This window comes from Amphibalanus amphitrite, unplaced genomic scaffold, assembly GCF_019059575.1.
Source record: "Amphibalanus amphitrite isolate SeventyFive unplaced genomic scaffold, NRLGWU_Aamphi_draft 001224F_arrow, whole genome shotgun sequence".
Classification (NCBI taxonomy): Eukaryota; Metazoa; Arthropoda; class Thecostraca; order Balanomorpha; family Balanidae; genus Amphibalanus; species Amphibalanus amphitrite.
The window spans coordinates 1-59557 of NW_024882718.1; the positions used below are offsets into that span (position 1 = coordinate 1).

Genomic DNA, 59557 nt, shown 5'->3' on the forward strand with positions numbered 1-59557 from the left:
CGGAGGACCAAACGGATCGTTTGACGTATCTTGCGCGCTGAGAATTGATCGGTCTTCAAACAACTGAACAAAAACGAGGTGATTAGTAGCAAGTGCTGGTGACTGTACCTGCCACTTAGGACAGATTGCAATGCTGAATGCTATACTGAAACGGTTTACCCTATTTGGACATTCGAGCTGTCAATGTGGTTTTTGGCGATCGATAGGCGTTATCACAAGTGTATTCGCGGCCATTGGGGCGACGTAAGAAAAGAAGAAAACAACTGGCCCCAAGAACTTTAAATTATCAGTTAGCATGCACATTTTCCTTGATATGTAGAATTTACCATTAATTGTTAGAGAAAATTGCATTAAAATCTTCCATTTATGCTTTTTTTTTCATCGTTTGCACAGTATGTTCTTTTACTAAGCTAGAAACACTAATTATAAATAGTTCCCGCATCATCAAGAACAATGGGAAAGGCTTGAAGTGAATACAATAATCTAAACGGTTTTGTAATCCATGTGAAGACACTTCTAAAATTGCTTGTAGAAATATTAAAGGCAAAAGTTCAACTTTTTCACAAGACGGATGGCTATAAACGTAGGTATTCAACGTGTGACAACTCAGCCGGTATTTCGTCGCCTACAGCCCAGCTTTTCCTAGTGACCGATAGAGGCGCTGCTATCGATGTCCGCCCGTGCCGCCTAACGTGTTGTTCATTTTGAATTAGAATGTGTATATGCGTATTCTGTTTTTATCTTGTGCGAACGGTGAAAATACAAATACCTTTTTCATTTTCAGATGCGTTATATTCTGGCGGAAAATATCAGTGTGAAAGCCTCATTCAGGCGGCAGGGAAATAATGACACGAATGTTACGGACACGGATAATTGTCCAGGGTAATGGACATTGGACAACCATGTAGCGCATCCGGGGTTGACGGCCCCTCCCCCTCTTGGTTCCTGAGCGAGGTCACGCGATGCAGGGTATAAACAGCTTTCGTTAACCCGCGCCCCACTGGGGGGGGGGCTAATTATAGCCCCCCTCCCGTTTTTCTGCAATAACTTCCAAACCACTTGACGTATCGACGCCAAACTTTCAGTACCTTCGGCTGCATCAATTTAACACCTTGTGTCAAAATTTAAACTTCGTACCTACCATAGGTCGGCCGGAAATGACGTCAGAGTGACGTCATGTTCGGTCGATTTCGACGCAAAACATTGAACCACGGCAATCGCTCCCAAGAGCTCAGTTTTTAAGCTAGATCCAATTTCTTTGCATGAGAGGACTCAGAATAGACTGCGCTATCAAACGGCTATCTCGGATTTTCGAAATTATGAAAATTGCCAAAAAAAAATAATAAAATTCAAAATTTATATTTTTACATTTTTTCAATTTCTTTTTGAATTTTCGAAAAAAACCGGAATATATGTGATAGAACGCATTATTATGACTAGCCCTAGCAAATTTTAGCTAAATATCTTCATAAATGGCCAAGTTATACGCATTGTTGCAAAAAATTAACAATTGTGAATTTTTCAAATCACTTTTTCAGCACGAATTTGACATCGTACGCCAATATAAATAGCACCATGGTGTTCCTGAGCTCAAACTGCATCCAATAGACACCTTTTGTGTTGAAAAATTCTAACTTCAAAATTTGACCTTTTTTGACCTGAAAGTGACCTGACCTAAGCTAAATTTGACTCAAAATGAACTCGAATGACACAGACGACATCAAATTCAAAATGTTTGGCCTAAATGGACCATAAAACATGTGTCACGTGACCGACGGATGATATAATATTTTCGTGACCTGTGATGACCTGACCTTGACCTGAAAATCAAAGTACAAGTTTGGTACCCTCAGAGTATCTAGAGCATCTGTTCACGAGTGTGTGAACCAAAAATGAGCCTGATCTGACTTGTAAGACGGCGGCCAGAGCCCAAAACGTGAAGAAGCCAAAATGCTAATAATTTTTACTTTGACCTGACCTGTGACGTCATCGGTGACCTCGAGGTCAATGAAATTAGGTTTCGCTCGACAGTTTTTCCGGGGCTATCAGACGCCGTTTGAATTTTGACGATCGGCCCAGTAGTTTTGGAGTTAGGAGCGGGGGCTATGAATAGCCCCCCCCCCCCAGTAGGGCGTGTTATACGCAGACCCCAGTGGGGCGCGGGTTAACCCTCGCCAGTATAGGGGGGGGGGGGGGTCGAATGGACCCCCCCATGGTTTTTTCGCGAATAACTCGCGTAAAAAGCGGCTGATCGCGACGAAACTTTCAGTACCCTCGCGTTTATCAATTTCACACCTACCCTGAAATTTTCATGACCCTGACCCAAATGACCTTTGACCTGTGACCTACTTTTCGAGACCATGTTTGGCTGGAATCGCGATTCGGCGTATGTCGGCTCGCATTAGCCGCGCGTTTGCAGTCTTTTCGTGGTTTCAAGCGTTCAAACATGTGATATGATGTTACCCCCATGCATTAGGGTGGGTGTCAAGGTCACCTGAAGGTCAGGTCAGGTCATTGACCTTTGATGACCTCGGTTCACTTTTTCGAGTTTTACATGTTTATAGGCCAGTTTTTGGAGCTGAATTCGAATTTAGCAACCATATGAACATTTACGAAGTAGTTTTGGCACCTTCGTAGCATGTTACGAAGCTGTCAGAGGCGGTTGCCACCTACTACGAATACCCTTACTGGTTGACCTGACCTGACCTGACCCGACCTTGCCTAAATACATGAAGACATCATCTGGTATCAAAACTAACATGATATTCGTGATCAGCACCCCGAAAAAACCCCATAGCAGCCACACTTTACGACGTTCTAACAGGTCCCGATTTTCCCGCCTTTGGGGTCATTGACCTGACCTGCAAGGTCAACCAATGACCTAGGACCTTAAAATTGGGTATCATCGGCTTCCTCTCGTCACGGGCAACACGCTCGTTTTTTCCGCGAAACTCTAGCTCGATCAGGGGCGAAACGGCAAGGGGGGTCCAACGGACCCCCCCCCCCTTATACGTTCGCGGCTGGAAAAACACCAATACGGGTGAGGGTTAAGTCGCCAACAAGTCATAAAACAAAATATTGCAGTTATATTTCATCGGTCAGAATAAAGGTCAGACCGATCGGTGTAGTAAATGGACAGGTGATCATTCCAGATGATTTATGAATGGTGCTTTAAGATTACTTGTGGTCAAATGTCAAGATATCCCGATGACATTTTCTGACTAACAGGCTCATAACTCGAAGACTGATAAAGCTAGAAACTTGCCAGTCTTCCGCTACTGTGTGTCCTTAGTTTTGAATGGACGTCAACAGCCATTGTCTGGACTGCAAAGGGTCTGGATAACAAGACGTCAGAATTGACGTTTTGTGGAAGACGTTTCACACCATGGTTGCACAAAGCGATAGAAGGCATGCATCGGCATGTAATACTTGTATCGGTATCGTTTTTAGAGGCCTGGTGAGTTGAAATGACCTTGTAACCTGACCTAATGTGACCTGGGTCAAAAGCTTTTACACGCGATGCCAAATTAACATATGATAAGCTGTATCAAGTGCTGCCGCGCTGGGCACCGCGATTTTTTTACGCAAAAAAAAAAACTGGCGTGTGTGGCCGAAAACACCCCCGCCCCTTCGAGGCCCAAGGTTAACCTCCCATTTTTCGCCAATAACATATACCTAACCTAAGTCTTCACGGCAGCATACGTCGACGCTCGAGCCTTTTGTACCTTATCATACATCAATTTGGTGAGTCCCCTGAAATTTTAAACGAAATTCGTCCATTTTTTAAATGCTGTTTTAGTCACGTCATATCACTCAGCTTTTGCTTTAAAAACTGCTAATTTCAGATGCGTCCTAACATCTTTAGCTTTAATAGAATCAAGACGAACGAAAATGTTGCAAGATCCTGTAGTTTGTCTTTCAAATAGCGATTTTGGCTCTTGATAATTTTCCATTTGCATCCTTTTTTCTTTCAAAAAGTATTTTAACCCTCGCCGGCCGAGGGGGGGGGGGGTTGCCGCCCCCCCTCATAGTTTTTTTTTCGCGATAGCTCCGAACACGCTGGGGATAGAGAGCTGAAACTTGGCATACCTGACCTTTGATTCAAGGCGGATCTTTAGACACCAACCGCATTTTTAGGTCAGGTCAGGTCACTGACCTATGATGTCATAAGTGAACCTCTCCACGGTCTTCAGATGTCGCAACTTCGCAACGCCCTCACTGCCAGAGGAGATGTCACAGGGAAATGAAACTTGCAGGATCTAGTATCCATTATGAGTCTCACAACTTGTATATCTCGGATTTTTCCTAAAGGTCATATGAGGTCAGGTCATTTTCGTGACCTCACCATTATAAGTCAATGGGGAAAAATGAAAACTGCTATTCTGGCGCCAGGAACGATCTCCAACTATCTCAAGCACACAGAATCGTGATTTGATGCACTCCTTGCAAGGTTAGATGCGTCACTTTTGCAATGTTGACCTTGCGTGACGTCATTAATGACGTCATCATGGTCATATTAGTTTTTCGTCAATAACTCTTGATCAAATTGAGTTAGCGAATCGGGAAAGCCACCAATAGACTCAGGAAGACCTGCCAAATCGAATGATATGCGACATGACCTCTTTCGACCAACTTCGTGACCTGGGGGTGCTGACCTGACCTTGACCTGAGGTCAACACCCCAAGTTGACCTGACCTGGACAAAAAGTATATCATTCGACGCGCCTGAGCGAGGCGAACACGATGCTGCCAAAATCGCGGCTCTGCGGCCGTTTTTTGCGAAGTTATTCACCAAAAACTGAGCCGTACCTTGGGGCAAGTGACCTGACCTCAGAGGTCACCGGTTGACCTAGGACCTTAAAATCGGGTACCAATCTCTGCGTCGGCCGAGGGAGGGGGGGGTGCCGCTCCCCACAAAGGTTTTTTTCGCGATAGCCACAAGCACGCTGGCGATAGAGAGCTGAAACTTGGCATATCTGACCTTTGATTCAAGCCGGATCTTTTGACACCAGTCACCAACCGCATTTTCGGGTCAGGTCAGGTGACTGACCTATGACGTCATAAGTGAACCTCTGCAGTACCACCAGAGAAGTAATTTCTCTAAGTATAAAATAGGCGGACTGGCGACGGGCTTCTGGTCTGCTGGCTGGGCGGTCGGGGGCGGTGGTCGTGCCCCCTACCTTGTAGAGAACTAGGAGAGGTGCCTGAAGATAAGCGCTTGTCGCTTCTGCACCAATCCGTGTGAATGCACGACTGTGATAATGTTTTTTATAAATAAAATATGAATCCTCACACTTCACAGCCAGAGGAGCTTTCACAGAGAAATGAAACTTGCAGGATCTTGTATCCATTACGAGTCTCACAACTTGTAGATCTCGGATTTTTCCTAAAGGTCATATGCAGGGATGCGGAGCCGGAGCCGGAGTCGGAGCCGGAGCCGCCGGAGCCGACATATTTTGCCCGGAGCCGGAGCCGGAGCCGGAGCCGTGAAACAATATAGCCCGGAGCCGGAGCCGGAGCCGGAGCCGCCAAAAAAGGGGGCGACTCCGGCTCCTTTTTATTTTTTGAAGAGGAAAAAAAATAATTGACCTAGTTCGGTTTGACAGTACAAGGCAGTAAAACATATGGTACTTTACTTACGTCATGGGCCATCAAGTGAATGAAAAAAAGCCGAATATCCCCAGTATCCCACAGTAGGTACGCAATCAACTTCTTGTCTGCTCCTCCCCCCCCCCCCCCACGTCTACTGCATCCCCAGAACATGAGGACCGGTCATCAGGTGACGGCCATTGTTTTCAAGCCAGTGGCAGTGGACTGCGACTCCCAGCACCGTCTCTTCCCCTCCCCCCCCCCCACTCCCACCCCCCAATGCAGCCGAGACTGGTGTCAGCTTACGATGGTTCAGTGAACTCCAATTCGCGGCGACTGCGTTTCCAATGCCATCGCTTCCTAGTCCTTTGTTCTGCCAGTTCTCTCCAAGGCCCTATATACCAGGTAGGGTCGTCCGGCGATTCTACCTGATCGTGACGTCAGCTCGTGACGTCATCTGGGGGCAAGTCTTGAAGTCCCGTTTAAGTCCTATGCAAATGGGCGATTTTTGAAGCGCTGTAGAACAAACTCTGCTAAAGCTAGCACAAAACTAAGTGCATCATCGGAAAGCCGAGACATTTTTCTTCGAATTATCTAAGAAGCGTTTTTCACTAAACCCATTAGTTTTTCCAAAAATGCGTAAAAAACCCCCATGCCTCCGCAGCCCCCCTTCCGCCGGCCGCCACGCCGCCGCGGTAGTGTAGTGGTTAGGATGCTTGCGCCGTAATCCAAAGATCGTGCGTTCGAATCTAGGCGCGGGTCGTACTTAAATCGAAATTGCAAGCAGAATATGTGTTTTTTCTTGATAAATCACTTATAATACAGCTAACCGTTCATAAAACTATCGATAACAATTGACTGAAACCCGAAATATAGAATACATTCTGTTAAAACAAATTCAAATATGGCGGCCGTTGCGCCAGGCTCCGCCCCCGACTCCGCCCCTTCGTGTGACGTCATCTGTGCACTTGGACACACAGGGAGATAGGGGACGACATGGGCCTGGTTCTCTCCGAGGTGCGTTTGCGCGGGGACGCGGTGAGCCGGTCATGGCAAAGAGTAACGCGTATAACCAATCCAATTTTTCTTCCACTCGTATTTAATTGATTGCATAGGGGATGTACTGAGTCGGAGCCGGAGCCGCCGGAGCCGGAGCCGCCGGAGCCGGACCATTTTACTCGGAGCCGGAGCCGGAGCCGGAGCCACCACAACATTTCACCCGGAGCCGGAGCCGGAGCCGGAGTCGATTTTTTCCTCCGGAGCCGGAGCCGGAGCCGGAGCCGTCTGAAATTTCCACGGCTCCGCATCCCTGGTCATATGAGGTAAGGTCATTTTCGTGACCTCACCATTATATGGGGTCAATGAGGAAAAATGAAAACTGTTATTCTGGCGCGGGGAACGATCTCCAACTATCTAAAGCACACATAATCGTGATTTCATGCACTCCTTGCAAGGTAAGATGCGTTACTTTTGCAAAGCTGACCTTGCGTGACGTAATTTATGACGTCATCAAGGTAATATTAGTTTTTCGTCAATAACTCTCGATCAAATTGAGTTAGTGAGTCGGGAAAGCCATCAATGGACTCAGGAAGACCTGCCGTATCGAATGATATGCGACATGACCTCCTTCGACCAACTTCGTGACATGGGGGCGCTGACCTGACCGTGACCTGAAGTCAACACCCAAAGTTGACATCACCCAAACATTAAGTATATCATTCGACGCGTCTGAGCAAGCCGAATACGATGGTGCCAAAATCGCGGCTCTGCGGCCGTTTATTTCGAAGTTATTCACCAAAAACTGAACCGTACCTTGGAGCACTTGACCTGACCTCAGAGGTGACTGGTTGACCTAGAACCTTAAAATCGAGTATCAATCTCTGCGTCTCGTAACGGTGCACACGCTCGTTTTTTTCGCGACGCGCTAGCTCCACCAGGGGCGAAACGACGAGGGGGGGGGCGTATCCGACCCCCTCGGTCAGCGCGTATGTAGAAAACCAATAGGTCCGGCGAGGGCTATCGAATGCGCTTCTCCGCGGCGCTGTAGCTCTATTGGTAGCTCTATTGTCGACATTCGACCTGAAAATCGGCGAAATTTTGCCCTCAATGACCACTGGTGACTTGACTTTTGACCTGACCAAAACAGTGACCGAAGTGATTTCGTCATTATTTTTGGCGCTCTTTTCCGGGTATCGCTACGTGGCCCAGGAGACGAGGTAGAAGGGGGGTGTTCAAACACCCCCACCCCAGCAGAGCGTGGAAATCCAGGACCCCCAGTGGGGCGCGGGTTAATAAATTAATAACATCGACGTCACGATGCATAAATATTTTTGACTTGCATACCTTTGACAAGCTATGAACAGTACCATTCGATTCGTCGTGAAAAACTACATCGAACGCGCGCTTTTTGATCTTACAAACCAATTTCTAAGTTTGACCTCACTCAACTAGAACTTGACCTGGCCTCGGTGCGAAATTCATTCAAATATTGTTCATTTTAAACCTCGCCCGTATAGGAGGGGTCGAACTGACCCCCCTAAGGTTTTTCGCGAATAACTCGCGTGTAAAGCGGCCGATCACGATGAAACTTTCAGTACCCTCGCGTTATTCAATTTTACACCTACCCTGAAATTTTCATGACCCTGACCTCAATGACCTTTGACCTGTGACCTACTTTTCGAGACCATGTCTGGCCGGAGTCGCGATTCGGCGTATGTCGGCTCGCATTAGCGGCGCGTTTGCAGTCTTTTCGTGGTTTTAAGCGTTCAAACATGGGATTTGATGTTGCTCCCATGCATTAGGGTGGGTGTCAAGGTCACCGGAAGGTCAGGTCAGTTCATTGACTTTTGATGACCTCGGTTCACTTTTTCGAATTTTACATGTTTCTAAATTCTAGGCCAGCTTTAGGAGCTGTGATTCGAATTTAGCAACCATATGAACATTTACGAAGTAGTTTTGGTGCCTTCCTAACATGTTACGAAGCTGTCAGAGGCGGTTGCCACCTACTACGAATACCGTGACTGGTTGACCTGACCTGACCCGACCTGGCCTAAATGAATGAAGACATCATCTGTGATAAAAACTAACATGATATTCGTGATCAGCACCCCGAAAAACCTCATAGCAGCCACGCTTTACGACTTTCTGACAGGTCCCGATTTTCCCGACTTTTGGGTCATTGACCTGACCTGGAAGGTCACCCGATGACCTAGAACCTTAAAATTGGGTATCATCGGCTTTCTCTCGTCACGGGCAACACGCTCGTTTTTTCCGCGAAGCCTTAGCTTGATCAGGGGCGAAACGGCAAGGGGGGTCCAACGGCCCCCCCCCCCCTTATACGTTCGCGGCTGGAAAAACACCAGTACGGGCGAGGGCTAATTATGTATGCCCATTGAGATCATTTTAGTACAATGACCGAAAAAAATGTGTGCCGCACATGCACTGTTATGTAGTTCGTTTTTGGTAACCGGACCTGACCATGACCGTACACTTTGTATGGAATTGCATACAATGCACCTTGTTACGGAGCGAGCGAAGCGAGCGTAGTCTTTCCTTAGATTCGGAAATTTCTGAGTATGAGCGGCCGGCCGGCCGGCCGTGGTCACGCTTTTGCGAGGCTTATATCTCAGCAGCCACTTGACCGATTTACACGCGGTAATTTTTGTAGGGTAGCTTCATTCCTTCTACTAAGTATTTGACTATTCCTGATGCATGTGGGTGACCCCTTATGCACGTGCCACGTGCAAAACGAAGAGGTGTCCGTTTTGTAATTGTTGCAATATCTCGGTAACTACTTGGCCGATTGCGCTGAAAGTTGGCATGTAGGTAGGCACCCACTAGGCACTGCATATCCATGTGCCAGAGTTGGGGCGCTGCTGCACGTGCGCACGTGCAGGGGTCGTTTCCAGATCTCGCGAACGGCTCGACCAATTACCCTCAAATTTGGTACACAGTTAGGGACCGGTTAGTAGGGTGCCGTGCACAAGTCAGTTGGGACCCATTTTGCACGTGCGCACGTGCAGGGTGCCGCTTCCAGATCTCGAGAACGGCTGGGCCGATTGTGCCCAAATTTGGCACCTAATTCGCTAGAGACCGGCTAGCAGGGTGCCATGCACAAGTCGGTTGGAGGTACCCCCTCGCAATTTTGCACGTGCAAGGCCCACCCTCTCGCTCGCTCCGTTAGTCGCCCCAAAAGGCGTTATACTGGTATTGTAGTCTAAAAACTTGTTCTGTGTCACCAATCTCAGTCAACTCTTCGTCAACTGAGCTTTAAAGCAAGTAATGTAGAAACGTGCATTTTTACCATTGACATGAGAAGCCATCATGAGGTCGCTGGAGGGAGCGCCGGCCGACGTCTCGGAGCAGGCACACCTATCGGAGCTCTGCGTGGAAGACGGCCAGTCTCCCCGCTCAGTGGACCTGGACGGCGACTTTACCTACCGGCTGGTGGGCGTCGTCAGCCACTACGGCAGCGCCACGCACTCTGGGCACTACGTGTCGGATGTGTACAGCGTCGGAAGGGACAGGTGGTTCCACTACGACGACCGGCGCGTCAGCTGTGTGGACGAGGCCAGGTCATGTCAGGTCAGTACACAAGGTCAAGTTAACTGACCAAGCCTAAAAAAAGTTTGCAATCATGTCCAGTCTGCAGTGTTTGTCAGAAAGGTTTCAAACTTGGTGGATTGCATGCTGTTATGGGCGCCTACAATTTGTATATCTCGGATTTTTTATATCCGTGACCTAAGGTCAGGTCAGTTGCATGACCTTTCCATTACAAGTCAATGGAGAAAAATGAAAATGCCTCTAGATCCGTGTGTACGCATAGAAACAGTCCAAATATTTCAGAATCACAATGACTTAGTCCACTCGTGATGACCAAGGTGTCATTTTTGCTGATAGCCTTTAGAAAGGTCATCCGAGGTCATTTGAGGCTACAAACAGTTTTTTGCCCATAACTCGCGATTGAAAAGAGATAGAACGCTGGGGTTGGTCTCATTGTGTTTGTCTTGTTGAGACGCATCGACTGACATGCAACATGACCTTTTCCGGTCAGGTCATGACCTTGACCTGAGGTCAAATTTTCAAGTTGACCTTTCAAGGTCAAATTATAGTTCATTCGACGCGTCTCGGCGAGAGGAACACGATTCTGGCGATATAAATGTCGTGGCTTTTTGTAGTCGAAAGTTATTGTCGAAAAACACTTTTCGTAAAAGCAGCTATTTTTGGAGTTTTTGCCCTCTGGAGGCTAAACCGTTGACCTGAGGGCAATATTGATAATAACCTTTTCAAAAGAAGAGTTCAAAAACTATCGATTGTTGTTCCATGCGTTTTTCTAGCTACCATAGTTCCTGAGATAGTGGCATGTTTTCTGAAAAATATAATGACGATTGGCAAATTTTGACCTTTGATGACCTCTGGTGACCCGAATATTGCTCTATGGTGAAAAATGACTGAAATACTTTCAAACGTACGCATTGAGAGCTATCGACTGATTTTTACCGCGTCTTTCTAGCCCTCTTAGTTTTTGAGTTAGAGGTGGGTGGTAACATATGCCCCCCCCCCCCCCCCCACTAGGGCGAAGTTGGCTGAAGCCGCCACTGGGGCGCGGGTAAAAAAAAACAGAAAAATTATGTTCTGGAACGAAGCTCTTAGCTGACTTAGGAACGAGACCGACCATCCCAAAATGTTGGCTTAAGTGCAAACTGGTAATGCATTTTTGACCGTGGTCAATTTGCTTTGCTTACACCAGTTATTACCACACCCCTCCGGCTAATGTAGGTATTTGAATAGGACAGGCGTACAGGATAAGATGAAAAATATCGGCGCTCGTGCCATCTTTTCACTCGGGACGATCGGTCTCTCGTTAAACGATTACCACACTCGTGCTGATAATTTTTTATCATCCCGGCAGACCCATGCATAATTATATGTATCTTCCACTCGGAGCCATGAAGAATCGTCTATATCTTCCACTCAGAGCCATGCAGAATCCTATATAGGTATCTTACGTGAGCTTGTTCAACAAAGGAATTGTTTTTTATGAGTCCAAATGAGCACGCGAGCCCTTGCTATTGAATATACAACGAGTACTTACTTCATAGTTTTGTGTCAACGTCTTAACCCTCGCCCGTAAACGGCGATCTGCCACCTTCGCCCATGCAGGGGGGGGGGGTTGGTGCGACCCCCCCTTGGCGTTTGAAAACGGAGCGTCGTAGAGCTTAGCGGAAAAAACCAACGGATTGCTCTCAACGAGATCTCGCGATTGGTGGTATATTTTTTGGTCGTAGGTCAACATTTGACCTACTTTTGACCGGTCAAAGGTCAAATTTTCGGAAAAATAGACTTTTTTTCAACTTTCCGCGGCGATTGCGGCAAAACGGTGGGCGATATCGACTTGAAACCTTCACTATCGTGTTCCTTGATCAATTCTCTATCGTTTGGTATGTATTTCGTTTCCCTAGCTCTAAAAATGGCGCGTTGGGAGCGCCGGAAGTCGGCAAGGTCACAGTCGGCGGCAGAAATTCGAAAAATCAGGATTTAAATTTTTGAAATCTGATTGTATTTTTGGATTTGGGAGGTCCATTTGCTCCCTATAGAAGCTAATATTGCTGCATATTCCCATTGAGGTGACAAGAATTAGCAAAATAGTGGTTCGGGCGCTTTTCAAAAATAGTACCGGACGCTGTTCCTCTTGTGACGTCATAGCTCCGTGACCTGACCTGACCCGGTCAAGTTTCTTATACCATATGATAGCCAATACTTGCCCCAACATGCATGGGAAGTTTCATCACGATCCATCAACCGATGTCCGTACCACCGGCAGGAAACCTCGGGCGTTGGCACTCAGTTTGTGAAAATCCGGCCGGAGGCTGTTCCCTTTGTGACGTCATAACTCCGTGACCTGACATGACCCGGTCAATTTTTTTATCAAAAGATGCGCAAGGTTTGCCCTATAAGGTACCCAGAATTTGGCGGCGCTGCGCGCCGCCGTTTTTACACTATTTCCGAAAAACCTCAGGGGGGGGGGTTGAACCAACCACCCCCCTACATGGGCGAGGGTTAAAACCCTCGCCCCGTTGGGGGGGGGGCCATTTTGGCCCCCCCTGTGGTTTTTCCTGAACAGCAAGAAAACGGCAGCGCGCAGCGCCGCCAAATTTTCAGTACCTTCCCGGGCCTCAATTTGACACCTTCACACCAAATTTCAAGTCTTAGGTCACCTTAGGTCAGGAGTTATTGAGGTCAAACTGAGGTCATGTTCGAGCAAAAATGAGCAAAAAACATGCAATCTTGAAACGCTCACCAAATCTACAGTTATCAAGCAATTTCAAAGTTCTTTATATGGTCTAGTAGACAAAAAGCGGCGCTACAAAACTGTTATTTTGGATTTTCAAAATTTTGGGTTTTTGACCCCAAAAAGTCAAAAAATTGATTTTTTTTAAACTAAAAAAAAAAATCCAAAATGTTTCCGAATTTCGAAAAAAAAAAACGGAATATATGTGATAGTCCCTGCGCTCTTCTATATACATACCAAATTTCAGATCGATATCTCGTTTTTTGGCCAAGTTATAGCGAAAAAACTGTTCAAAAATGATGACGTCAAATTTTTGAACTCAATTTTTAACCCGGCAGTTGCTGGGGTATTTCGCCACCCACCGTTTGCTGGGGGGGGGGGGGGCGTTAAACGCCCCCAGCCGATAACTCGAGAACCAATAGGCGCAGCGAAACGCACGAGGCGGCAAACGAAAGAACGCGACGAGACGCTTCAGATGAGTACTTTAAACTTGAATTTTGAGGTCACAGGTCAGGTCAAGGTCAGGTCAAACACCTGAAATCGGGCTTTCAGTAGCATGGACTTCAGGACTTCGCAATGGGCGCCTCTCGTTATAAACTCTGTCAAAACGGTGCACAATCCATCATATAAGGCCTACAAGAGTGTCAGCTCCATGCAGGGGTCAGTCAAGCATAGGTCAGGCAGTGGCGCGGGAACTTCTTCCAGACTGGGGGGGGGGCTGAACCATCATAGAGATCAACCTAGGGTACCCCCAAATCTAGTTTTCTCATCGGTTTTAGGCCACTTATTTTTCAGACCTTCGCCTTTTCAACGAAAAAAAAGAAGAAAATATTTGCAAAAAAGTGAGGTATTCCGTCTCAGCTGAGTGAAGAAACCACCGTTTTGGCAACCTGGAATAAAGGTTTTAAACTGCCAAATGAGTTGCCGAGTCAGTAAAATAGGTAGATTTTTCACTCACATGCTTTCTTCCTTTGTGACTCACAACCCCTAATTTTGGGGGGACAAGCTGCCCCAACGGTTCCTGGCCTCATGAAAAGTTGTGAGGCACCGCCCCCACGGCCCCAGAGTTGTGAGGGCAAGCTTCCCCCACTGCCCTCTCCCCCGGTTCCCGCGCCTATGTATGAATCTATGAAATTGTGTTGGTAGATTTCCGATTTCGATTCCTCCAGCTGGGGGGGCTCAAATACATTACGAGCCCCCCCAGCCGAAAAGTTGGAGGGGCTCAGCCCCCCCTAGCCCCCCCCGTTCCCGCGCCACTGGGTCAGGGTCAAGGTCAGGTCAACCGGGCAGGCACATATCCCCGAAAATAAAAAACTGATATTCGCAGCCTGTGACACATGTTGTATGGGTAATTTGGGGCGTAGAGCACGATGGTGACATTCATTTTGTCATATGTGTACGTGTTTGGCTAAAAAACTTCAATTTAAGAAATGCATGTATCATGGTCGTGAAGTAGTCACGAGAAATTGCCAAGATTCAGTTCAAGATTTTGGAAAATGCGGAACGATAATCAATAATCGAAGATAGCCATCTGATTGCTCATGGTATTGGCAGTCTAATGGCGTTTACGGCATGTCTGTATGTCTATTCTGTGATTTTATATGATGTTTTGAACATATGCCGTTTTTGGTCGAAAACTCAGAAATCATGACGTCACTAAAACCTCGATATCTCAAAAATTTTCCGACCGATATTTTTGAAACTTTGTCACAATAAACTTCAATCAATTCCCTACAGGTACCCAAAATTTGGCGCGCCTGCGGCGCGCCATTTTATTGCTATGGCCCGGCGAAAAAAGTGGGGGCGTTTAACGCCCCCCCCCCAGCAACTCGCGGGTTAAGCGATTCTAGACCACTTACGGCAAAACAAAGACCACCATTGAACTCCCCGTGACGAGCTGCATCGAATCGACACCCATTTTATGCAAAATAATAACTTTGAAATTTGACCTAATTGACCTAATTTGACGCCAATGACAGTATTGTGACATTTGATCGCGTTTGACCGCGGCGGGTTGTCGCTGGTTTCGGCAGCTCAGTGGATACACGCTAGCGTCGTGGGGTGACCGGTTGGAGAAACCCGGTTCGAACCGTCCCAGGTGCGCGACTTATTTTTTCCTAGATGGAACGGTTTGCTATTGGTGACTGCGACCACACATTAGAGGAACATAAGAGTTGGGACGCCGCGCTATCCAAAAACCCCAGTTCCCACGTCTCTGGACGATTGATGTGCGAAATAATAGACACCAATGAGCTCAATCAAGGCCTTAATACATATCTGTTAAAAACAATGTAGCTCCGCAACTCGATGCACGTGTGATATAAATTCTATCGGCTGTCCCAATGTCACGTTTAAGTGTGTCGTAATGTGCATGGCAAGTATGATGATAGGCGCAGTCTTGGGGACAGGACATTTTAACAACTGCTTTAGCACAATTGTTAGGTAGAATAATTGGCGCCTTGAGACGCGAAAGTTAACTACACTCGCTCAGCCGCGCGATGGTCCGTGCTCCCACCCCACCTCACTCCCCAGCCCTCGCCAGACGCCGCGCCGCGCCGACCCGAGCCATGCCTCCGGGCACGGCCCTCACCGCTGCGCTGACGTCACAGGCGGCCCACATCGCCTTACAGCCAGCGACCCAGACCGGTGGCATACGGTGTGGGTAGGCTGTGCCGCTTGACAAGTAAGTGAAGCGGCACAGTCTACCGGTACCAGGCGGCTGCTGCCAATGCTGAGCCATAGGAACCCGGTGGATAAAGAGTTGTGGAACATCAATCTGCCCCCGAGTGTACATTCATGCACGGCGTCCTTATATAGGCTCACGGCGCTGGAGACCCAGTAGCATTTGTCCCCGTGTGCTTTGAAGCGGAAGGGGCAGCCGCCGGCGACGACGGAGACGGCGGCGGCCACCAGCGTCAGGCACAGAGTCCACGTCATCATGATGGCAGTGACGTCACTTCTGACAGTGTTGTTAATAACGTGCTTCTCAGCTTAGCACCTGTGGGGTAAATAATGCAAAGTGAAGGTCAGCACCGGCGGATCCGATCAATTGGTTCACGTTTGTCATGAAATATGTTGTCGAAAAAAACAGCATATCTGTTTGCACCTTTTCAGACGTCAAACGTCAGAAAACTTTCAAGTTAACCCGCGCCCCACTGGGGTCTGTGTATAACACGCCCTACTGGGGGGGGGGGGGCTATTCATAGCCCCCCCCCCCCTGCTAACTCCGAAACCACTGGGCCGATCGTCAAAATTCAAACGGCGTCTGATAGCCCCGGAAAAACTGTCGAGCGAAACCTAATTTCATTGACCTCGAGTGTTATGTAATGGGCCGTGTGCACACCTGTGCAGACCCCTGCCTGGGCATTGGCGGTGGCCGATATGTGAGTTGCCTGCTACTGTGTGTGTGATACCTGGGTCGGTCCCTGCCCAGGTCAGGGACTGCCTGAGGGGACGATCCTCCTGTCGTCCCCACCACCGTGCTACAATACAGTCAGTCGGAACCGAGCGGTGGTGTGTCGATGGTGGGCCGCGAGACATAACATTGGCGACGAGCGGAGTGAGGACGGAGCCATGCCGTTGAGGAAGATTGAAGAATTTCACCAAGGACAAGATAACTGGGAAGAGTATGCGGAAAGGTTGGACCAATTCTTCGTGGCTAATGACATCCAGGACGATGCTAAGAAGAGGGCCATTCTTCTCAGCAGCATGGGAGCTCGGACATACGGTACGGTAAGATCGCTGTTGTCACCGAAGAAACCAAATGAGGTGACGTATGTCATGATTGTTGAAACATTGAGCAAGCAATTTTGTCCGCCCACATCGGTAACTGTCTCAAGATATCGGTTCTTTTCCTGTTGTCGAGTACAGTCAGCAGTGGCGCGGGAACCGGGGGGGCTAGGGGGGGCTGAGCCCCTCCAACTTTTCGGCTGGGGGGGCTCGTAATGTATTTGAGCCCCCCCAGCTGGAGGAATCGAAATCGGAAATCTACCAACACAATTTCATAGATTCATACATAGGCGCGGGAACTGGGGGAGAGGGCAGTGGGGGAAGCTTGCCCTCACAACTCTGGGGCCGCGGGGGCGGTGCCTCACAACTTTTCATGAGGCCAGGAACCGTTGGGGCAGCTTGTCCTCCCCAAATTAGGGGTTGTGAGTCACAAAGGAAGAAAGCATGTGAGTGAAAAATCTACCTATTTTACTGACTCGGCAACTCATTTGGCAGCTTAAAACCTTTATTCCAGGTTGCCAAAACGGTAGTCTCTTCACTCAGCTGAGACGGAATACCTCACTTTTTTGCAAATATTTTCTTCTTCCTTTTTTCGTTGAAAAGGCCAAGGTCTGAAAAATAAGTGGCCTAAAACCGATGAGAAAACTAGATTTGGGGGTACCCTAGGTTGATCTCTATGATGGTTCAGCCCCCCCCCCCCCAGTCTGGAAGAAGTTCCCGCGCCACTGACAGTCAGAGTCTGTTCAGGAGTTTGTGGCGCGCCTGCGACAGCTGTCACGGGATTGCAAATTCGAATCGTTTCTTGATCAAATGATCAGAGACCGGCTCGTGTGTGGAGTTAACTCTGACCCCATTCAGCGCAGGTTGCTGGCAGAAGCTGAGCTGACTTTGCCGCAGGCAATCAAGATTGCTGTGGCAACGGAAACAGCAGGTCAAAACCTACAGGAGCTGCAGCGGGAGCTGGCCAGCCGGTGGTGTCCGCTACGGGGGAGACGGCAGTGAACCGTGTCCGGACGGGCCCGTCAGCCTCACAGCGGACCAGCCAGGAGCGACACAACGCCAGTACATAAGCAAGCGCGGCATGAAGGTGAGAGATGCTGGCGCTGTTTGAACAGAACGCACTCTGAATCCGAATGCTACTTTAAACGTAAGCGCTGCTTCCAGTGTTCCAAGTACGGGCATACTTCGGCCGCTCACCGGGCAGGGACGGTGAAACATGTTGGGTCGGAGGTGGTCCGTCAGGAGGTGCAGGATCTGGGGAAGAGCAGAGTGTGATGGAGGCAGACACTGAAGAATGTGACTTTATCGGGGAGGTTTTTCAGTGTCGGGAGCGGATTCATGTGGTGAAAAGCCGGCCTCCGATCATGCTGGACATGTCGCTGGATGGGCGTGATGTCAGGATGGAGCTTGACACGGGTGCATCTGTATCCGTCTGTTCGTTCAGCAGGTTTCAAGAGCTCTGGCCGGAGAAGAAACGCCGTCTGCAGCCAGCAGCCGTGCGGCCTCATCCTACACACCTTCTCAGGCGAGCCTTTGAAGGTCCGAGGTGAGGTACAGATGGACGTGGTGTACCGGGGAGAGTCGTTTAGCCTGCCCCTGGTAGAAGTTGATGGGACAGGGCCGCTGCTCTTCGGCAGGAACTGGTTGGAGAGCATCAGACTGGACTGGAGAACCATCTGCATGGTGACGACGCAGACGCTGGGAAGCGGAGTTGAGTCTGTGCTGCATAAGTACTCTGATGTGTTTGCGGATGAGTTGGGATGTGCGAAGGGGATTGTGGTAGATATCCCGATTGACCCAGACACACGCCCCATCTTCTACAAGCCCAGACCGGTACCGCTGGCGTACCGTGCTGCTGTCGACGCCGAGCTGGACCGTCAGATCCGGGCCGGGCTGCTGGAACCGGTGAAACACTGCACGTGGGCTGCACCGATCGTCACTGCACTGAAGGCGTCAGGTGAGGTCCGTCTCTGTGGTGATTATCGGTTAACCCGGCAGTTGCTGGGGTATTTCGCCACCCACCGTTTGCTGGGGGGGGGGGGGCGTTAAACGCCCCCAGCCGATAACTCGAGAACCAATAGGCGCAGCGAAACGCACGAGGCGGCAAACGAAAGAACGCGACGAGACGCTTTAGATGAGTACTTTGAAGTTGAATTTTGAGGTCACAGGTCGGGTCAAGGTCAGGTCAAACACCTGAAATCGGGCTTTCAGTAGCATGGACTTCAGGACTTCGCAATGGGCGCCTCTCGTCTTAAACTCTGTCAAAACGGTGCACAATCCATCATATAAGGCCTACAAGAGTGTCAGCTCCATGTAGGGGTCAGTCAAGCATAGGTCAGGGTCAAGGTCAGGTCAACCGGGCAGGCACATATTCCCGAAAATCAAAACTGATATTCGCAGCCTGTGACACATGTTATATGGGTAATTTGGGGCGTAGAACACGATGGTGACATTCATTTTACCATATATGTACGTGTTTGGCTAAAAAAGTTCAATTTAAGAAATGCATGTATCATGGTCGTGAAGTAGTCACGAGAAATTGCCAAGATTCACTTCAAGATTTTGGAAAATGCAGAACGATAATCAACAATCGAAGATAGCCATTTGATTGTTCATGGTATTGGCAGTCTAATGGCGTTTACGGCATGTCTGTATGTCTATTCTGTGATTTTATATGATTTTTTGAACATATGCCGTTTTTGGTCGAAAACTCAGAAATCATGACGTCACTAAAACCTCGATATCTCAAAAATTTTCCGACCGATTTTTTTTGAAACTTTGTCACAATAAGCTTCAATCAATTCCCTACAGGTACCCAAAATTTGGCGCGCCTGCGGCGCGCCGTTTTTATGCTATGGCCCGGCGAAAAAAGTGGGGGCGTTTAACGCCCCCCCCCAGCAACTCGCGGGTTAACGGTCAACAAAGTAACGCCGCTAGAGAGGTACCCGATGCCCAAGACTGAGGAGCTATTCACGCTGTTTCAGGGTGCCAGAATTTTCACGAAACTAGATCTGAAAAGCGCATATAATCAGATTCAGTTAGATAAAAACAGCAGGAAGTACATGGCTATCAATACGCACAAGGGAATATTGGTACCGACTAGGCTGGGTTTTGGATATGCCTCAGCCCCGGCGATTTTCCAGAGATACATGGAATCGCTGCTCGCTGGAATCCCAGGAGTTGGTGTGCTGATCGATGACGTCATTGTCTCAGCAGGATCCGAACAGGAACATCTGCAGCGGCTGGAGGAGGTTCTGAGACGTCTGTTGGAGGCAGGACTGCGACTGCAGCGGAAGAAGTGTCAGTTCGCGGCATCAGAAGTGGTGTATCTGGGACACCACATCACGGCAGATGGTATCAAACCAACAGCAGACAAGGTCAGTGCCATTGAAAAAGCCCCAGAGCCCAAAAACTTGAAAGAGCTTCAGGCATGGCTCGGCCTGGTCAACTATTACGCGAAGTTCCTGAAAAACCTCGCCACAGAACTGGCACCGCTGTATCAGCTGCTGAAAAAGGAGCAGAAGTGGGAATGGGGCCCAGCTCAGAGGAAGGCGTTTCAGAGTACGAAAGGAATGCTGAAATCAACCCTGACTTTAGCGAACTTTGACGAGACAGCTCCAGTCATTTTGGCTTGTGATGCCAGCCCGGTGGGGGTAGGATGTGTCCTAAGTATCATGGACAGGAACCATGTTGAGAGGCCAGTTGCGTTCTACTCGCGGTCTCTGTCGGAGACTGAGAGACGGTATTCCCAGACCGATCGCGAGGGTCTGGCAGTGATTGCTGGTCTGGCCAGGTTCAATTTTTACTTGGCAGGTCGTGAATTCTTGATCCGGACAGATCATAAGCCGCTGCTGGGTATGCTTGGAGGAAATAAGCCGGTATCACTGATGGCCTCTCCCCGGGTGACACGACGGGCTATGCTGCTCTCGGGGTACAAGTATAAGATGGAATATGTACCGGGTATCAAGCAGGGACACTGTGATGGATTGAGCCGACTTCCTGTGTCTGCAGGATCGCCCCAGCTGCCCGTTCCAGCTGAGACGGTGCACCTGATGCAGTTCTTCGACTCGTCACCGGTCACCGCTGAGTCCATCCGTCTGTTCACCGCCAGGGATCCTGTGCTGAGTGCCGTTCTGCGCTTCACCAGAGAGGGCTGGCCGTCGGGCGACCTCGTGATGCCAGAGCTGGTACAGTACCGAAGCAAGGAAGGTGAGCTGAGCATTCAGGATGGATGTTTGCTGTGGGGGTCACGGGTGGTGGTACCCCCCAAGATTCGGCCTAGAATTCTGTCTATGCTGCATGAGGGACATCTGGGAGAGAGTCACACGAAAAGTTTCGCTCGTATGTATGTCTGGTGGCCTGGGATAGACAGAGAAGTCTCTGAACTGGTGCGTCACTGCCCGACATGTCAGCAGTATCGCCGACAGGCACCCGTGACGCCACTCAGTCCGTGAGCTTGGCCGAAAAATCCCTGGGACCGAGTGCATATTGATCACTGCCAGTTCGATGGCCACCTGCTGTTGATTGTTGTCGATGCGTACTCAAAATGGATTGACGTGCACTTGGCCCGTTCCACGACAGCCGAGAAGTCACCGATGACGTCACAGGTCAGGTCAAAGTAAAAATTATTAGCACTTTGGCTTGTTCACATTTTGGGCTCTGGCCGCCGTCTTACAAGTCAGATCAGGCTCATTTTTGGTTTCCACACTCGTGAACAGATGCTTTAGATACCTTGAGGGTACCAAACTTGTGCTTTGATTTTCAGGTCAGGGTCAGGTCATCACAGGTCACGAAAATATCATATCATGCGTCGGTCACGTGACACATGTTGTATGGTCCATTTAGGCCATAGATTTCGAATTTGATGTCATCTGTGTCATTCGAGGTCATTTTGAGTCGAATTTAGCTTAGGTCAGGTCACTTTCAGGTCAAAAAGGTCAAATTTTGAAGTTTAAATTTTTCAACAAAAAAAGTGTCTATTGGATGCAGTTTGAGCTCAGGAACACGATGGTGCCATTTATATTGGTGTACGATGTCAAATACGTACTGAAAAATTGATTTGAAAAATTAATAATTGTGAATTTTTTGCAATAATGCGTATAACTTGGCCATTTTTGAAGATATTTAGCTAAAACTTGCTAGAGTTAGTCATAATCATGCGTTCTGTCACATATATTCCGGTTTTTTCGAAAAGTCAAAAACTTTTTGAAAAAAATATAAAAATATAAATTTTGAATATTATTATATAAAATTTTCGAAATTTTCTAAATTTTGAAAATCCGAGATAGCAGTTTGATAGCGCGGTCAATTCTGAGTCCTTTCATGCATAGAAATTGGATCTAGCTTAAAAACTGAGCGCTTGGGAGCGATTGCCGTGGTTCAATGTTTTGCGTCGAAATCGGCCGAACATGACGTCACTCTGACGTCATTTCCGGCCGACCTATGGTAGCTACGAAGTTCAAATTTTGACACAAGGTGTCAAATTAATGCAGCCGAAGGTACTGAAAGCTTTGTGTCAATCCGTCAAGCGTTTTGGAAGTTATTGCAGAAAAACGGGAGGGGGGCTATAAATAGCCCCCCAGTGGGGAGCGGGTTAAGTTACACGTCAACTAGCGCCCCCCCCCCCTGTGTCGGGAAGGGTATGAATGAGACAAATGTCGTTCTGTCAAAGATCTTTCAGTTTCCCATTCCGTTGCACTCTAAATCGTGAGAAGCCTTGCCATGCTGTGTTTCAATTCATGATTCTGTTTATGACTTTTTTACGGACAGTTCAGGCCTTCAATTTGATACCGGCCATAGTGGCCACTATGCGCCACTATGGCCGCCATAGTGGCGCATAGGGGCGCATAGTGGCGTTTGTCGAAATGAATAAAATAAGGGAGCTGAATGAAATGGGCTAAAATAAATTAAATACGCTCGAGGCTTTACATCGAGAGATTCATCCAGCAAAAGTAGATTTACCAGATCCGTTGGCGTTGGGCAAAAGACGCTTCATTTTTTTTTTTTACTTTTACGTCTCTACAATATAAGCGATGTGCAGCATTAGCTGTGACATATAAGTGCATGTATGGCCTAAACTTTTGAATTCATTTTAAAAGAGATAAAACGCAAAAATTACCCCTGGGGGGTAATTTTAAAATTACCCCTGGGGGGTAATTTTTGCGTTTTATCTCTTTTAAAATGAATTCAAAAGTTTAGGCCATACATGCACTTATATGTCACATCTGTCATTTGATAATCCTCAACATGCAGCATTAGCATTTCACTGCCGGTTCGGATTTTATCATAACCCTCGCATGTGTAGGGGGGGGGGTCGGATGCCCCCCATGGTTTTTTCGCGAATAACTCGCGCAAAAAGCGGCCGATCACGACGGAACTTTCAGTACCCTCGAGTTGATCAATTTTACACCTACTCTGAAACTTTCATGACCCTGACCCAAATGACCTTTGACCTGTGACCTGATTCTCGAGACCATGTTCGGCCGGAATCGCGATTTGGCGTATATCAGCTCACGTTATCCGCGCGTTTCCAGTATTTTTGTGATTGTAAAGGTCCAAACATGTGAAATGAGGTTCGTCCCATGCATCACGGTGGGTGTCAAGGTCACGTGAAGGTGAGGTCAGGTCATTGACCTTTGATGACCTCGGTTCATTTTTTCGAGTTTTACATGTTGCTAGGGTAGTTTTTCGGGATGATTTTGAATTTAGCATCCATTTGAACATTTACGAAGTAGTTTTAGTGCCTAAGTAACATGTTATGACGCCGTCGGTAGAAGTTGACACCTACATGGAAAGCCGGTAGGACATCTACTGGTTGACCTGACCCGACCTGATCCGACCTAGCCTAAATGCATGAAGACATCATCTGTGATCAAAACTAACATGATATTCGTGATCAGCACCCCGAAAAACCCCATAACAGCTTCACTTTAGAAAGTTCTAGCAGGTCCCGATTTTCCCGACTTTTAGGTCTTTGACCTGACCTGGAAGGTCAACCAATGACCTAGGACCTTAAAATTGGGTATCATCGGCTCTCTCTCGTCACGGGCAACTCGTTTTTTCCGCGAAGCGCTAGCTCAATCAGGGGTCGAACGGCAGGTGGGGGGTCCAACCGACCCCCCCCCCCCCCCCCCCCCTCCTACACAGACGCTGTAAAACGCCGCACACATGCGAGGGCTATAATAGCCGTTTTCACGACGGCCATCTGGTACACATCTGGTACAGATTAGGTGCAGATTTGGCCAAATCAGGTTCAGTGTGTCTCTTAGCAGCTATCAGCTAGGGCTGCACTAATTACTTGCTTTGCCTGCCTGCTTTGTCATATTATCAGAGAGCATCATCGATTAAAACACTGAAATAAGTTCATAAAATGAAGATATTTGCTGTAAAAGAAATTAGGTGCAGATTTGGTCAAATCAGGTGCATTCGCCGGATAGCCCGTCGTGAAAACGGCTAACAATGGCTTCTGCCTTTTTTTGCGTCTCTGACGTAGATCTACTGGCAAACTTCTATGATTGTCGCTTGTTCTAGGGACTTTGCAGTGGTTAAACTTTTCATTAATTTTCATTTTACCTATTCAAACGGACTTTTAATGTGTTATAGGTTGGGACATTCCAAATCAAGTTTGTCCTTGAAATATTGTAAGTACTAAACACAATGGAACTTTAACGCTATTCTGGCTTTTGCGACATATGTATGTAAGCCGTAAGCTACGGAATCACACAGTAACAATAAGGAGCCAGTTCAAACTTCAAACCTATGCTGACGAGTGACGATACATGCTTAGTAAAAAGAGGGTACATTCCATTTCAAAGAAGTCCTAAATGTGTGATTCTCACCTGCTTTTACCAAGCAATCCACGTAGCTGCGTCGTCACGTCGTTTCCGGAGGGAAAAGACTTCACGTACTGAAACTGACGTCCACTGCATGTTTAAAGGTACTCTGCTATCAGGTCGTGGCGTCGAACGCTTTTGATATCGCCACCGGGGGGCTGAGGCTGATGAAGATGGAAAAACACAGCCGCTGCATAAACTCTAAGAGCCTATGTGAACCAACAGGTGGTACCCTGGTCTCCATCAAACTGGCATGTCATGCTCTACCTACAAAGTCGCCCATTTGGCTGGAATGTTATGCCAGCAAGCTTCCATTTCCATTTTCGGCGACGAAAGGGCGGGCGCGGTAGTTCATTCTGCACGCGCACACGTGCAAAGTGAGATCCTAGCTGCGTTTGATTTTCGAGCATACGCTGACTTTATGGCAGCCTATGCCCGATTTTCATTTTTTTTAAATTTACCCTGACTTTTTAGGCAGGGTAAACTGAAACTAACGTATTTTGATAGGAAACGTCCAGATCCAAGCTTATACTGATTTTGGAGCACGTCAGCTTAAATCCTGCATACCCTACCCTGCCTTGGCAAATTGTAACCTTTTGCTAGTTCTTATTCTATCCACCAGGTGACAACACAGAAAGAAACATTTTCCCTGTTCATTGAAAGCATGGCAGCAGCATTACTTCATTTGGCTACAATTCGAGTGCGAAAAAGGACGCTACGTCTGTGGCGCAGCGTGTGAAGGGGTTGTTTCAAGGCCAAGGCCGTATATACGTATGGCTACAATTCGAGCGCGACAATCAGTACCTTTTTCCAATTAATTTGACATCTTTTGAGTAAAAAGGTTTTGACCTAGCCCCCTTGATGACGTCACAGGGCCGACTTTGCTAGGCCCCTGCACAGCAAACTTCAGCGCCAGAGACGTGAACTTCTAAATGCTGCCAAAAAATAGAGTTTTAGAGATAAAGACAAACTACGAGCACGGCTGTGTAACGTTTGACCTATAAAAATTGCAAAAATAGTTTTGGTGACTTGAGGTCAGAGGTCAGGTCAACCACCCCGAGCTGGGGTTTTAGTTTTTCGCGAATAACTTCTACAAAATGATCCTAGAGCTACGACAGTGGTACTTACCATTGCATTTGTCTTGTCCAGCCGCGTCGAATGATAGGGGAGAGCGGGGCCAGTTGAACCACTTTTTATATATTGACATGCACAGCGAGATCTAGTTGGCATATCGAAAAATGCACAATGCCATGAAAAATATGCTCTTTTGGCTTTATTTTAAGATATGTAAAATTATGTTTCAAACATATTTTGCTGCCAAACGCATGCTTATAAAACAGCTCTACGCCCGTTTCAAATGACCCCGATGCGAGGGTCAATTGAACCAGCCTATGGGGTCAATTGCACCTATTCTTAACAATGGAATGTTTTCCTCTTTAAGGCCACTTTCTTAAGGAGATATTTTGTCCGGTTTACTTTTCCAAATGCTACATTCAATAGGTCGTTGGAAAGCTAAAAGTGCAAAGTTCCTCATAATAGGTGACATAAAGTACATAGACTATGGTAAAATGGGCGGATGAGGAAAATGAGAAATATCTCAGGCTATAGTGTGCTTTCAAGCAAAAGGCTGGAGAAAAAGGGGTCAAAAATTGAGCTCTATTAAACTACTATTTCAGTTTAAAAGCTCATTTCAAAGGTGGACTATTTCCTTTAATGTTTACAGCCCCTGAACAATAACCATTGCAAAGGTCACCGGGGTCCATTGAAACGGCCTGTGGCCCTGTTTCAACTGACCCTCAGAAAAGCGTTTCAATTGACCCCATCCGCTTCCGCCATCTCGCACGCGCCGTAAAGCACATGTCAAACGAGTTGGAGGGACGGCATCATGCTGAATGAAGGGCCAAATAAGGTGTTATTCCGGAGCTAGGAGTTCTTCTTTCAGCAAACAAAGGTATATGAGATATCACAAAATATTCATTAAAACGATTTCTCCCAAACGCCCCTCAAAAACACAAAAACAAGTGTCAAATCAAAATTACCGTCCGTTTGCCGCCCAAACGCCGTTGACAAAGGAAGTGGTCGAGCGCGGATGCGCAGTGGTGTCGGCAACGCCATATGTTGCATACTGTTGAAAATAAAGCCATGTTTCATCTGACCCCGTGTTTCAACTGGCCCCGCTCTCCCCTACATATTTTGTCGGAGAAGGTCAAAATTTATATTGACCTCATGCAACCTAGAATGACATTTGCTTGACCTTGATACATGAAAGGTCGTATATGATTGATTCGTAGCCGCTGATAAGAATCTGGCTGATCCGTTTTGCTCTAAGCGTTCATTTGGAGCCTATGGAAGACAGAATTGTGTTAAGGGTTAATCCTCGCCCCAACGGGGCGAGGGTTAACGCCTGTCGCGCCGTTAGGGGGGGCATTTTGCCCCCCCCCCCTGTGGTTTTTCCTGAATAGCAAGAAAACAGCGGCGCGCAGCGCCGCCAAATTTTCAGTACCTTCCCGGGCATCAATTTGACATCTTCACACCAAATTTCAAGTCTTAGGTCACCTTAGGTCAGGAGTTATTGAGGTCAAACTGAGGTCATGTTCGAGCAAAAATGAGCAAAAAACATGCAATCTTGAAACGCTCACCAAATCTACAGTTATCAAGCAATTTCAAAGTTCTTTATATGGTCTAGTAGACAAAAAGCGGCGCTAAACTGCTATCTCGAATTTTCAAAATTTTGGGTTTTTGACCCCCCAAAATTCAAAAAATTGATTTTTTAAACTAAAAAAATCCTAAATTTTTCCAAATTTCGAAACAACCGGAATATATGTGATAGTCCCAGTGCTTTTCTATATACATACCAAATTTCAGATCGATATCTCATTTTTTGGTCAAGTTATAGCGAAAAAAACTGTTCAAAAATGATGACGTCAAATTTTTGAACTCAACTTTCAGCGATTCTAGACCACGTACGGCAAAACAAAGACCACCATTGAACTCCCCGTGACGAGCTGCATCGATTCGATACCCATTTTATGCAAAAATATTAACTTTGAAATTTGACCTAACTTGACCTGACCTTGACCTGACCTTGACCTGACCTTGACCTGACCTTGACCAAAACGTGACCTAAGCTGGCCCCAAAGGCTGCCTGACCCACATAATCGCATTTGTCATGTAAAATGGACCATAAAACATGTATCACACGTGACACGACACTCTCATATTGTGACCCCCCAGTGACCTGACCTCTATGACCTGACCTGGTATCAGTGACCTCAAATAGCAAAATATGTGTTTGAAGAACATTTTCCCATCGATGATTTTCAATGAAATGCATTTTACTCGATTTAACAACGCATTTCTTGAAATGCCTGTAAACGGTGAAAATTGGACCTTTGACCTGACCTGTGACGTCATCGGTTTGACCTAGGTCAATAAAATTGGGTCACAAGGTAGTTCCCTGATAGGGCTATCCAACACCGTTTGCCGCTTGTCGCTAGGTTGCGTGGTTCTCGAGATCTTAGAGGGGGCCAAAATGCCCCCCCCCCCCAACGGGGCGCGTTGCTCGGCAGAGCCCAACGGGGCGCGGGTTAATTGCTATGGCTATCTTGATCAGTGAAATAACCTCTAACAAGGATACTTTTCCGTGACCTTGACCTTGGAAAGCCCTGTATCGTAAGATGAACCACATATAGGGGCCTGAGAAGCTTCAAAACATTTCGAAACGTCTTGGAATTTGGTATATAAGATATGCGAAAAGTGAAGAGATTGAGGTCAATTTTGAGCGCGACCTTGACCTTGACTCTGAATATTTGATACACCATCGGAATCCTCAGGTACTCGTCTTTTGTTTTACACCTACTTTTTGTTGTTTTATGCGTCCTGCCGTCCTCTGAAAGACTTAATCACTACACATATGACGGTTTTTGTTTTTTGACCTTGACCTCTGACCTTGAAAATCGACCTGAGGCCAACAATTTTGGGTGCTTTAGAATCGTCTTGTTCAGATCTTTCGTTTTGTACCGCGTTTGTTTCCGTAGCTCTCTTATTTACGGAGTTATACAGGGGAGGGGTTGAAAAACGCCCCCCCCCCCCCCACCCGGCTACGGTGGCTGGGATTTCCCCCGGGCCCGGCCGGGCTAAAGCAGGAAGATGCATTTTTTGACGAGCGTAATAAATGAACATGCTAGCACTTGGCATTCAATATAAACAGAGTATAATAGTTTAGCGACAATGTCACTTGCAAGGAGAATGTGTCTGCCCCATTCACCAATTATTTATGGGCATCTCGTCAGTCATAAACGCATGCCGTGGATAAACAATGCATTTTCATCGACATAACACAATCGCATCCATTCCCCTCTCCCGATCACTTCGACACATTAACCCTCGCCCGTAAACGGCGATCTGCCACCTTCGCCCATGCAGGGGGGGGGTTGGTGCGACCCCCCCCTTGGCGTTTGAAAACGGAGCGTCGTAGAGCTTAGGGGAAAAGACCAACGGATTGCTCTCGCCGAGATCTCGCGATTGGTGGTATATTTTTTGGTCCTAGGTCAACATTTAACCTACTTTTGACCGGTCAAAGGTCAAATTTTCGGAAAAATAGACTTTTTTCAACTTTCCGCGGCGATTGCGGCAAAACGACGGGAGATATCGACTTGAAACCTTCACTATCGTGTTCCTTGATCAATTTGCTATCGTTTGGTATGTATTTCGTTTCCCTAGCTCTAAAAATGGCGCGTTGGGAGCGCCGGAAGTCGGCAAGGTCACAGTCGGCGGCAGAAATTCGAAAAATCAAAATTTAAATTTTTGAAATCTGATTGTATTTTTGGATTTGGGAGGTCCATTTGCTCCCTATAGAAGCTAATATTGCTGCATATTCCCATTGAGGTGACAAGAATTAGCAAAATAGTGGTTCGGGCGCTTTTCAAAAATAGTACCGGACGCTGTTCCTCTTGTGACGTCATAGCTCCGTGACCTGACCTGACCCGGTCAAGTTTCTTATACCATATGATAGCCAATACTTGCCCCAACATGCATGGGAAGTTTCATCGCGATCCATCAACCGATGTCCGTACCACCGGCAGGAAACCTCGGGCGTTGGCACTCAGTTTGTGAAAATCCGGCCGGAGGCTGTTCCCTTTGTGACGTCATAACTCCGTGACCTGACATGACCCGGTCAAATCTTTTTTATCAAAAGATGCGCAAGGTTTGCCCCATAAGGTACCCAAAATTTGGCGGCGCTGCGCGCCGCCGTTTTTGCACTAGTTCCGAAAAACCTCAGGGGGGGGGGGGTTGCACCAACCCCCCCCTACATGGGCGAGGGTTAACAGCTAAGGTGGTTTATACCTACGTGTCGACTTTCAATGAAAATACTAACTGTACCAGCGATATTTATTACGTGGCAGCCACCTGGCATGCGAAATACTCGTACTTTTCGGCACAATCAAGGCCGGCCCACAGGCCCCAGTCATCATAGTTGATAAGCGCACAGTCGCCGCCGACAGAGTCCGCGTCGTCCATGTACCAGAGACTGAAATCGTATGGACTTCCGTCGGCCCAGGTCCACGGGGCAGAGCTGTTGGCTCTGGACAGGCCAATCCAACCGGTCCTCCGAATTCCAGTAGTTGTAGCCAGAACCTCTTTGGCTATCAGCGTATTTTCTTCGGCGTCATGAATGGAAACCATTGTTGCGCCATTGTGTAATCTAGGACACTCATGCACGGCGTCCTTATATAGGCTCAGATAGTTGGACACCCAGTAGCATTTGTCTCCGTATGGTTTGAAACGGAAGGGACAACCGCCGGCGGCGACGGAGACAGCGGCGGCCACCAGCGTCAGACGCAGAATCAACGTCATCATGATGACGGTGACGTCATTACTGACGGTTGTGACGTGCTTCTGGGCTTAGCAGCTGTGGGTGAAATAAAAGAAGGTCAGTCAGCACCGTTCTTGGCAGTGTATTGTTGAAGTTTGAGATAAGACAAGATATCCATGTTTAACCCGCGCCCCAGTGGCGGTCTCCGCCAACTTCGCCCTAGTGGGGGGGGGGGGGGGGGCATATGTTACCACCCACCTCTAACTCAAAAACTAAGAGGGCTAGAAAGACGCGGTAAAAAGCAGTCGATAGCTCTTGATGCGTACGTTTGAAAGTATTTCGGTCATTTTTCATCTTAGAGCAATATTGGGGTCACCAGAGGTCATCAAAGGTGAAAATTTGCGAATTGTCATTATATTTTTCAGAAAACATGCCATTATCTCAGGAACTATGATAGCTAGAAAAACGCTGGGAAAAGCAATCGATAGCTTTTAAACTCTTCTTTTGATAAGGTTAATATCAAAATTGACCTCAGGTCAACGGTTTAGCCTCCAGAGGGCAAAAACTCCAAAAATAGCTGTTTTTAAGAAAAGTGTTTTTCGACAATAACTTTTGACTAAAAAAAGCTAGGTCATTTCTAATGCCAGAATCGTGTTCCTCTCGCCGAGATGCGTCGAAAGAACTATAAGTTGACCTTGAAAGGTCAACTTCAAAATTTGACCTCAGGTCAAGGTCATGACCTGACCGGAAAAGGTCATGTTGCATATCAGTCGATGCGTCTCGGCAAGACAAACACAAGGAGGCCAATCCCAGCGTTCTATCTCTTTTCAATCGAGAGTTATTGGCAAAAAACTGTTTGTAGCCTCAAATGGCCTCGGATGACCTTTCAAGAGGCTATCAGCAAAAAAGACACCTTGGTCGTCACGGGTGGTCCAAATCATTGTTATCCTGAAATATTTGGACTGTTCCTATGCGTACACACGGATCTAGAGGCATTTTCGTTTTTCTCCATTGACTTATAATTGAAAGGTCACGCCACTGACCTGACCTTAGGTCACGCATATAAAAAATCCGAGATATACAAATTGTAGGCACCCATAACATCATGTAATCCACCAAGTTTGAAACCTCTCTGACAAACACTGCAGGCTGGACATGATTGCAAACTTTTTTAGGCTTGGTCAGTTAACTTGACCTGGTGACCTGACCTGACATGACCTGGGGTCAAAAATTTCACACATTGTCCAAAATTGATGTACCAAAAGCTACCCCAAGCGGCGCGGCGCGTAGCGCCGCGGTTTTTTATTTATACGAAAAAAAAGCAACAGGGTGGTAACATATGCCCCCCCCCCCCCACTGGGGCGAAGGTTAAAATGATGGCGTTGTTGCATATAATATTTATAATTTATTCCTCGTTGTTGTCGAATGAATGAAGTAAGATGTCAAAAATGGATGTCATTCAGTCCCAGTTCATCACTATGTAGTGTCGTTGTCAGTTATCAAATGCCGTAAAATTCAATACTGCGAGTGGTCATGCTTTGCTTCAATTCATAATGCTACCATTTCATGACTTCTTACAGATGTATCACAAGCCTTGCGTTTGGTACACTCGGGCCGCTACACTGAAACGTTAATTCGCCTGTATACTTACCAAGAAAACAAAAGCGGATATGTTATATTAGATGCGCTGGCGTTAGACACTAGAAGTTCTGAGCCTTGCGTGATATAGTCGGCACGTGTAGACAGTGCAAATAACTTTTCATAGAGTGCGGAGGGAAAAATACATATCCAACATCGATGGTCGCAAATGTTAAGCCCCCAGATTGTATGTGTGATGGATTATTGAAAACACATGAGTTATACCAAACAAGCCCGGCATGTGAGATCAGCAGGTATAAGAAAACAACTGACTACATCTGTAAGTACTGATCTAACTACTACATGATGTTTCACCTGTCACAACACATTGCCCCAATAGACGGTAAATAACTTTTGAAAATACCAATTTCCAATTTTAGTGTTTTCTGGACCAAAATTTTGCGAGGAATCCGATGGTGTGGTCCCCGAAATCTGAAAAATTTCCATTTTGGAGATAGCACCTATTTTTTGAAAAATAAATATTCGTCAGGCTTAATAGTCAAATAAATTGGAAATATAATGAGTTAATTTTTGTAACAACACTAGAATGTGTCGAACATGAATTAGAGATATATTTTAGCTGAGATGATACTATATCTGCGCATACATGTACATGAACTAGTACATTAACCCTCGTCGGCCGAGAAGGGGTGGGGCGGGTGCCGCCTAATAGGGCTTTTCGCGATAGCTTAAAACTCGCTTAGGGTAGACAGCTGAAACTTGGCATACCTAATTGTTGTGTGCTGGGAACATTCCGGAGCGGTTACCCATCCCCAGTGCGCGGGTACCCGCCCAGTTTGGTCTGGCGTCTCGCTGTCTGTGTCTGGCTGTCTGGTGTCTCGTTTTGTGATTGGCTGACCGTTGATCGGTCAGTCACGTGATCGTATCGGACGGTCAGGGCCGCATCGTGCTGGCCGGTCGGTCGGGGGGGGAGTCGGTCGGTCACCGCTGAGCCAGCCGTCGGTATGGTGCTGTTGCTAAAGTAAAATATACCGCACCCGGTTTAACAGAGTGTCTCAAGATACAACAGTGGCGACGAGGCAAGAACCCACGGCAAGATGAGTGATTCAGATGAGAGGAAGCCGGCAACAGGTATCGCAACAATGCACCAGCCCACGGTATGTCTCACGTCCGCCATTGGCGAATTTGATGAACGTCAAGGCACCTGGAGGGATTACATTGAACGATTTGAGTTCTTTTGCGAGGCTCAGGGCATTTCAGAGGATGATAGAAGGAGAGCACTTCTCTTGGCTGGTATTGGGCAAACTGCGTATCAAAGAGTCAAAACCATTCTGGCACCCACCCGACCCTCTGAGATGTCATATAGAGATATTGTCATGGCCGTGCAAGATCATGTGGATCCGAAGCAGTCTGTTATCGTTAGCCGTTTCCGGTTCCATCAAAAATGTCAAGGATCAGAACAGGGGATAAAGGAGTTTGTGGCTGACTTGAAAGTCATGGCCGATCCATGCGACTTTGGATCAAGTAGAGATGATATGTTACGCGACAGATTTGTGTGTGGACTCGCTGATCAGGCGTTGCAGAAGCGGTTGTTGACCGAGGAAGATACTCTGACGTTCCAACAGGCGCAGCGGATCGCACTGGCAGCAGAGACGGCGACGAAGAGCGCAAGACAGCTGGCTGCCCAGTCATCCGATCCAGCGGCGCAGGACGTTCACCGAGTTGGATCTGCACGACAGGTGAAAGGGTCACCATCCAATCGGTACGTCAGATCGGAATGTTTCCGCTGCGGAGGCACTAATCATTCACCTCAAACATGCCGCTTTAAGACGTACAAGTGTCATTCATGTGGCGAGCAGGGTCACTTAAGTCGCAAATGTCGCAAAAATGATCAAGATCATGTGCGCGCCTCGCAAGCTAAATCTACACACTGTGTACTGACTGATGAGTCTGTCAGAGTATCAGAGCCTAGTCAGGCTGCTGAAGAGGATAATGTTTGCAGCGTGTACACTGTGGGTGAAGCAAGGTCCCCTCCAATCACAGTTGACATCATAGTGTTTGGTGTGCCCGTTACCTTTGAGGTTGACACAGGATCGGCATCCACGCTGATGAATGCCCGCACCTTTGAGGTGGTGAAGACTACAGGCGGCGACGACAGCCTTGAACTTCGGCGATGCAGCGCCAGGCTTCGGACGTACACGGGTGAGCCCATCCCGGTCGAAGGGGAGTTCAGTGCCGTCATCCATTACGGTGAGCAGCACCTGGAGCTTCCCGTCGTCGTGGTCGACACTGCAGGACCCAATCTTCTGGGAAGGGACTGGATGAAGTTCCTTCAGCTCGACTGGCAAACCATCAAACAGGTCAGAGGTGATCCTGGGCGGGGACAGTCAATGGGTGCAGAGCTGCAGAAAAAGTACCGTGATGTGTTTTCTGCTGATCTAGGGTGCCTGAAAGACGTGGAGGTGAAGTTTGACGTCAATGAGGATGCAAAACCATGTTTCTATCGTCCACGGAACATTCCCTATGCCTTCAGGAAACGCGTGGAGGAGCAGCTGGACGCGGAGGTCGAGGCTGGGGTCCTCGAGCCAGTGCGCACTGCGGACTGGGCGTGCCAAATCGTCCCGATAGTGAAGCCCGACGGTAAAATCCGCATATGCGGAAACTTCAAACAGACAGCTAACAAAGCCATTCGAGTAGACAGACACCCCCTGCCCAAGGTCCAGGACATGTTTGCCCAACTGGCTGGGGGAAAGGTGTTTGCCAAGCTAGACTTAAGCCGTGCATATCAACAGTTGAAAGTAGCAGAGGAGCACAGACACTTGCTGACAATCAACACTCACCGTGGACTGTATCGTTACCTGCGGCTACCGTACGGGATAAACTCAGCTGTGGGAATCTTTCAGCGTGAAATGGAAAAGCTGCTGGCTGGCGTGCCAGGAGTCTTCATCTTCCTCGACGACATCCTGGTCTCTGGACGGGCTGAAGACGAGCTCGTGTCCCGTCTGGAGCAAGTGCTGCAACGACTCCAGGACTCCGGACTTCGGGTGAGACCGGACAAGTGTCACTTCTTGGTCCCCCGCGTTGAGTATCTTGGTCATGTCGTCGACAAAGATGGCCTTAGTACCACGGAGGCCAAGGTTCGAGCCATAACCCAGTCACCTCCTCCCACAAATGTCTCTGAGCTGAAGTCGTTTCTCGGCATCGTCAATTATTATTCCCGGTTCATCCCCAGCAGAGCCCAAACGCTACACCCGCTCTTTGAGCTCCTCAAAAAGAGTACACCGTGGTCCTGGGAACAAGAGCATCAAAGGGCTTTCGAGGAATGCAAACGATTGCTCACGTCTAACCAACTCCTGGTTCATTTTGATCCTGACCTCCCACTAGTCCTCACCTGTGACGCCTCCGCTCGTGGGATCGGAGCTGTGCTCTCACATGCGTTTCCAGATGGGTCTGAGAGGCCGATAGGATATGCGTCTAGGACGCTACAGACAGCAGAAAAGCAGTACAGTCAAATCGAAAGAGAGTCCCTAGCTATCATATTTGGTGTCACCGCCTTCCGTGACTACTTATATGGGGCAAAATTTGAACTGGTCACAGATCACAAGCCTCTTATCAAGCTCTTTGGAGAGAACAGCGGCATGCCAGAGATGACAAGCGCCAGAATCAAACGCTGGGCGCTGAAGCTTTCCCAGTATACCTATACGATCAGATACAAGTCAACAAATGACATTGCTCACGCTGATGGTCTGAGCCGACTGACACAGTCAGTAGGGCAGAGTCACATCCCTCCTGAGGAAGAGGATGTCTTACTCATCAATTACCTTGAAGAGGCCAACATTTTGAGTGCCCCTAAAGTGGAAAGACTGACGAACAGGGATCCTGTTCTCAGCAAGGTCATCCATTGTATTCGAATGGGATGGTCACAGAACGTGAGCTCTGATCTGAAACCCTATGCAGATAGACAGACTGAGCTCTACATGATCGGAGGCTGTGTAATGTGGGGAACAAGAGTGGTCATACCTGAGGCGGCTCGAAAGTCTGTCCTGGAAGAACTCCACAGTTGTCACTTCGGGGTAGTCAAAATGAAAGCTTTGGCTAGAACAACAGTTTGGTGGCCTGGGATTGACCGAAATATCGAGGAGCTAGCCGCATCATGTTTTGTATGCAGATCCCAGAGTCCAGATCCTCCTAAAGAAGAGCTCCATCCGTGGCAATATCCAGTGAAGGCCTGGTCCAGACTGCACATTGACTTTGCCGGCCCGAGGAAGGGCAGGTATTACATGGTTGTCTGTGATGCCTTTTCAAAATGGATCGAGGTAGAGATCATGAGTTCCATTGATGCACGTACCACGATCAAGAAACTGACTTCAATATTCGCGCGTTTCGGTCTGCCCGACGTCATTGTCACAATGCCCCAACATTCATTAGCTCAGAATTCCAAGAGTTTTTGAACAGGAACAGCATTCAGCATCGCACGATAGCCCCTTACTCGCCTGCTTCGAATGGCTTGGCTGAACGTGCTGTCCGAGAGCTCAAGGTACGGCTTGACAGATTGACTGACGTATGTGCTGAGGAGGCTGTGTCTAAATGGCTTTTCTTGTACAGGGCGACGCCGCACGCAACGACCGGGGAGTCTCCTGGCAAGCTGCTCATCGGATACAAGCCGGTCACCAGGTTCGATAAACTGAAGCCGGACCTTCAAGGTAACGTGATCAGGAAACAGGAGAACTTGGTAGAAAGTCACAAAAGAAGGCATACTCGAGTGAGGCCTGCGTTTGTTGTTGGTCAAACTGTGTGGGCTCGAAGTTGATTTTGTTTAATTGCAAGGCTAACTCTTGATTTAAATGGGAGGGTGTTGTGTGCTGGGAACATTCCGGAGCGGTTACCCATCCCCAGTGCGCGGGTACATACCCGCCCAGTTTGGTCTGGCGTCTCGCTGTCTGTGTCTGGCTGTCTGGTGTCTCGTTTTGTGATTGGCTGACCGTTGATCGGTCAGTCACGTGATCGTATCGGACGGTCAGGGCCGCATCGTGCTGGCCGGTCGGTCGGGGGGGGAGTCGGTCGGTCACCGCTGAGCCAGCCGTCGGTATGGTGCTGTTGCTAAAGTAAAATATACCGCACCCGGTTTAACAGAGTGTCTCAAGATACAACACTAATCTTTTATTCAAGCTGGATCTTTTGACCTCAACTGCGTTTTCAGGTCAAGTCAGGTCACTGACCTATGACGTCATAAATGAGCCTCTGCGAGGTCCTCAGATGTTGCAACTTTGCAACGCCCTCAGTGCCAGAGGAACTTTCACAGGAAGATGAAACTTACAGGACGTAGTATCTTTCAGAGGTCTTACAACTTGTATATCTCGGATTTAATCTAAATGTCACATGAGGTCAGGTCGGTCACGTGACCTCACCATTATAAGTCAATGGGGGAAATATGAAAACTGTTATCTTGGCGCCGGAAATGATCTAAAACTGTCCCAAGCACATGAAATCGTGGTTTCATGTACTCTTTGTAAGGTCCGATCATGAAACCACGATTTCATGTGCTTGGGATAGTTTTAAATCATTACCGGCGCCAAAATAACAGTTTTCGTATTTCCCCCATTGACTTATAATGGTGAGGTCACGTGACCGACCTGACCTCATGTGACATTTAGATTAAATCCGAGATATACAAGTTGTAAGACCTCTGAAGGATACTACGTCCTGTAAGTTTCATCTTCCTCCTCTGAAGGATACTACGTCCTGTAAGTTTCATCTTCCTGTGAAAGTTCCTCTGGCACTGAGGGCGTTGCAAAGTTGCAACATCTGAGGACCTCGCAGAGGCTCATTTATGACGTAATAGGTCAGTGACCTGACCTGACCTGAAAACGCAGTTGAGGTCAAAAGATCCAGCTTGAATAAAAGATTAGGTATGCCAAGTTTCAGCTGTCTACCCTAAGCGAGTTTTAAGCTATCGCGAAAAGCCCTATTAGGCGGCACCCGCCCCACCCCTCCTCGGCCGACGAGGGTTAATGTACTAGTTCATGTACATGTATGCGCAGATATAGTATCATCTCAGCTAAAATATATCTCTAATTCATGTTCGACACATTCTAGTGTTGTTACAAAAATTAACTCATTATATTTCCAATTTATTTGACTATTAAGCCTGACGAATATTTATTTTTCAAAAAATTGGTGCTATCTCCAAAATGGAAATTTTTCAGGTTTCGGGGACCACACCATCGGATTCCTCGCAAAATTTTGGTCCAGAAAACACTAAAATTGGAAATTGGTATTTTCAAAAGTTATTTACCGTCTGTTGGGGCAATGTGACAAGCTATTACTATGCATTTCAGACCCTGTGGAACAGTCCTTTTCGGCTATTTCTCGTTGTATATGCGTTTGATTTTAACCAAACTTTGGCATTGGTAGTTTGAGATCCCTACCTAATTTTTATCAATATGGTCTATTAACAAAAAAATGAAAAATAAAGGCACTTGTCATTGACTGATAATGTTAAGGTCGTCAGAGCCCTGCTTAGAGGCTGGCACAGGCCGGGCGCTGTCTCCCCTCTGATTGGTCGTGACGCACATAGCACACTGCGGCTTGGCTCCGCCCACTTGCGGTCCAGCCTCGGGTCATGTCGGCGGCAGTCGCAGTCTGGCCGGCCGGCGTGCGGGCCGCGCGCGCAGCGCAGCGGAGTGGAGCACCTGTTTGCATGTCATGAACTTTAAATAAGTTGTATACTACGACAAATAAGGACGGAGGAAGAAAGACAAAGGAAGAGGAGACAAAGTGACAATGAGACGAACGGCAAACGTTGGCTAGTTGTTAACATACAATATGCATAAACGCTAGAGCAGAGACTGAGACATGAGACAAAGACGGTAGATGAAAGACAGACACAAAAGATGGCAGACCAGACCAGAGACAAGTGACGAAGATAGAGATTACGCTATAGACGAGAGACTAAAGACTATAAACCTATAGACGAGAGACTGACAAGGGGGAATGAAGGATGGGAGATCTCTCGATATTGCATATCTACATTTTCAGATTGAGTCATCCTATATCCTTCCCTGTTTTATTGTTTTTCGGGCCTAAGATCTATCAACAATATTCCTAAAGTAAAGCATTGTGGAAATATCCAGCAAAGATTTAATATTTTCACCCAAAAATAATAAAATTTTATTCTTTAAAACTAAGAAAAATGAATGTGTGGATATCCTTAATTATATAATGCAAAGACAGTCCGGTAGGTTCTGTCCCGTTACTCCTTAAATGCACAATAGCCGGTAGGAAAACGGCTGCGGAGAGGCTCGCTATAAATTATTGAAAATTAGATTATTTTAAGTCTGTATGGAATAATATTCTGTAGCTAGAAAGAGTGCTTATCGTTTTATACATACACATTACACCGATCTGCATTGCATTCTTCATCCTTATTCACTCCGCGCGAGATAGGACCTATACATATTCATGTTGAATGATGGTGAGGGTTTCTTTGAAAATGAGCCCCATTATTATTAAAAGATAAGCAAGTAATAGCCTTTGGCTCATTGTATAATAGACAAAAGAAATGGAAAAGAATATATGTGCGATATTTCGTGTTCGACACTTTTTCATGCACTCAAAAAAAAGTGTCGAACACGAAATATCGCACATATTTTCCATTTCCATTTCAAAGATTTCAAAAGAAATCTTTTCCATTTCTTTTGTCTATTATACAATGAGCCAAAGGCTATTACTTGCTTATCTTATACATATTCACGCAAGGATACCTGCGTTAGCGTGTGTCCCGCTCCAGTCTCTCAGAGCTCCGCACTGCTCTGACCCCGAGCGACGAATGACCGGTCTCAGTGTCGCGGCGCAGTGGGCGGAGCTTAGCTGCGGCGCAACAGCTGACACTGCTACGCCATGCTAGCCTCTACCACGGTGCAGAGTTTTCCGGTCAGTTTTTACCATTACAAGTCAATGGCAAGTGCCTTTCATTTTGACATTTTGTTAAAAGACCATATTAGTAAAAATTAGGTAGGGCCTTGAAATTCATTGCGTCAAAGTTTGGTTGAAATCAAGCGTTTTGGTAACGAGAAAGAGCCAAAAAGGACTGTTCCAGAGGGTCTGAAACGTATAGTAGTTGACTGTAACACGCTAGGTTTTTTCGCAAATCACACAATTGTTTTTAGGGAGCTAAGGGTCACAGGGATAGGCTGTCACTCAACATGCGTGATGCGGCGCAGCCGCAGTTCCTTTATGGAAGATGGAACGTCACTTTTTACCCAATCTCATCATGGTGAAAAATATTTCATGTCATCCCATACAAGTTCGAGATTCTCACCTGCTATTATCCGTAAATCGGTGTAGTTGCGTGTTGCTGCGTGTCGAACGGAACTGCTTTCCACGACTGAGGCGCACGGCGTTTATAACGGCGTTTTAATGGTCTCTGCTATCTGCTCGTGGCGTCGAGCGTTTTATTATCGCCATCGGAGTCGATGGAGATGGGAACAAGACAGCCGTTACAAAAGTCTACAAGAGGTGAGATGTGAACTGACAGGCGATGTTCTAGTTATTATCACTGAGCTGTTATCTTATTTTCGACGTGTACACTAGCAAGCAGGCTTCCATTCTTAACGCCATGACATCATGGTCTGTAGATGAACTTAGGGTAAAGAAAAAACGAGAGTAGGCTATGAAACCTGTAGACCCTAATACTCCATGCATCCATAAATGAAACCGACGCAAAAACCTACTTTCTATAGAAAAATAATTGTTTTTTTTTAGAGTTACACTGATGATGTACTAATTTTCGTGACATAATGACTCGAGCTGAGGTTATTGGAGCTTGAAATTCTCAGAATGTGTCAAAAAAACGTCCAACTAAGCTTGTCAAATTTGGCGGTGCTGCGTATCACGGTTCACTAAGTTTGCCAAATCCTGGTTCCCTAATTTTGGCGATGCCATGAAGCGCCGTTTTTACGCCAGACTGGTTTTTGGTTCACCTTTTTTGGATTGATTCAATCATTGATTCATTTGATTTTTGTTTGATTCAATCACCGTTTGATTCCTTCAAAACATTTGGTGAATCGATTCCTTTTGATTCAGAGAATCAAAAAACAATAAAAGGAATGATTCACGTTTGATTCAGCCAATTTTTTTGAATGACTTATTTTTTTATTCAATTAAAAAATAAAATATACAAAATATCAGGGATAGTATTGTATTTGTTGTGTTCTTTTTGTTGTCATGTAATGGCAGTGGTGTTAATATTTGTTGATAATGAACTATGTTCGTTCACTTCAATTTTTTGAAAGTTAATGAATCATTATTTTTTTTTTTGATTCAATCAACCCTGATTCCCAATGCGTTTGATTCAATCATGGCTTGTGAATCAAACAATCCTGACGGTGAATCAAACCTTTTTGATTCAAGAAATTTTGTTTGATTCAATACAATCGATTCAATCACAGATGAATCAAACACCAGTCTGTTTTACGCCACCTACAAAAGATCCAGAACTAATTCCTCTCATTGTAAATTCACCCTGACCAGCTTTTGTGACCTGGTGACGTAACCACTGGAACTTCAAAATTTTAAGAAAATGTGGTTTAAGCATGGTCTATAGGGTATGATTGCTATTTGCTTTTGTAATAAAATTATGAGTCAAAGCGTTTTACCCAATCTGTGAAAAGGTTCAATAGCCCTCGCGATTCGCTTGATCTATCGGTTTTCTAGTTTCTACATATATTCGTTCCGGCCGATAGGGGTAAGAGCTCTGTTTGTCTTGCGTCATTTCGTCTCTAAATCAGGGTTGCCAGACTTGGCGATACGTCGCCAATTTGGCGAATTTTGAAAGTCATTGGTGATAGAAGCACGGCGTTTAGCGATAGGCGATAAAACGTCAAATATTGGCGGATTTTCAGAGTTCACCTCCAAATCACCGAATATAATTTTAAAAAATAAACAAAACAAAGCAAAAAACATCGTTACGAAATATTTCGTAATCTGATTGATTTAACCTTCCAACGTTCCATATAAGGCACTCAAATATAAAATGTTCCTGATGAAAATATCTTCTGCTTACTTGTAAACAACTTTGTGGCGTGTTGCGGGAATGGCGGTAACGGTCGACCCCCACCAGACACGATTTGGTAACACAGTAATGACTTCAGCTGGGCGTGAAGTTCACCATAGGGTTTACACATAAACTGGTGTAAGTTTGAGCCAGGATATACTAGTCTAAAAATGCAAATCACGATCAAATTTTGGCATAAGTAGATTCAGCGTTTCATTGTGTGTCTCAAACCGTTCATCATTTGGCCTCAAAGAAGGTAAAAAGTGTTCAAAATCGAAGTTGAAAAGATGCTATCTGAGGATAGAATCTGTTAGCAATCACGTGATCGGCTATAAGCAATTTATCGATAATTTACTAATATAATTATCAATATGCTGCTTTAAACAACATTATTCAAACCTTTTGATCTTTCAATACTTTCACTGAACACGGTTACACGAACGCCAACTTGCCCTGCTACGTATGCTTATACAGTGCATCCTATTTGGCGAATTTTGGCGAAATTCGAGGGGCGAATTTGGCGATAAGGACCATTCTGGATCTGGCAACCCTGCTCTAAATAAGTTTGATGGAAGTTCCACGTTGCAGAGCCAGCTTCTCCATCCCAAGAACGGTTAAACGGATCGCGCTCAAGCTTGGTAAATGGTAACTACGTCAGCATATGTAGACCCGCTAGGTGGATGGTCCTCAAATGGCAGCATTCAGCAAGGATCTCATACTTTGCCCTTTCACGTCAACATGTTCGTCGCCCAATATGACCTTCTACTGTTATTCAGTGTCCCAGAATGCCTTCGTTTATTCAATCTGCAGGTATTAAAATTCATGCAATCAAAATGAACTCAACATGTAATACAACATGGATTCAAGTTCACCTGCAGCAGAATTTGCACTCCAGGATGAGGTGCGGTCCGTTGATAAGCGGCCATCACCTGTTGGTTCACATCCTCTCTAGTAGAAGACTACTCAGTGGCTGTTTTGTTCCCAACCCCACCCCCGTCCCCCCATCCACCCAGCCCTCTGACGGAGATAAGCCAGGTCTCGGACGAGCGACTGGCATCACTGCCGCGCACATCAGTCAACTGACTGGCAGTGTTTTATTATTCAGCGAGAAACGAACCAAAGATACGCAAAAATAACTCACTGCTAGAATTTCGTGAGTATTAGACTTGAATATAAATAAGTTGATTTTTCGCCATCCTAATTACGTAAGATCGTATTTTTCGTTTATCAGAAATCGACTTTTTATCATACTCAGATGCGAAAGATTAAGTTTTATTTTTGTATGTGTACTTACAAGTTGAATGAGATGCCAGAAGCCCCGAAAAATCAAATCACCGATTTTCTAATTGATATTTCAAAGAAATCCTTTCCATATTTGGTTGGTTTGATAAATCATCAGGAATAATTGTATCTTTGAATGTAAGGTCCATCGCGTAGAAGGCAAAAGTAATGCCACCATGTAGGAGAGAGTAAGACACTTTCTGCCACTTTTCCAAAATTGGCTTTTGTGCGCACTTTTTCAACAGCTGGCGTTTGATACTTTCAGTGGTAAAAATATTTCCTACAGCAAGAACTTCAAATGCCCCATTGGTGTTCCTGTCGCATTTCAATTGGTTTCGACGCTAGAGTCGATAATGCGTCGAAGCGTCATCTGACAGAACATACCCTATATACGAGGCAGTTTCTGTCACCTGCAGGGGCACATTCTGTCGCTAATGGGACACATCCTTTCATCACCGCACGCCATCTAGTGTCGCGCAGCCATCCAGTGTATTTCATTCAACGTCGTCAAGTACAATCGATAGAGAAAGACATCCAGATTTGATCATGGCACCGAAGTTCCTTACGTCTTCGGTCACGCGCCAGGAATATTTTTGGAGACATCTCGAGGGGGACGGGGATTAGTTGTGAAGCAGGGCGTATTTTAAGGGATTTTCACTGGGTCGGCAATCACAATTAGGGGCGGCATTTTGCACTCATAGGGGCGGCACTTGGCATCTGACGGGGCGGCATACCTACTGATATTTAATGACCAAAAAAGACACGTTCGACGGTTCTTTTATAACTCTTTCTAAGTAATTATTTCAGATTCAACCTAAGCTCAGCGGTATTTCCGGGATATAGTTTTTCTCTCATCATAATGCGATAAATGAAATATAATTTGATTTTACAAAAAAATAATTTTAAAATTTTACCTGAGGTCAAGTTCATGACCTGACCAGAAATAGAACATGTTGCATACCAGTCGATCCGTATCGTCAAGCATAGAACATTCACGCGTTTTATGGCTCTATCTAGAACAGTGGTCGGCAGGTCGCACGAGTGGTGCCCACTTTATGGGCGCAAGACGGGGCCATTACCCCCACTTGTCATACCTCATTGCTTACACAGCAAGGGTCGCTGATATTCGGCCATATCCTTAGACGTCTCTATTTTTCTGCATAGGTATAAATAAAATTCAACACATTTAAACTCTCTTTTTATGGAGAGGGAGAGCGGGTGGAGTAAGGATGAACTCATACATTTTTTTTATTTATTAGTTACTCGCGTAATGAACAGCGTATTGCACAGATAAGTTCATCCCTCCCCCCCCCCAGTTAATGAATGTTATACCCACCTACTCAAACATTTTGGTGACCCCAATGACATTGTCATTGAGTTTTTGAAATTTGAATGACCTTCACTCGGTAACTTTCTCTCCGGCTCGGCCAGCGGACAAAACGCAAGCGGAGACAATGCGGGGAGTCCGGTGCTCTACCAACTGAGCTACGGAACAGGCAAATGCTCACCATAGATATACCGACTGAACGATCCCTTTATAACTTCAGCGATTGATAAGACAAACAGTGTGTCACTGTAAGTACATAAAATGTAAGTCTCGAAATTGCGATGTCTTTGACCAAAGGTAAGGACAATTTTGCGACCCTTCCATTAGGTATAAGGAAATGGGAGAAAGTCGGGGCATGTGCCTCTTTTTATAGGTAGACAAATGTCAAAGTTAACGAATTTAAACATCAGAAAACAATTAAAAATGACACACTTAATCGGAAAAATGCCACCCACGACCCTTCGTTATGTCCTTGAGGTCATGTCAGGTCATGGATTGGTAGGCCTCCAGCAGGTTTTTTTTCAATAACTTCTGATAGGGACATGCGATATGCCTGAGCGATGAAAATACCTTAGATGATTTCAGTTTCACGATACAAATCGACTGATATGCAACATGACCTTTACCAGTCAGGTCATGACCTGGACCTGAGCTCAAATTTCCCAAATGACATTTGAATGTCAAATTATAGTTCATTCGACGCATCTCGACGAGAGGAGCGCAGTACTGAAAAAAACGATGTCATAACTTTCGTGAGTCAATAATTATTAAAGTAAAAAGGTTCTTCATTAAAACAGCTCAGTAGAGGGGCGGAGGGGGTCCACTGTCCCCTTTAACCCTCTCCGGCCCGACACGGGTTAAACAAGTTGTGCTCTGGAGGTTAAGTCGTTGATGTTAGGTCAAGTCTGAGGACTTTATAGGAACGTTGCAGAGCTATCGAATGCGCTTTTTCGCGGTGCTGTAGTTCTATTGGCTTCCCCGAGTTATGCGCCAGTTTGTCAATAAATGTTGAAACAGACAACATTTCACCCACATTTCACCTTTGATGACCTCTGGTCACCTGATATTTGACATTTGACTTGACCTAACCAAAGTACGGTTAACCAACTAACCCAAGTAGTTTTGACACTCCTTCGAATGCCGCTTACCGCGTGTCGCTACGTGGCCCAAGTAGCCAAGTTATAGGGGTCGGGAGGGGGGTTCAAACAACCTCAGCCCGGCGCCGGTTAAGGGAAGGCACTATCATTTTGGGGGCGCTGCAGATATGGTAAGGGACGGCAGCATCATTTTGAGGCGCGCCACCAATTTTTTTTTAGGGCACTTAAACCACTTTGAGGGACACCACCGACACTGTGAGGAGCGCAATTATCTCTTTGAGCGTTGAGGGGTGGCACCATTACATTGAAGGGCGCCATGTGAGCAGGCCACTTGACAATGAGGAGCGCCTCCGATACTTAACCCTCGCCGGACCTATTGGTTTTCTACATACGCGCCGGCCGAGGGGGGGGGGCGGGTACGACCCCCCCTCGCCGTTTCGCCCCTGGTGGAGCTAGCGCGTCGCGGAAAAAACGAGCGTGTGCGCCGTTACGAGACGCAGAGATTGGTACCCGATATTAAGGTCCTAGGTCAACCGGTGACCTCTGAGGTCAGGTCAAGTGCCCCAAGGTACGGTTCAGTTTTTGGTGAATAACTTCGCAAAAAATGGCCGCAGAGCGCCGATTTTGGCAGCATCGTGTTCGCCTCGCTCAGGCGCGTCGAATGATATACTTTTCGTCCGGGTCAGGTCAACTTGGGGTGTTGACCTCAGGTCAAGGACAGGTCAGCACCCCCAGGTCACGAAGTTGGTCGAAAGAGGTCATGTTGCATATCATTCGATTCGGCAGGCCTTCCTGAGTCCATTGGTGGCTTTCCCGACTCGCTAGCTCAATTTGATCAAGAGTTATTGACGAAAAACTAATATGACCTTGATGACGTCATAAATGACGTCACGAAAGGTCAACATTGCAAAAGTGACGCATCTAACCTTGCAAGGAAGGCATCAAATCACGATTCTGTGTGCTTGAGATAGTTGGAGATCATTCCCGGCGCCAGAATAGCAGTTTTCATTTTTCCCCATTGACTTATAATGGTGAGGTCACGAAAATGACCTGACCTCATATGACCTTTAGGAAAAATCCGAGATATACAAGTTGTGGGACTCATAATGGATATTAGATCCTGCAAGTTTCATTTCCCTGTGACATCTCCTCTGACAGTGAGGGCGTTGCGAATTTGCGACATCTGAAGACCGTGCAGAGGTTCACTTGTGACGTCATAGGTCAGTGACCTGACCTGACCAAAAAATGCGGTTGGTGTCAAAAGATCCGGCTTGGATCAAAGGTCAGGTATGCCAAGTTTCAGCTCTCTATCGTCAGCGTGTTCGGAGCTATCGCGAAAAAAACCCTATGGGGGGGGGGCGGCACCCGCCCCCCCCCCTCGGCCGGCGAGGGTTAAAGAAGAGACGCCAACATTACTCGGGGGGGGGGGGGCAACATCACTTTTATTTTGAGGACGCCACCCACATTGTAAGGGGCGGTACTGTAACTTTAAGGAACGCCGCGGATACTTTAAGGGGCGGCTTCATCATATGGAGGGGCGCTACAGATGGTTAATGGGTGGCAATAGGTATGATATTTAGGGACTCCGATACTTCGAAGGGCGCCACCGTTTGTTTGAGGGTGACATCATCACTTTGAGGGGCACCACCGATACTGTTCGGGGCGCCACCGACACTATAAGGGGCGCCACCGACACTGCCAGGAGCACTTTGACCGGCGTTACTATCACATTTAAGGGCGCCATGAGCACATTGGGGGCGGCACCATGACGTGGAGGGGCGTTACGGAAGGTTTAAGGGGCGGCAACATCATTGAGGAGCGCCTCCGACACTTCGAGGGACACCAGCATTTCTTTGAGAGGCGGCACCTTGACTTTTGAGGAGAAACCACCGACACTGTAAGGGGCGGCACCATCACTTTAAGGGGCGCCACGGATGGTTTGAGAAGCGGCACCATTATGTATATGGAGGGGCGCTACAGAAAGTTAGAGGGCGGCAACATTGTATTGATGACTGATGAGTTCCTCCAAAACTTTGAAGGGCGCTACTGACACTTTAAGGGGCGGCACCAGCACTTTTAGGGGCGGCAGCATCATTTTGAGGGGCACCACCGACTCGTTGACAGGAGACACCATCACATTTAGGGGCGCCACTGGCACTTTGAGGGAGGCACCATCACATTGAGGGGCGCCACCGATACTGAAAGGGGCGGCATCATCTTCTTGAGGGGCGGCATCATCTGCTTGAGGGGCAGCTCCATCACAATGAGGGGCTATGTGGATACCTAGAGGGGCGGCACCATTACATTGGTGGGTTCCTCTGACACTTCGAAGAGCGTCACTGACACTATAAGGGGCGGCACTAACACTTAAGGGGCGGCAGCATCATTTTGAGAGGCGCCATCGACTCGTTAGCGGGCAGCACCATCACATTCAGGGGCGGCATCATCTGCTTAAGGGGCGGCTCCATCACAATGAGGGGCTATGTGGATATCTAGAGGGGCGGCACCATCATATTGGTGGGTTCCTCCGACACTTCGAAGGGCGTCACTGACACTATTAGGGGCGGCAGCATCATTTTGAGGGGCGCCACCGACTCGTTGGCGGACAGCACCATCACATTCAGGGGCGCCACCGGCACTTTGAGGGCGGCACCATCACATTGAGGGGCGCCACCGATACTGAAAGGGGCGGCATCATCTTCTTGAGGGGCGGTATCATCACATTGAGGGGCTCCACAGATGCTTAGAAGGGCGGCACCATTACATTGAGTGGGGCTACTAACAGATTTAGGGGCGGCACTGTCACATTGAGTTGCGGGATGATCACTTTCTATAGACGTCTGGTTCATTTTAAGAGGCGGCATTATCATTTTGGAGGGCAGCAGCCTCACTATGAATGACGGCACCTAGCCTGCATGTGCGTGCTGCATCCTAGAGGGGGCGGCAACTGGGTCGGCAAACGGCTGTCACTGGGTCGGCATTCTCCGTGACTGGGTCGGCAATTGCCGACCCAGTTAACATGTTAAAATACGCCCTGTTGTGAAGTGAGCACCCAATTGGAATTGGAAATTCTCGAACCCATTTTTTGAATGTGCTTGTGCTTTTCAATTCCATCCATTGCGCGTTTTTCAATGTTGATGTTTCAATTTCAATGTTTCAATGTGTGTTGTTGTATCGCGAGTGCACAAGTGCACTGAAGAAGTACCCAGTCGGAAATATTCAGAAGCAATGCTGTTTGAGTGTGTGAGACTGGGGTGGGGGTGAAGGGGGGGGGGGGGCTGCAGCCCACGCAACTGAATGGGATTCTTCACTCCTGGTTCAGATGCAACCCACGTCCAAAATACTGGGTTTGGTGTTTCCAACAAGAGAGTCCCAAATGATCCTCGAGCTCTTTCTCGAGCTAACCATATTACTATAGTAATCCTGGGCCGACGGGAGCCCGTACGACTTCAACCTCTGGTACTGGATGACCCGGACTATGTGGGCGAGGACTGTGCGCTGATCAACGATTACGATGTGACTTCGGGCCTATGGGCCGGCATTGATTGAGCCGAAAAGTATGATTTTTTTTTGCGTGCCAGGTGGCTGCCACACAAAGACATCGTTGAATGGCGTTGTCGGCTAGGATTCTGGGAAGCTATTTTTTATCGAGTTTTTAATGCTAACTACATCAACCTTGTTTGTTTTTGAAGGGGAGTATTGTGCGAACATGTATCTGTGCGGTCAATGCTGGAAACATGTCTCATAGTTTATTTTTGCGTGCGTTTCGTCCGGGAAAATAAATCAATACCTAAAGGTACACACTGACAACTCTGGCCTATAGTTATAGAAAATACTTTCTGATACAGTCTGCCCCGTAGCTCAATTGATAGAGCTTTGAAATATCGGTAGTGATGACCCAGGCTCGAGTCGTTCTGCTCTCGATATTTGGGACTGCTGACAGACTGATCTGCGGTTTGTGAGAGCAGCAGCAGCCAGTTGGAGTCAGTTCAGTAGGGCGGTTCGTATAAAAGGGTTTATCCTTACATGATAAAAGGATTTGTCCTTACATTCTCAACTGAACAGAAATGAACAATCCGACACTGGTGCCATGCTGCTTTTTTCAACACTGCCCCTTCTCCTCCCTTTTCTCCGAGACATGGAAGCACTTTTGCAGTCGAAGTATAGAGTAGCCAAAAGTGGCATAGCCTCGCGGCCGGGGAGGGGTGTTTGAAAATTGCCCCTCTAGCTCGACTCCTGGTCCACGTATGACACGCTGTAAGCGGCATTCAAAGAGCTTAAAAATCATTGAGGTATGTACTTTGGATCCTTTTCAACCTATCCCGAATGCCTAACAAATATTGGCAAACAGAATTGTGAATGCAACGAAATTAAGGTAGTTACGCAAACGTTTCACAGCTTCAGCAAATCATGTCATCGCTGCAGCCTGCAGGTCGAAAAGCGATTGTCGATCCAAAGTTCAGTATCAACAATTGCTTTTTCGAATCAAATGCATCGCGTTGTTTAGCTACTGAATTCGTTTTTTTTTTTCGCCTTCGCTGCCCTAGAGCTACACCTATGTGATGAAATTAAGGTGATCGTTAAATCCATTTGAAAAGGCAAGAGACAAAAGTGCGCGGTGGAGTCTGTACTTAAAGGGACTATCCCACCTTTAACATGGGGTTTGAGTTGAGATAGCCAAGTTTGCGGCGAGGTTCAGAAACCACTATCTATCTAGGTTGCAACCCCCGCGGCCTCTTGGTGTTGAAGAAATTCGTTCCCTTCATTTGAAAGTGGGCCTTGTACAAGGCCCTATCTTCAACATGGAGCGACCGTTAGTGTGACGTCACCTCGTTTAGTCATTCTGATTTAAATGGGTTTGTTCGTTGAAAAATCGCTTAAAACTTGGTCTGAACTTTGTTGTGGTGCCTACAGAGTAAAAAGAATCAGCTTTATGACAGTAATGTGGCCTGGGGAAGGAGGTAATTTTGGGCTATGATGTCACATATTTGAAAGTTTGTGTTTGGAATATGGGAAGCCTAAGATGTTTAATGAAAAATAAATGCCAGAACCGTGTTCCTGGTCATCCAATCTATAAAGTCGGGCACAATTTAACTAGTTTTAACAACATTTTAGAAGGTGGGATAGTCCCTTTAAAGGAAAAGGGCCACCTTCGTGAAATATGAAGATATCGTTGTTTTTCATTTTGACATTATTATTTTTCATTTTCTTTTTAAAACTGGTGCCAGAAGTGCACAATTCGCGAAAAAGTATTTAAAACTATTTAACATATTGGTACTATGTTGATACTCTCTACGGCACCTACTGTATGATGGCATAGCGATGACGTCACACTCAAGCCAATCAGCGTTCAGAAGACAGACTCGTCGGATTGTGTCAGATAAGCTGATTGGTTAAAGCTGAGCTGGTTGGAGCTGATTGGTAAAAAACCAAAGCCTCGCCGCGGGTGGCTGTATTGTCGGATAAGAACGCATTCCTGGGATAAGGACGCATTCCTAAAACATCAGACTCTAAGGAAACGTGGAATATCATCAAGGAATTGTCCACAGGCTCCTCCGAAAACATCAAATTACCTGAGGCATTCAAAACAAACAGAGGCCTAGTCCAAGACACCAAAGAAATAGTTACTATGTTTAACAAATTTTTCACGAACATCGGAAAGGAGCTGAAAAGCAAGATAAGAGAAACTGAATGCAATCCATTGGATTATCTTCCTAACTACGTAGGAATACCACTTCATCGATTCTCTGCGACAGATGAAAATGAAGTAAAAAATATTGTGAACAATATGCGCAATGTGGGAAGTGGTCATGACAAAATAAATACAAAGATATTTAAATCAACATATACATCAATAATAACTGAAATTGTTCACTTAATGAATCTCTGCCTTCACCAAGGTGTGTTTCCCACCTTATTAAAAAGAGCTGTTATTAAGCCCATTTATAAGTCTGGGGACAAACAGTTATTCAATAACTACCGACCAATTTCTTTACTGCCGGTCATCTCGAAATTACTAGAAAAACTCATTTATGCTCGTTTAAGTGAACACTTGACTCAAAATAACATCATCTGTGATAATCAATTTGGCTTTAGGCAAGGTATGAGTACGTACATGCCTATCGTAATTCTTCAAGAAAAAATTGTAAGTGCTTTTGAAAGTAACTTGAACACTTGCGGAATTTACCTCGACCTCCGCAAGGCCTTCGATACAGTTGATATCGAAATATTACTTTGTAAGCTACATAAATATGGCATATGTGATGAAGCACATATGATGCTAAGATCATACTTGAACGAACGCACTCAATGTGTACAAATTGATGACATTGAATCATCTATTCTTCCGATAAACATCGGAGTACCTCAGGGATCTATTTTAGGTCCACTTCTTTTTATATTGTACATAAATGATTTTATCTCCGTATGTGATGAACACATATCTGTACTTTTATATGCTGATGATACTGCCATTTTCATAGAAGGAGAAAACGAAAATGTACTTCAAGCTAGAGTAAATACATTAATGCCTAAAGTTGCTGAATGGTTTGCTTCCAACCAGTTGTCTTTAAACTCTGATAAAACGTACTATCAGATATATACCAATAAACGGACAGATTTTGAACTAGCAATTCAAATTGATGGTGCTGAAATTGTCCGTGCAAACACTGTTAAATACCTTGGTGTATTTATTGATGAAGACCTCAAATGGAAAACACACATAGCCAAACTGCAAACAACATTGTCGAGAAACATTGGAATGATGAATAGGTTAAAGTACCTCTTGGGCACAAAACACCTTTTGTTATTGTATCATTCTCTTTTCCAGAGTCATGTCAACTACTGCTGCTTTATTTACACTAACACTTATCCAAATAGCTTAAGTGAATTAGAAAAACTTCAGAAACGAGCTGTTAGAATAATCGATGGACAGCCAAGACTGGCTCATACTGCGCCAATATTCAGGAAATTTAAACTTCTTAAACTTAGGGATCTTGGGCATCAACAAATGTTATTACTATTACACAGAAAACTTAATGGGAACCTGCCATCTGCTATTGCTGAGCTTTTTGTAACCTCCGAACCTACTAGAATTAATCGTTCCGTTAAACATTTCTATGAGTCATTTGCATATAGAGTTTACAAAACTCATACTTTATCATGGGCTGGGCCTAGAATTTGGAACAGAATTATGGTACCTTTATTTCCTAGACTTTCTACGGTGCCAACTTCGAAATCCGTTATCAAAAACATCTCCAAAAGTTTCTTCCTAAGCCAGTATGGTTGATTCATTGAATACAGTGTTTCTCATCAATATATGTTCCATGTATATTAGTATGTACGTTTTATACACATAAAAAACATCTTTATTATCGAGTAGCTAGTTCTGTTACCCGTCCTTCCTTTTCGGTTACCCCTTTCCCATTGTGTGTATGTGATTTTTTGTGTTCTTTGTTTTTGTTTTTGTTTTTTTTTTGCTTGTTTTTTTTTTGCGTCTTTTGATATCGCCTGCCAGTCTCGTTATGTTGCCTTTATTGCTTTATTGCCTTACCTGTCCTAATTTCTACACCAGCCACTTCGGAACTGGCCTCTGTGGGCCGTCTGACAACAAGCCTTGCTTAGTTGGACGGCCCTACAGAGGCTCAGTAAATGACCCTGCCTGAATTTGACCAGAGATGTTACCTACAACTATCCACTATGTATGTATGACTGTATCCCCCTCAGTTGTCTTCCTCCCACTAACATTCCCCTGTGTGAGTGAGCATCAGTGGGCGTTTCAGGGATGTAGGAGGGCAGTCACTAACTGTTTGCAGTTGTGACTACTTTGCTTCTTTTATACCATCTATTAACAGCATGCTTACTCCTCTGATATTCGCCTTCTTTTGTTTTTTTTCCTTACTCTTAGCAGGGAGTGCCGCGACTTGTCATATTAAGTTGTCTGGTGTTAACGTAAGGTTCTGTGTGTCGCTGGGATAGAGGGAGGGGGCACTCCTGGTCACCTGTTCATGGGTGGCGGTGTAGAAAAAAAAAAAAATTCCTGGCGTATTTTCTTTAAAAATTGCCGATAACTACGAATGGAGGCCGAAATCGGCCGTAAGGAGGTAGACAGACAGGTTTTCGGACACGGGCTACAAGATGGCTATCTCAGTTTCAATCCCCATGCTAAAGGTTGCCCTTTTCCTTTAAGTCATTCAACACATGACGCGCATTTACCATTTAATTTTTTTTCCTTACATGATATGTATCTTTGATGACCTAGCCTGATACTAAAAATTCAGTATCATCAGTTTGTAAATACATCAGTTTGAAATCGGCATTTTTGTTTGTCCACTTCTTGGTATCCCACAGGTCCAGGGGCACGTCAGGAGTGACGTCACCGCCATCATAATGACGTGGACTCTGCGCCTGACGCTGGTGGCCGCTGCCGTCACCGTCATCACTGCAACCTGCCCCTCCTCCGAATGGAAGCAGTTCCGAGAGAAATGCTACTGGAGGTCCGATGATTATGGGCAATGGGTGGATGTATCCCATGCCTGCACCACGACGCATCCCAACGCAACAATGGTCTCCATCCATGACGCCGAAGAGAATGCCTTCGTCGCGAAGGAGGTCGCTAGTGGCGGCGAAGCATCTCGACATTACGCCTGGATTGGTCTCTCGAGACACAACAGCTCTTTCCCTTGGACGTGGACCGATGGTAGCCCGTATAACTTTAGTTTCTGGTTTGGTAACGACCCAGACTACAGCAGTGGAAATTGTACCTACATTAATTACGTCGACTGGGCCATGTGGGGCAGTGCTGGCTGCTCTAATGATTACCTGCATGTCATGTGTCAGATAGCTGCCTTCTGAGTAATGTCTGCCTCCGGTAGTCGGTACCGCTGATGGTGGCCTGCTGAAGACGACCTTATATTGGTATCGGATGTCTGGAGTAACTATCGGCGACGAAAATTGCCTTTCGTTATAATGAACATGGGGGGGGGGGTTCACAAAACTTTAAGTTCACTTGACTTAACCCTCGCCGTACCTATTGGTTTTCTACATACGCGCCGGCCGAGGGGGGTGGGCGGGTGCGACCCCCTCGCCGTTTCGCCCCTGGTGGAGCTAGCGCGTCGCGGAAAAAAAAACGAGCGTGTGCACCGCGAGACACACGAGGCGCAGAGATTGGTACCCGATATGAAGGTCCTAGGTCAACCGGTGACCTCTGAGGTCAGGTAAAGTGCCCCAAGGTACGGTTCAGTTTTTGGCGAACAACTTCGCAAAAAAGCCGCAGAGCCGCGATTTTGGCAGAATCGTGTTCGCCTCGCTCAGACGCGTCGAATGATATACTTTTTGTTTGGGTCAGGTCAACTTAGGGTGTTAACCTCAGGTCACGGTCAGGTCAGCGCCCCCAGGTCACGAAGCTGGTCGAAAGATGTCATGTCGCATATCATTCGATTTGGCAGGTCTTCCTGAGTCCATTGGTGACTTTCCCGACTAGCTAGCTCAATTTGATCGGGAGTTATTGACGAACAACTAATCTAACCTTGGTGACGTCATAAGTGACGTCACGCAAGGTCAACATTGCAAAAGTGACGCATCTTACCTTGCAAGGAGTGCATCAAACCACGATTCTGTGTGCTTGAGATAGTTGGGGCATTCCACGTCAAATCAAACACCGAAATCCGTCATCCCCTTCGATTTTTCTGAAAATTTGTAGGCAGACTGGGCATGGTTCAAAACTGAGTTACGTATAATATTTTCGAAATTTGATAACGTATCGCTGAGATATAGGTCATCGAATATAGCGAAAAATGCCACACATCAATTTTTTAAATGGCTATAACTCTGGTTCCTTTTCTGGTATCAAAATAATGTTAACAGGGTCTTATAGGCAATCGATAAGGCTTTGATTTTTAATTATAAAATTAAATTGAAGTGACCTTGAAATGCATTTGACCTTGAATTAAAACAGAAACATCTAAATAGCAAAAAACACGTCACCTTCGATTTGGGTAATTTTTACATATTATGTCCGTCACAATGTTCCTAACCATCTGTGAAAAAATTGGAGTGGGCCATTCATAACTTTCGCGGCAAACGCCGTTTTCATGCATCAACATCACGCAACCGCGCGTGACCTTGAAAGACAGAGTCAAGACATGCTTGCTTGTGTAGTGTGTACACTTTCTGAAATGAATGATTGCTGATTAGTGATATCCCAAACTCTGCGAGAATGGAAATGCATAGTCATCGTAGTCAAGCATTCCCGTTCTATAGTAAAAGTGTCTCAGGTAAACGGTATTTTGCGGTGAATTTTGAGCCGTGTGGAAATGCATCATGAAGTAAATTCAACGAAAACATTATCACGCAACGATATCTTCACGTCTTTTGATCTTCACTATACGAAAGAACATACATTTTTTAGTATGTATGGGGAATTTCTAGTTAATCCAAATATAAATATGGCAGTTAGAGGCCTGCTAAGAGTAAGATGTCGCCGGCTGAGGCGGGCTCGGCCGATGCGGGAAACGCAGTAATCACAATTTTGTGTTTACACGTTCATATTTCAATTGTTTACCAACCGATTTTCAAAATTCTTTCACCATAAGATTGCCTGTACATTTCTTAGTCTTCTCACAAAATTTGACGCGAATCGAACGTAATCAGCGGTAGGGAGCGCGATATAAAGACGGAACCGTTCCGTTCCGTCCCGGCACAGTCTACAATTCAGGCGGCGCGTAGCGGTCGGCGCCGGCTGCCGAGTCGCCGCGTCGCTGCGGCGACAGGATGTTCACTTTACACCGCTATTACTAGAACAGTTGTGAACCGATTTTCTTATTGCTTGCACGATGAGATGTCCAATTCAATTCTTGACAGGTAGTCATAATCAATTTCGCATTAATCTTATGAGATATTGGCGAAAAACAGGAGGGGTGGGCGAAATTCGCTATTCCCCCTCCACTGCGCGTGCTAACATACGTTTGCATATGTGCAATTTTCTTCCAAACTTATGAATGGCCCACTCTAATTTTTTTCACAGATTGTTAAGAATATGGTAGGCAATAAAATATATGAAAATGAGCCAAATCGAAGGTGACGTGTTTTTTGCTATTTCAATATTTGTGCTTAAGAGCAGAGTTAAGCAAATTTCAAGGTCATATATTTAAGTAGGTGCAATTCTAAACAAATGCTTAAGAAATTACCTAAACAGTAAGGTTTATTTCATTCAAATCAAACGAGTACAACCGAAGTTATGGTCGTTCAAAAATATAAAGATGCAACATTTTGTAAAAATTTGATGCCCTATATTTAGAAGGCCTGTGATCAGAATGTGCAAAAAACATCAATGTAATGTCCGGGGCCACATAGGAACTCGCTCACAAATTTATAATGAAATCGCTGATGGTAAGGTGCAAAACAGCCGATTTTTGTTCGATTTGACGTGGAATGCCCCAGTTGGAGATCGTTCCCGGCGACAGCCCAGCCAGCCTTCTCAAGTGGGGCCCACATGGGCCCCAAGTGGGCTCCAAACTGGGACCCATCTGGGCTGCCCACCTTGGACCCAGATGGGAATGTCATGGGCGTCCAACTGGGTCCCATCTGGGCACCCCAGACGGGGCCCATGTGGGACCCATCTGGGGCCCGTATTGAGCCCGCATATGGGCTTTCCCAGTTGGGACCCACATGGGCAGCCCAAGTGGGGCCCATATGGGACCCAGCTGGGATATATGCATATATATGGGTCCCACACGGGCTTTCCCAGTTGGGACTCAGACGGACACATGCAAAAAGCGCACATGGAATTTAATTGGGATTTGGTACCTAGCTTATGTCGTCCACTATTTCCGCGTGAATCCCAAAAAGCAATGTGTTCACACGTGGGAGAACCGCATACCCTTTGCCTCTCACTAGATCCCCAGAGATTCGAACTCAAGACCTATGGAACATGATGCGGGGACCCTAACCACTACACTACGCTAACACTGCAGGTAGGCGGCCGGCGGCCGGTAGAGAACGGAAGCGTGGATGCGTACCTATTGTGAAAAAAGGGAAGAGTTCGTAACGATAGTGATAGAGGCCCGAGCGGTCCGTCAGCGCCGTATTGCGTCTATTTATAGTCACCAACTGCCGGCGCGGCCGCCCCCGCGGCCGCGGCAGCCACACAACGAACACCGGCGACGCAGTAGGTATCAGCGACCTCGCAGGGACGCGGGCAGGGGTGCGCCCAGGCGGCTGTCAGATCTGGAGTCTGGCAGGGTAGCGGCACAGATCAGGCAGGGTAGCGGCACAGTGGAGGCGCTGGCCAAGTCCAGCACGTAAAGTTAGCACATCTAGCCCATCTGGGACCCAGTTGGACGCCCATGACATACCCAGATGTAGCCCAGCCCACATTCGCCCAGATGCCCCACTTCCAGCCCATGTGGGCCCCATTTGGGATGGCTGGCTGGGAGAATAGCAGTTTTCATTTTCCCCATTAACTTATATAATTGGTGAGGTCACGAAAATGACCTGATCTCATATAACCCCTAGAAAAAAAACGAGATATACAAGTTGTGAGACTCGTAATGGATACTAGATCATGCAAGTTTCAGTTCCCTGTGAAAGCTCCTCTGGCAGTGAAGGCGTTGCGAACTTGCGACACCTGAAGACCGTGCAGAGGTTCACTTATGACGTCATAGGTCAGGGACCTGACCTAACCCAAAAATGCGGTTGGTGTCAAAAGATCCGGCTTGAATCAAAGGTCAGGTATGCCAAGTGTCAGCTCTCTATCGCCAGCGTGTTCGGAGCTTTCGCGAAAAAACCTGTGGGGGGGGGGCGGCACCCGCCCTTCTCCCCCCCCTCGGCCGGCGAGGGTTAAACTGGCAACAAAGTATGTCATTCGATGCGCACAAACGTGCTAAGGTCACTGAGGCTTTTTTGCTCTATCATAGCTTAGATTATAAGTTATAAGCGAAAAACTTTTGACCTGTTTTAGCGGAATTTTTGCGTTTATACCCCCACAAACCCCCCTAAATATTGAGCTAGAGCAACCAAAATGGCACAGGGGCGAGATATACGACTTATCTACCCTGTAAATTTGGTGTTTCTAAGTGCCATAGGAGCCAATCGCCAGGGGGGCCGTACCAACCCCCCGTACCGTACCCCCTGGCCGTCCACTTTATTTCTGCTCTGCACTCAACATTTTTAGAGCTAGAAGGCAGATTTTTCGAAAAGCTGCTCCTCTATCCTTTCTTGATTTCCACTGAAAAGTTCAACTTTCTGTGGTTTTTAGTTTCGGAGATATGAACTTGTTTTTCAGGTCATGTCATGACCCAAATGACCAATTCTCAACATCTTGCGTTGGCTATGTGCCTTGTGAGCTTTTGACACCTTGATTTCGGCCTTTTTTTGCCAGTCTTACCTCCCACCTATCATGGCACATGTTGTTCGACGATGTACAGATGTCAAGGTCAGGGTCAAGGTAAACCTAGGTCATCTAAAATAATTGCGTTTTAAGCAAGGTGAATTTACTTTTCATGAAGTTTTTTTACTGCATTTTTTGTAAAAAGCTTCTCAAACCATGATTTCATGTAATATGGACACATAAACAATCGGTGTACACATCAGTATACACATAGACACACACAAACATACAAACACATATCATTGACCTTGACCTAACTTGACCTGAAATGACCTCAGCAGCAAAAACCTGGTCGGGTAGTGTGACAAAGAGGTTCTAGCTGGCTTGGCACCAGAAAACGGCATCGTCATAGGCAGACTTGTAAACGACTCTGAGTTGATTCGTGAATCGACTCAGAATCAAACCGTTTTTCGATGAGTCATGAGTTGATTCGAATCACTTCATCGAGGAACTTGATGAGTCATGAGTTGATTCGAATCAATTAAATTTAACATCATGAGTCATTTGATGAATCGATTCAAATTTTCAGACTCAAACAAAAAATCGACTAAAAAAAA

At 46.4% G+C, this 59557-nt stretch overlaps 2 protein-coding genes and 1 long non-coding RNA gene across 5 annotated transcripts; 2 read left to right on the plus strand and 1 right to left on the minus strand.

The window, feature by feature from the left end:
• Positions 1–9911: 9911 nt before the first annotated feature.
• Positions 9912–21055, plus strand: LOC122371264. The gene is made up of 4 exons (XM_043347439.1): positions 9912–10167; positions 18056–18565; positions 19822–19985; positions 20620–21055. The coding sequence occupies exons 1-4, from the start codon at positions 9912–9914 to the stop codon at positions 20659–20661; spliced, it is 972 nt and encodes a 323-aa protein (XP_043203374.1). The 3' UTR covers positions 20662–21055.
• An 8762-nt stretch (positions 21056–29817) lies between these two features.
• LOC122371268 lies at positions 29818–40291 on the minus strand. The gene is made up of 2 exons (XR_006254704.1): positions 40175–40291; positions 29818–30351 (listed from the first exon to the last, which is right to left on the minus strand). It is a non-coding gene; the product is annotated as an uncharacterized LOC122371268 (long non-coding RNA).
• Positions 32633–36754, plus strand: LOC122371267. Of its 3 annotated transcripts, none has more exons than XM_043347442.1 (5): positions 32633–33011; positions 33480–34214; positions 34388–34494; positions 34758–34898; positions 36460–36754. In XM_043347442.1, exons 1-5 carry the CDS (start codon positions 32952–32954, stop codon positions 36662–36664), a joined length of 1248 nt encoding a protein of 415 aa, XP_043203377.1. In that variant the 5' UTR covers positions 32633–32951; the 3' UTR covers positions 36665–36754. The 3 variants fall into 3 exon arrangements, with proteins under 3 accessions (XP_043203377.1, XP_043203378.1, XP_043203376.1); XM_043347443.1 differs by having other exon boundaries at positions 32633–32985; XM_043347441.1 differs by having other exon boundaries at positions 32633–34214.
• Positions 40292–59557: the final 19266 nt, after the last annotated feature.

Excerpts from the sequence above, each read along its gene's own strand:
- LOC122371264 (XM_043347439.1), top strand. The coding sequence starts at position 9,912 with ATGAGGTCGCTGGAGGGAGCGCCGGCCGACGTCTCGGAGCAGGCACAC. Across the intron at positions 10,168-18,055 it reads TGTGGACGAGGCCAGGTCAT|GTTTCAAGAGCTCTGGCCGG; the intron begins GTCAGGTCAGTA and ends TTCGTTCAGCAG. Across the intron at positions 19,986-20,619 it reads TCAAACCAACAGCAGACAAG|GATCGCCCCAGCTGCCCGTT; the intron begins GTCAGTGCCATT and ends CTGTGTCTGCAG.
- LOC122371267 (XM_043347441.1), top strand. The coding sequence starts at position 32,952 with ATGAGTGATTCAGATGAGAGGAAGCCGGCAACAGGTATCGCAACAATG. Across the intron at positions 34,215-34,387 it reads ACTGGCAAACCATCAAACAG|GAAACGCGTGGAGGAGCAGC; the intron begins GTCAGAGGTGAT and ends CTATGCCTTCAG. Across the intron at positions 34,495-34,757 it reads CCCGATAGTGAAGCCCGACG|CGTGAAATGGAAAAGCTGCT; the intron begins GTAAAATCCGCA and ends GGAATCTTTCAG.